The 72,089-nt window shown below is 33.5% G+C and overlaps 1 protein-coding gene across 2 annotated transcripts; it reads right to left on the bottom strand.

The window, feature by feature from the left end:
* Positions 1–18,036: 18,036 nt before the first annotated feature.
* Positions 18,037–49,217, bottom strand: LOC143186511 (uncharacterized). 2 transcript variants are annotated; one of them, XM_076390192.1, is made up of 6 exons: positions 48,724–49,217; positions 45,422–45,724; positions 44,078–44,293; positions 42,901–43,121; positions 35,086–35,236; positions 18,037–19,330 (listed from the first exon to the last, which is right to left on the bottom strand). In XM_076390192.1, exons 1-6 carry the CDS (start codon positions 48,728–48,730, stop codon positions 19,038–19,040), a joined length of 1,191 nt encoding a protein of 396 aa, XP_076246307.1. In that variant the 5' UTR covers positions 48,731–49,217; the 3' UTR covers positions 18,037–19,037. The 2 variants fall into 2 exon arrangements, with proteins under 2 accessions (XP_076246307.1, XP_076246308.1); XM_076390193.1 differs by having other exon boundaries at positions 42,901–43,118.
* Between the last annotated feature and the right edge of the window lie 22,872 nt (positions 49,218–72,089).

Below are 72,089 nucleotides of genomic sequence, written 5' to 3'. Positions count from 1 at the left end.
GAATTCTCATTTAAAACATTATCATTTCATTATTTTAACTGTTTTCAGTTTGTAATTAACTAGTTGATAAATTTCTCTTCTGTAATGGAACAGAAATTTTCAAATATTAATATAATAAATATCCGAAGAAAAATTACGATAGAAATGTATGGTTATTACAACAAATATAACTACTACTACTACTACTACTATCAGTATAAATTGTGCGTTAGGATCAATCGTAATTCAAATTACGCGCTATACAGCGCCATGGGCGTAAGGTATACATATGTGTGTGTGTGTATGTGAACTATGGGGTTCCTCTTCCGTTTTCCCATGTGCGTTGATAGAGATGCAGAAGAGATGTGAAAGTGTGTTTGAGTTATTGACTATAATATCATATGTTAATTTTCATCTCAAATGTAACAAATATATTGTGTTTTTGACTCTCAAATCACGTGAGATATGTGGGAACGTTTTTATTTATTTTCTACGCCATATTCCACTATTTAAAAACAGTAACCAAAATTCAAGAATGTGGTACACCTTGCACTGCCCAAGATGTTAAAAAAAATCATTTAAATTTCAAGACATAATAAAACATAATTTCACAGGATGGATAAATCTGATAAATCTTTGCAATAATTGTGATAGTTCAAATTCAAACATACTGAAGAAAGTCAATATAACTGCTTCCAAACAAATTCTCCTTGCAAAATTAATTTTGTTCGACCACAATAGTAGTGGAATAACAAAAATGGAAAATTTCTATATCAAAGCAATACCTACTACTAAAATACAAATGGGAGATCATTGTTATAAACTTAAGGCAGCGATTTTCCACCATGGTAAAAGTATTGCCGATGGTCATTACATAAGTATGGTAAGGGGTAAGGACACAACGTGGGTATCCGTTGATGATTTACGAGTAGAAAAGCAAGCTTAACCACGAAATGCTAAAAATGCGTACATATTTTTCTTCGAAAATGGCACGATGAATATGCAAAAAGCATTTTGTATATTTTACTGTATAAAGTATAATATTAAAAATTATCTGAGGTCATTCCCTATGCAAATTATCTTTGTAAAAAGAAGTGAGATCCTAACAAAAAACTTCAAAAAGGTAAAAAAATGACGCCAAGTACATGAAAAAGTCGGTACTGTGACACAAAAAGATGTGAAATCGAAATGAGCTGCAAGTACACAAAAGTGCTTTCCAGCAATGTGCAAAGGCGACACTATGTAACGCAATGTAAGATTCGGTGCTTTCCAACTACGCTTAAGATGATACAACTATGCACAGCTAAAATGCTGTGTTCGACTTGGCGTGGCCAGGCAAGGTATTCTTTCAGATAATTTGTGAATTTAAAACTCTGACAATATGAGTAGATTTTCATTATGTTGCATTTTAAAATATTTCTAAGGTCATTTATCGAATATCAATACCTTGCCTTTCACAGACGTGCAACTAATTCATCAATTTAAAAGAAGTTTTAACACATTACGTACACTTTCATTAGTTTGCAATTTCTAAATAATTCTTATTCATCGACACCTTAACCTTGCCTGGCCACGCCAAGTTGAACACAGCATTTTAGCTGTGCATAGTTGTGTCATCTTAAGCGTAGTTGGAAAGCACCGAATCTTACATTACATTACATACTGTCGCCTTTGCACATTGCTGGAAAGCACCTTCATGTACTTGCAGCTCATTTCGATTTCACATCTTTTTGTGACACAGTACCGACCTTTCCATGTGCTTGGCGTAATTTTTTTACTTTTTCAAAGTGTTTTGTTAGAATAATTATATACAGCACTTTGAAGCTTAACTCTATAACTATTTATGTCTCTACAACTATCACATTACGTTTGTTAGTTAATATGAGAAACATACTGTTACGCGCCGTGCGGGTTGAAACGTCCGAACGCTAACATTTATAAAGTTTTTATTTCTAATGCACGGAAGAGAGCATGAGAAGGATTTAAAATTAGAAGTAAATAAAATTTGAAAAGTTATTTCGAGTAGTTAAAGGGATTGGTGGTGCTACAGTCCCAGACGGGTCCTTGATTAAACGTATTCCAAATCTGAATAGGTTAAAGGCTGAAAGAAATTAAGAGAAAAGAATACAAAATATGTAAGTTGAATTTATTGATATATCTAGTCAAATAACATAATGTTCCGATCAGAAAGTATATAAAAATGTGTAGATAGATAATACAATATATGTATACATACATACATATATATGTATATATTTGACCTTTAACTATTTTGGTACGTGCAAGCAGACATTCATTCTCTCTTTTATTGTGGAATAATTCAGATTAGGGCGATTTCCGCAGTCTTTAGATTATCTGAAATTATTGCCATTTGTTGCAAAATGATTGGTCTTTAAATTTTGAAAACGGAAGAAGGAAACAATATTAATTTCAAAGACTCACCAATAGAATTTCTGTTTTCTTTTTAAATCTCCTTAAGATAATCTGAACGTCTCACTTTTAAATTTGTTATTGCCGGTAACCCTGTATGGAAAAAAGAATTAGACACGAACTTACAATACACACACTATGGATTTAATTGGTTAATTCGTTATCTATTTCACATCGAATAATTTGAAAATAATATTTATATATGTAAAGAAAATTATAACAAAAGAACGAAAAAAAATATGAATTTACACGAACTTTCTAAGTCCTTTTCTTCTTACTTAGTGGTTTAAGGAATAGAAGAAAACTCTGTCTTTAGAAGATCGCGGACTTACGTACGTCGACAAGTATCGCGGCATCACGCCTCCGGAAGGATCCAGGATCAATCATTCCGATTATGGAAGGGTTATGACGCTGCCTCATTAGCTAATTAGAGCGTGATTAGAAGCTGAGTAATGTGTATGTGTAAACATTCCAATTCTCTCTTTCACATCATAATTTTCTCACGCGACGCACCGTTCATCTCGCAGCAGTCCATCGTTTACTTCTGGTGTATCGTTTTAAATAACTGATTAGCCGAAAGAATTTTAAAACATCCTCCGCAGAGATTCGAGGAAGCTGACCCTCAGTGTTCTAATAGGTGTTTTTAAATTTTGAATTTAAATATTCATTTAGTAAGGTTTCCCACAACGCTTATGCGTTGTCAAATTTTCAATAACTAAAAACTATAAAAGTATGAACTTAACTAAGAGTATCAAAATTCCGAATCCAATTTACATATGTTTAACAAATGAAAAATCATATTCAGAACGGGTCACCGCGTATACAATATGATCTTTAATTTCATCCTATGCACATGAGAGATTACGTGTTGGTGAGACTATACGCTGCGCAATGAGAACACATTAATTTCAAGGAAGAAATGTGTTATGTTAACAAGTCGATCGCGTCACCGAAAGAGACGCAATTCAACCGAGTTGTATATGTATAAAAAGAAATTTAATTCTTTTTATGTTGGGTACGTAACAATACAAATTAATCTAATTATGGAAAACTTTTTAGATGCATAGAAACAAACGCTTTCACTTTTTAACAAACAGTAAACACGCGAATCATGCCAATCCTGCCTGGCAGCATTAAAGGACACCAACTAATGTATTTATTTTAGTTCCTGACATACTCCAACAGTTATTCAAGAAATAAGGACGTGATGCATATTCCCACCTTCTGCACTAATATTATATTTTATTTGTACACAATAAAGTTTCTTGTTAGGTAATATCTGGGTAAAAGCTTAAGGTATCGGGACGAAAGCCGTCTAAGATGATATAAATCATTCGGTACAATAGCCAACAGCTTCGAAAACGTGTATTCAAGGCGATTTATTTGTCGTTCAAAGAGCAATTTATACCATATTTTCCTATAGAATTGGGACAATTTTCACTCCGAGTTAATCCCTCTGTTACTCGGTCGACGGGTGGTACATACGTATGCTAATCTTCGAACTGACAGCTACCATTGTCCACCGTTAGGTGAGCGGAACAAGACCATAAAAGGCACCTCCCGTGGAGATGCTCTGGCTGATCATTTAGTTCATTTTTCTTCTAATTCGTTAGCGAGGAAGCAATACCGACAAACTCACATAATGGAGGTCCCTCCATTTAAAAAAAAAGACAGTAAGCACCTCCCAGTGAAGTAAAATTGAGTTAATTTTCTGGGAAAAAAGTGAAACTAAGAAATATTTGCAGCATCGTTAAGAATCAGGTCTTAGCTGCTAATACTTGAGTAACTTGAAGTACTTATTGGACTATTGTATAGTTATTATTGGAATAATCTGTTATATTATAATTTGTTGACCTTCAAACTCACGGTAAGTGTATACAAACGAAAACCAACAATAGTTTCGAAGCAGTTATTTCGATAATCAACAAAACAAGACGAAATACCTATCTATTACGTTGTTTACATAGCTTAACTAGTATTTGAGTCAAAGTCGTTTATTTTACAATCAAATTAATTACAAAGAAAGTGAAATAGGCGAGTTTCAATATGAAATATACACAATGGTGGACTGAGCCCCAAAAATGTTGGTTGCAAAGAGACAAAGGGGGCCACAAATGTAAGACTATTATTGTATAAAAAACAAATAAAATTTTCAGAAAAAGTACAAAAAAATGTTAATATTTACAGTGTACATATATTGCACATATTAGATGGTAACAGTATACGGTATGTACTGTAATGTAAATACATATTGTTTTACATATTGCTTTACATGTAATGTAAATACATATTGTTACATTTGTTATAATTTTATTATAATTGAATTTTTAAATTATTCCTTTTCTTTGTTGTCTAATGTTTAAAGGGGCTCACTTGCCATTAAACAAGCTGATATCTTAGCCAATCCGTCACTGAATGTACAGCACATAAAAGTCGCAACTAAATACAAGGTGTTATCGACATGGTGCTATAAATTGAAGAGGGGTGAACCTATGTGAAAAAGTAAAACCAAAATGTAGAGGGACAGTTTTTTGCACGAAATTTCATTTTCGAATAAATCGATGTTGAAGAATCGTCAGGTACGCGTAGATTTGCTACATTCTCATATTGCTGCTCTGATTTATCATAATAGATAATAAGGGATAAACATTGAAATAAAGTTATATGGCGATCGAGAATTTTTCCATGTTTACGACGAGAAGATTACAGGTAAGGAACGCCTTAAATAGGAAATTTTGCTTGCATATGAATATTTGAATAAGGACTCTGAAAAATGCCCATAGAAGTGTAATACTCAGAGTACAATTATGTTAGAAAAAAATGGGAGATATATCCAACAATTTTTTAATTAAAAAAAATTCTTAATTACAAACTAATTTTATTTCAATGTTTATCCCTTATTATCTAATGTAATAAATCAGAACAGCAATGTATATTGCTCGACGAATTTTCAACATCGATTTATTCGAAAATGAAGGTAGAAACGAAAAAATGTTACTCTATATTTTCGATTTATTTTTTCATGTAAATTTACTTCCTTTCAGCTTATACTACGAGTCTGATATCACCCAGTATAAATGATGGTAAGGTACAGCTTTAGAGTTAAAATAAAGGTTCCCATTTCTATTAATATTCCGAGTATACTCGCTTTGTAATTTTGTTGTTGTTATAAATTGTTAGAATTATATGACAGTTACAAAAAAATTGTAGTCATTTGAACATTTATCTATGCGAATTTCTCACTCACTTGTAACTAAATAAAGTGTGGTATTATATACGGAGATTATTTTCCGTTACTCTTCCAAATATTCGAATTTCTGCCTGTTAAAGTAAAACGCCCTAGCACTTTCGTTTTTCGTTATTTTAATGAGAGCGCGACTCCGAGCAACTGGGTAGCAACCACGACGTTGTACCAACCGTGAAAAATTTCCTTATATAGAAATTTCTAACGAATCCCCACTCACTTTTCGGCCTATATGCATAAACCTTGAGATTTTAGCCCTAACAGGTTCAGAACAGTACCGTCACGTTGATAGTCAAGTTCGTCAGAGTTGGTTGTTGTTCAGTTACATTAAACTAAAGTTCCTTTTCGAGTCTACAGTTTAACCTCATAGAATCCGCAAGTCGGTATAAATTTTACCTGACAATTTCTACGACCACTCCGTAAGTCCCCACATCACCAGTACGTTAACACTGAACATTAAAACCATACGCTTTACGCTACAATACTACACTGTACACCTGTACGTAAAGACTGATTTTATAATATACTAAAGTATTCATTACAATTTGACTGGATTGTTTCCAAACCTATAATTATTTAGCATAAGCGGTCCCATTCGAAGTTGACAGATCACCCACGATACAGCTTAGCCGCTCAAGTGTATTAATTAGTATTTAAAAGGTTACGAGGCTTACTAACATTTCCTGCGGCTCTCTGGTTCCACATCACATTCGTCTACATATCTTTACTTCCAAAGAAAACTGTATTGGAGCCAATCTAGTGGCTCCTCGATTTATTCGAGTTCGTCCACGAAAGTTAACCTATCCAACAGCTATCTGATTTTACATCAAATTCGTCTGCATCCTACAGCTACATATAATACCAGGTTCCTCTATACGTTATCCAACCTCCTTACAGCACCCTGATTTTGCATCAGTCAATTTATTTTGAGCTCGTTTGTGAAAGTGATCCTAGTGATTTCACATCAGATGTGTTCATGGAACTCATACTCCTGCGGCTCACTGATCCCACATCAGTTTCTTCTATTGTACTAAGTAACACTTCAACCACTATATTCTTTGGAAATATATCTATCCTCACCTATTTTTTGTGCTGTTCGCGTCCTATCTCGTAATAGCAGCATAAAAAACGTAAAAATTTCAAAGCAAGGTTTAGAATTAAGTGAAGTAGCTTCATGTCCGTATTCCTGCTTAAGAAGTTTAATAAAGTAATATGTATGTTTTAGTGATATGCAGAATTGAATGAGGACGGAACCGAGGATGTTTTTCGGAATCGGGATGGAATCTTGAAAGTTTCGGGATTCCCAAGGATGTGTCATGTTGTGTTGAATATAGTGTTACGGGCGCAGTCCGTAACTCCATTCGTTCGTATCGCTTCTCTTACGAACGGAATTCGTAACTCCGTCCGTCACATAAACAATCACCCCACAGGTTAGTCATGGGAGGTATTTTTATAGAAAAAATATACTTCTATACGTTCTAACGTCTAGTCCGAGCCACTACTCTGTCTGTGAATTAAATGTACTGAGACAGTGCGAAATGGTAGTGTGGTCGCGATAACAGAGCGGCTTTGAAAAGGAAGCTCGGCCACGATGCGCGAGTATATCTAAACTTCTATTAATGAAATATCCAAGGAGGATAAAGGTAAATGGGTTAGGAGACCATCTAGTCCCATACGGGCCCCGCTATGCGTGATTGATCTTCCCGAGAGGTGGAGGCTTATGCTAATACTACATTTGGAAAGGTGAAGTAATCAACACAAAGTATATATGAAGACAAAAAGAAAAATAAATATATTATAGTCTCTGAGATTTTAACAAGTTGTTGTTGAATTAACAACAAGATTAACAACAGATAATCGTATGCATAAACAAAAGAAAATTGAAGAGAAAAGAATTGAAATACACCACGGTGAATGAGCACACAACCGTAAAATAATTACAATAATTATTATATAATATAATAAGATATTAATCACAATTATATGACGTTAATAAATGCACGCATCGTATAAAAGAAAGAAAAGAAAATATTCACATATGTGATCGCAACCGAGATATTAAACCGTGCTGTGCACGTGGACTATCCCGCGCCAAGGTGGTCGTAAGGACACCAAGGTAAATCCACGATATCGACTGGCGATATCGATGTCCCTCAAACCACGTGGCGAAACAAAAGGCGATAATTCATGTACAACAATGAGAAATCAATATATAATCAATACACGAAGAATATGAAACAATTCCAGACAATTATATATATAAATCAAAATCAGACAATATTCAAAAGACTCACGCAGTTGAAGAAATCAACGTAATCAATCCTTTTCCAGATAACAAATCCAATAATGAGCCAAATCAAATCCTTAAGGTATGCCAGTTCGGTTATAAGTTGCAGAATGATACAATGTAGACTATGAATGCTGATTATACTGTAAAGAAAAAGAGAGCACACGCAGAATGGTTAAATAATTCAATCTTAAATCGAACTATGGTTTTCTGAATGAATTGCAGAATTTTTCGTGGGCGATTGAGTCCATTCACTCCCGTAAATCTACGCTCGAAACAATTAATAATTGAGAAAAGAACAAAAAGATAGAGGGAAAGAAAGAAATAGAATATAATTAAACCCACGGTCTCCCGTCACGCACCTCGCGACTTGTCGACGAAGAGTGATCGATCACGGAAATCAGGATAGGCAGGATCCTTCGCGGATCACCAATACAGTGATCTTTTGCCGTATCCGTGAGAGGTCCTGACGAATCAGGTGAGGCAGCGTGTGGGAGCCGTCGCGCGATTTGTCAACTCGTATTTCGATATATCGCGTGTGCTCTACTTCCGGTTTTCTTCCCAATTCACAGGTTGCTCAATATTTTGCGCAATGCTACACATGAACAACATCCTCTATTACTCCTTACAATTAACGACGGTGAATAATTATTAAACTTGTTGTAATAATTTACACAAGTTTTTCACACGTTCGCGGGAAACGCTCGGCGTTGTCGTCGCGTGGTATCGTCGCTCGCGCGTCGCGTCGTGTCGCGCGCTGTATACAGTTTTTGTGCGAATTCCAAAACCAAACGCGAAAGGTTCTCATTCCAAATTCTTGACACGCCGTCACATTACAAAGTTTTCCGCAATTACTCGCAACCGTCCCAATTCATGCAAGATACAGGTGCATTGGAACCCTATGAACAATTTGCAATTAGCTCCAACAGGCATCACGGACAACAAGATGCTTGACTTGCAACAGAAGGTGTTGACCACACTCTCGGTGCACACTCATTCAAGCGCATGAGAACCCGCAATTCCAAACATCGTAATGTAACGATAGTTGTTACGGCACCTTAGGTGTTCATGCTCACCTTTTCGAGGCTTCAGAAGAACACACACACACGCACACATACATTCTCACAATTCTCACACATTCACACACATTCGCGTCGCCGACTTTCGACGGCGATTCCAAGGAGAGCGTATAATACAACCACAACAATTATAATTTAGAATTTTGAACGCCAAAGGCCAGAATGTGCCAGACTAGGAAATTCCATAATGACAAAGCATTGTCGTGACACACCCTGGCCGACGTAATAGCCGAAAGTCAAAAATCCGAAAAATTTCCTGTTCGGAACGTAACAATAGTCATAGTTTTAGTTTTTTAATTTCTGTTGTTGATATTGAGTTTCACTGTATAAAATGTTTTGTTTCATTTAGCTTGATAATTTATAACATGAAATGAAATTAATGCACCATAGAAGAAAGAAGTACATAGAAGTAAGTAGTAGCTTAGTTCTCTTAATTGTAACAATATTTCCTGTTGCTAGAAACAGTCGTGCGATAGTTACTTGTAATGCTACATGAGATTCCAAAAGTAATCTTGGTATTGTTTTGTCTTATTTGGAATTTCGAGACAATAATAGAACAAGACTACTTTATACAATATACAAGACAATACAAGACAAAGTTATCAATAGTCTTGGTTCAGACAATAGTTTGCACAATAATTTAGGTCTTTCCTTCATTTTAAGAAATACTTAAAATTACATATAAATATTTACATAAAATTACGTATCAGAACATTTCTGTACCTAAATTAATTACGAATAATAAAAGTTTTTTTGATTTATTATGATTTATGTAGAAACAATTATTACTTATATTTATATCAGTTAATTTTCAATTATTATATGTATATTATTTGTGCATTTAAACCTATTAATTATTTTAACCCTTAACTGCGGGAAATTATTGCGACATTAATTATTCTACGCTACAAAAATGGGACATAACATACATTACAAATTGTGATTAAAAAATATATTATATTTACAAAAAGAGAATACAAAAGTTTACAAGAAAAAGGACAACTGTACTTTTTAAATTTTGAGTATTTAGTTGAAGTCTGGCAGACGCCATGTCAATAGTTAAAGCTTAATAGTAATCGAATCCAATATAGAATAAAAAATCTTGATCCAATTAACATTAGGTAAATTAACAAAAGTTGTAAACGTACGTTAGATATAAAATGTCTCTAATGATAATGCCTTATCCTTATTCATGTGAAATTTGAGATTTGATATATTACTATTTTCCATTTTAATTTCTTTTGCGACGTTCTTTTCTCTACATAGTAATCACACTCCTATTTCCTCATTGTTTTGCATTTTTCCATAACGAAAAGACGTTCACATACTCGGCTCGATCGTTTTGTTACTTGCTTTGTATTTGTTTAACGTCATCAGCGACGAGACGCTGGTTATGTATGTATATAACATTTAATTACCCACAAGTAAAATATGAATTGAATAATACATTGCATTATAAATTTTGTTGAATATGCGCTTGAAATGCACGGGCAATCAACACGTAGTATGAATGACATGGGGAAAAGGGAACAAGTGGAGCGTGCGCAGTGTTTGAGTTTTACGCAGCTTTTTTTACGATTAGCGATGTACATATATATGACTATATATGTGACTAAGATTTTCTAAAGTACAAATATACCTTAACAGATTTTATTAAAGTGTTCCTATTTCTTCTGTACCATATTCCTTAACAAATTTGACTAGTTTGCTATATTTTAAGATTAACTTAAAAACTTGTATCTTGAACTAGAAGACTTTTTCATCAAGTCTTTTTCAATCACGACCAAAACAATATATGAATTTTCAAGAGTAAGACAGTATTTGGAAAAATGTATTGATTTTCGTGCAGCACTGGTTACTTGCTTAATATGCATAACGTTACGTTTTGCAACAATTGAAAGTATAGGAAAACTTTTCATGTTTTTCCTCACCAACCTATAATATTAGTATATCTGCCTACTGTAATTTCTTCGAAATATAATTTTACTTGTGTACCTCTATTCACAGTAAAGATGCCTTTTGTCTAATTTGTATCAGTTTTTGTATTATCAATACAAGATACAAAATATTATGTGTGGTATTTTGAGGGACAAACTAATCGGACCACACTTCATTACCGAAACGATGACAAGACAAAAATATCCTCAATTTTTGCAAGAAAATCTGCTAATTTTGTTGGAAGATGTCTTTTTATAAAACCGTCATGATATATCGTACCAACATGGCAGCTGTCTTGCTCATTATGCACGAGTAGCAAAAGAAACATTGGATTCTATGTAGGTTCCCAAACCGATGGATTGGATGAGATGGAACTGTTTTGCCTGATCTAAATCCACTAAATTTTCTTTTGTGGGATCTGCTAGAAGAGACCGTGTACATGAATGCACCAACAACAGCATGTGCAAATATCACCTCGGATATACTTGTTGCAGTTCAACATTTCTCCAGAGCCCGTTTACACCAATGTATCGACGCAAATGGCCATCATTTCGAACATTCATGAAACACGGGTATTCCGTTTTCATATTTTAAATCTTATACGTTTTTTCTGTCAGTGACCTTGAATCACCTTGAATAATAATAGTCACTGAATTCCTAATGAAAAGGGCTAATATTGTAGGTGTTTAAAAGGAGGTGGTTCCATTTAAAAAAAGAAGGTGACCTTGATATCTCTAAAAAAATAACAGAAAAACAAAAGTTTTTTGGCATTGTGAGCTCCACTGAATCATTCAACTCCGTCCTTAAGATATTTGACGTATGTTTAAAAACAACAAAAATATTTGAAGTGCAAACGTTAGGTGACTCACCTTGTATAAATACATAGGATGTATTTTTTCGTCCCTACTTGCTGAATAATATTCGATTGTCTAACTAGTAGCCGAGAGTTGGATAATGGATCTTTCGAAATTTCAATGAATCTATGCTTTTTCACAGCTACATGCAGTAGTACATGTTTCATTTCTAATTTCTAATACAGTAAGGAGGTCGCACTGTAATTCTCGCGTAATAGGTTAAAATTTTCTTTGAAAAAATTAGCATAAATTCGAACAGGTTTCAATGAGTCTAGATTATTTCTTTAATCTCCAAGTAACGATTAGTGGGGTTGAGTTATGCGGGCCCTTAATAAACACTCTGTGATGCTTCTTCTCATATTAAGAAAAATGAATATGAATGAAAATATTCGTCATAAAGTTCCGGTTCAAATATATACTATTAACTTTTTTCCGAATCCTAATCCAATTCTCACAAGTGACGTTTGAAGTTGAGGCTAATTTGGAACGTGTAGTAAAGAATTACTCGAACGTGGTCTTTCACTATCTTTTGTGTTGAAATTTAAACGTACATTATTGTACGACTTTTATGTAGACGTGATGAGCGAAGCAGCAATCAGACATCTCAAGTATTATAAAATATGAGTACATAGTTTCGCCTATCCAACATAGGAGTCATTCCAAAAAAATAATAGAAAGAAAATTGTTACAACATACACATACCTTATTCCGCAGTTCGATGTATGCTTCTTATCCGCGCATTTAATGATTTCTCTGAAGTTGGTCACTCAAGCAGAGATTGTAACTGTCATAACTAAAATTTAAGAAGCTATGTTATAATAATTAATATTTTTGATTAAATAATACAGAAATGTCTTACTTAAAAACATCCAGTAGAGTCCTCAAAATGTCCAGAACACATTTTTAAGATGTCCTTAAAAACAAATGACGTCTAGAAGACGTTCAGACTTAAAATGGACGTTTTCAAGACATCATGCGCTATCTGGGATAATTCTGGTTTCGAATAACCATTTATAGTAGTGGAATTTATTTCTGTTTATCGATAACTGTCATCCATGATGGTCACACTTGTTTCGACACTTTTAGTGCTCACCGGCAATCTAGCATTATGTCCTAATATCAATAGATCTGTATCTTATTATTATTATTTTTTTTTGTTTTCATTAAAAGGGCTAAGATTTAATAAGGACTGCTCTCTATTTACATAAAAGTGTCCATCTTTTTTTTTTCGCTTTTTCAACACAATTTCTAACCTAAATGTTTTCTTCCTTTGCCTTCAATTGATCCACAAACAGTCAAATAAATTATTATACATAAAAGATATATCATATTTTATGTGAAGTTGTAATGACATATTGTATTATAAAATGAGATGTAAAAAGCGTAATGAAAATGTATTGTTTTAACGGAAGTAAATCGACTATGGTGGATATAAGATAGAAAGTTGAAGGAGAATGAGGAGAAACAGAGGAGAAATAATGAAGTATTCATATGTATAGATGGTACAGGAGGGTTGCAACACAAAACGCGTGTGCAGTCTATAAAAAAAAAACAATTTATTCAATCTATATCATTTTCATATCAATCGCAAGCACATGTTGTGATTCTATTAAGTAATACAAATTTGTTATTTATATTCACACTTGAAATCTTTCATCCACGATCGCTTGGTTTTCGCTTTGATTTTCAATCTACTTATCGACACATTGATTTTTCTTATCTGTTATGTTATGTATCTTAACTGACAAACTGCCACTTGCGAAAGTGGCGTTTAGTATACAAAACATTCAAGTTATTAAATAGTACGTTAAAGTTTTTTTCACATGACAGTACGTAAAACTGGTCTATGTTTCACATTTTATTCAACGTTATATGTTTTACAAGAAACGGGACAAGGCTGCATTCGATGTAACAGTCTAAGGATTAATAAAGGCACTGCTTAATACTCAATTGATCTTTCAATTGGATAATCTCTTTGAATAAACGCTGATTATATAGAGATTAGATTACTATGCCATTTCGTTTATTACGAAGATGACATTAAAACAATAGAAAACATATTCGTATCATTTTGAAATATTCACTCTCTACATTGCATTTACAGTGGTAGCGCCATCGTGAAAATACTTTGAAAAAATATTGAATTTGTTGCGTATCACATGCCTTAATTGTAGCAAGCAATGCTTCGATTTTGTAATTGGCGTTCTTAAAACGATCTCAAATCGATACTCTAATCGTATAATGTACAATCTGTACGTATGCATAAAGGACCAGTCTTTCACGAATTTCGGGTTTTTTCATTTTAAATTTAAACATTTTCAATTTTCAAACTTTCTTTCGACGAAAACCCGAACAATACCGTTTGACTAGGTCCAACTTATTCTATCTTTGGTCCTCTAGCCGTTATAATTCTTTGTCAAACATAGAATTTTTACAAAAGTTTCATCATCCTTTTCATTCTCAGTCCTTTTCTCAATTCGTTTCGCGAAAACAGATTATACATAGCTGCAAAAACAATTAGCTTCTCCGTTCCTTCGTAATGCTTTTTCATTTTCAATCTAATTTCGACAATAAAACACACTGAAGATTTATAAGTAAAATTTCTTTGCTAAATGGTCTTATTCTGCAGTCGGAATCTGCAATAATTAATATGGTAAAAATGAGTCGCGATTGTAATAAAAGCAAGAGGCACTAAGTTGAAGATTTTTCATTTTGCTATTAATGATTAGAATGGCACAACAATAAATTTAATCGTCGGGGTAGGTATACATACTTGTGTATATTATTTCAATTGCAAACACAAAACGTATTCGAGATTCGTCTAATCTTTTAATTCATTTCGTACATGTCTAATTAGCACACTAGCTTCATTTAGAATTGCACAGTTTGCATGAAATCAAAATTTAACAAGAAAATTTATTTCGAAACGTAAATTTCATACGTATAGTACTCCGCTAACAAGAAGTCCCCTGGCAGAAATGTAGGTCTAATTGCTCCCGCGAGAGTTCTTGTCAGCGAAACACAATAGGTACATAATCGGCAGTGAATAATCATATCGAAGCCGATTGCACGAAAGCTACGCATTACTTAAAATAATAAATGCATTGCACACAGAATTCGCAATATAATTAAATGTACACTGTATTTTTAAAGTACAAATTTACTGGACTAATAACATTATCTTTCAGTCTCGAAATTAGTTATATATATATATATTATATCATATTTTGAATGTAACCGTTATGCATTTCACTACATTAGCATTCTAATTCATGAGCAAAATGAAATGACGATTAAACTCGATTAAACTTCCATGTTTGCAATACACATCTCTTAATCTGTTGCAAAATATTTGTGCAACATAATGAAGGTAACATATTCGCATGTTTCGAACATTTGAACTCACAATAGTAAACATTCTATTTAATTTTGGTTTCAAAGAATACGGTCATTGTTAACAGATACGAACAAATATACAGTTGATTACATATATCGGGTATACTAATTTCATTTAGTAATTCAAACCCAAGATTGATAGTTAATATTTGTTTTTTGAATAAATATATTGTTTCTGTTTTTATTTCTGCATTCTGTTTGCTTTACAGCGTACTGCTTCTTACTGTTACTTTGACAGCAACTAAATATGTCAACGTTGACTATATTATCTGATACATACTAACTTTACCCATACCTTTCATTCTGGAATGAAGAAAGAACTAAAAACTTTCGAAATTCTTCGCATTGAAATAAATGTAATGATAGTGCCTACGTCCATTATTATCGCAATATTATTTGCATTTATAAAAAGTGCTTTCTTAACACACAATTCCTTTTCCAATTTTGGAAACACGACTCAAATACGTATGTATATGCAATGCTTACTTCTTAATTTCTTAAGTTAGACTTGATTTCATTTCAAGTCCTTTGCATTTGCATTCGACGCCAAAATCTTTTTCATTACTGTCAGTAATACAGTCGAACTGACTGTGAGATCAGTTCCATTGGCTGCAGGCAGTTGGAAACATTTAAGATTAGCATGGATTTTACCAGAGGCGGATTAAGGTTTACTGGAGTCTAGAGTACAATACCAAGGTAGGACTCCGAATACTATGACAAAAAGGGCTATTATTAAAAGGGTTTTATTTCATAACAAAAAATAACTAATTCAAGTAACAATTTTTTTGCAATTTTGTGTTGCAAAATTGTTAATATCTAATCTTGTCAGAGTCCAAATTGTCAACTATGATAGCAAGAAATACACCTTTTACCGATTTTGACTCTCCTTTCAGGTGCCTCTTGGAAAAGGGAATCATGGCACCTTGTATAATCCGCTACTGACTTTATCCAAAAAGTTTACAATGCGTCAGACTCGTGATATATTTATGATATCGGTGAACAATATTTTGAAGCTAACCGTAAATTAATATGTACTTTAATTGTTTATACGATTTACATATGTATGTGTAAGCTTATACAGATAACTGCTCTGCTGAAGAACCGGAGACTAGGGTCACCTGTTGGTTATATTATACACATGTAACTGGTTAACAGTGATATGGTATACAGACAAGCATCTTGGAGTACTGCTTACTCTTAACCTGTTAGTGCTATGTAATCAGGGATTTTCCGAAAAAAGTGAAACGTTAAACCACAGAGGACTTTTTTAAAGGCGAAGCTTTAGCCTGCTTTGGGTGCCAATTTCTATGTAGTACGCATGCGTTTCTGAAAAATATCACCGGTATTTCATGATTACAATATTGAAACGAAACAAAATTCACGTAACTATCATATGGTCATAAACTATTGAATAAAACAAAAGTATTTTGTTTGTTGTGCCTCAAATATTAGTGCTTTTTCTTCACTGTTGTTTCCAATGTTTCAGTTCTCTTTCATTCTTTTACCATTTGTGTGTTTTGAAAAAGACCGATAACAATGTGTGTAAGCCAAATATCAAAGTATTATTCTGACAAAAATCTCACCTCTATGTATATATGTATATAAGTCTTATGTAGTTAAACGTTAATATTGTATTAACAATAATTAATGAAAACGACTCAATCATTTGTATGTAGCATTAAATACTATTTTGAATCCACGTTTCACAGCTTTTTTGCTACTTTATACGATATTTCGTTTCGTTTTCGATTCAAATTTCAGAATATCGATTTATTTTCAATTCCCTCGCATTAGTTTTATACTACTGTAATTGTTGACTAATTTCATTTTTGGTCGAAGAAACACGTTTTTGCAATTATCATACATAGATATATATGTACCACTCTATAAAAATTATCTATTTTGTCATTCAAATGATTAATAAATCATTTTTCAAAATATATAGATATGTATACATTTAAATATTCTAAAACCCTGCACGTGCAACTGGTAACGCTAGCTCGTATGTGTCCAAATTATATCTACCTATACACGTGCATACACAATTACATACGTACATACAAAGATAATACATACACATATGCATACGCGTTAGATACATGCACATACATATTTGAATGTTTCAAATGAAAGTAATTTCAAACAGATGAATATTTTTACACATTTGGATTCTTTTGTCTTTTTTCCTTCTGTGAAAATCTTGCAATTCGAGATATAATAAATTAAGCAATTACACAGCAAAGCTTGTCTTTTGATAACATCCCGTCAGAATATTAAACGAATGAAAATACGACACTCTATAGAATAACCGAAAAATTTTAAGTTCTACTCTTCTAAATATGTCTCTAATATTGTCAATTCTAGCTCGACGTATAGACATACGTAAAATTGAATCTGTGAACTGGAGAGCAGTACAAGTCCAAAATTAGCCATTTACATGAATCTCGAAATTATATCTGGAGACTATGCATATTTTTATGCATATTTTTACATATATGTGCACGCTCCAACCAATTTCTATTTTATATCCAATAGATATATATGCATGCACGGGTACAAGTATATATACATTTGCATCAATAATATGATCGAAAAAAGTCCTGTTATTCACTTTTTACGAAGCCTGTACATCACTCTTACTATTTCTATCATATCTTAGTGATAATATACGATTTGTACGTTAATGTCTCTTTTATTTTCAGTCCACAATATTATTTTCACGAGACCTGTAAGTGGATGTGCACACTAGAAGAATATTTCACTATGAAATCGTAGTTACTTTTCTTTAAAGTTACATAAACCGAAAATTACTTGTTTCATTTTCTTCAAATTTTGACGATGTATTAACGAAACAAGGACATTAATGTAACAATAATATATTTATTTAAAAAGCAGCAAAAATACTAGAAATCTTGAGATAATGAGGTCAGATTTACATACAAGCATACGTTTAGATACGTAGCAGTAACAGAAAATATGTATAGACACAGTAAAAAATTGGTAACAGGACTATCAGATCAGCCTGCATATTAATACGCATATTTTTATTTTAATCTACGTATAACTATATATTTATATATGTACATGTATGCACATACTGAACATACAAATATGTACTAATGGACAAAATAATGGACGGCTGAAAATTCCCTACCTCAAATCGTTCGCCTCGTTCAATTCTAGAGAAACTTCATGTGCAATGCGCGATGGCACGTTTCTATTGTCAAAAACAGACAAATTAATACAATAAATGTGTTTAACGTTGGGTTTTTAGATGGGGTGCATACTTGAAACCCTTGAAATCCTCTTTTCAACGAATTTATATTAGAAACATCCGAATTGTTAATTTTGGTAGCTTTAACAGAAGTATAGTCACCTCCGATCAAAAGTCTCTCTCCTCTGTATCATATGTATAGTACATTTACAACGTAAGTATTCAGTTACTAATATGTATCTTATAACGTAATTATATGTCTATTATCCTGTAGTACATAGTATACAAACGATATGCGCATGGAAATGCTTTAAATCCATTGCCACTGCGTCTTCCATCATCCTTACGTATCAGCATTCTATGCTACTCTTCGCTACGCGTACTCTTTCAGTCCCGAAAGAAGTCCCATGGAACGCATTGCCTCTAACGCATTCCACGATACTTCTTTCAAAACACTAATAATATATTATACTATTCCCGCTGTTCCATTTCATCTTAACGTTTATGTAATTAAAAGACAATCAACAGACATGCAGAGATTGAGTTCTAAACGAATGATTAAACCGAGGTTTCAGATGAAGTTGGAGAAAACGTAAAGACGTACTGACGAAAGATCTCAACTGTTACCGGGAATGGGGATCATATGATAAGCAGAAGGCGGTTGAAGCGGTGGCGAGTGTCGTGCGGCGCTGGATTGCGAGGGTAGCTGTAGGGAACGGTAGTCGAGAGCTGGTGCTGCTGGGTGCTGTCCTTCTCGATGCCTCCTCAGATCGACCTTTCGTTGGAACGCCTTGTCGCAAAGCCCGCACTGGAATGGCTTGTATCCAGTGTGTTTGCGCATGTGAGTGATCAGATTGCTGCTCTGGGAGAACGCCTTGCCACAGACGACACATTTGTGTGGTTTCTCACCTGCAACATTTCAACAATCCGATTTATGCATACCAATAAGCCTTTTGTGTCTGTAAACCACCACATTTGTAATGGCATTTTCTTTAAACCGATTTCGAATTTTCATCAACTAATATTCGCGGGAGGTACGAGAGAAGTATGTCATATTATACAAACGATTGAATACAATTTGGGTTTCGTGCATTTTTGAAAAATGTCCTGCTGAATGCCTTAGAGGCAATGCTTTTCATAAGCCTTCTCATGAAACACGAATAGTATTGTTCGCATCTCAAAAGATGTCTCGCGAAACGGATAAAGGGCAATGTTTTGGACAGGATTTCTTTCGAACAGTAGTTAATCAAACTTCAACATTGATCTCTTTTGAAAACGAAGCCTCAGATGAGATAATGTCAGCCCAAATTTTTTTTCTCACATAGAAGCACCCCTGGGACTGGTTATACAGTGATTACCGCTTCACCCTATGTACATCTACGCTTGAAAATAGATTATGGCTTACTGACGTTCACGAAACGAGTTTTGCAATAAATATATTAGATAGAATGACTCATATTTTAAGCTAAATGTTTAGAAAATTATGATATGAAGTTTAGTTTGGCATTTTTAATAATTTGGTGAATTTTCTCCAAATATCCACGCTTAAATTATGGGTACTGTGTAAGGTATAGTGACGATAATGCTTCGATGTCCTGTGACTTTTTTCACAACGAAGAAAGACTTTCTTCCTATTGATTAGACTATTAACGATTCTCTAAATAAGTATATGTTTTCATGCTAATTATTTAGACACTCCACAGATGTGTAAATATTTGACATAAAAATGTTACATTGTTCTAGTTCTACTAGTTACATTTTCTTGTAACAAATAAGATAGAAAAGTGACCATAGATAATTTATCCTTTAAAGAGATTTATCGCGAAAGCTCTGAAATCTGAAGAAGATTGTGCCTTTTCATTCTGATCTTCAAAAAATCGGCAGAGTAATTGCGACAGAAACATAATTGACAATTTACATTTGTTACCAAAATCAAAATAAAGAGGAAAAAGTTATAAGATAAGAAGAAAGAAATACCGCTGAAGCAACAGCCCAACTTGTTTGTCTATGTAGATTTATAAGAAGGATTTATAAAAATAAGTCAGTTTTACCTTGAGAGTCGTACGTAATTTTAAAATAATGTGGCCAATCTCAAGTCAGGAATCGATTAGTGATGATTTATTTACCCGAAGTGTCGACACATGTATGTACATGTGTGAACTTGAACCCATCGGTTAGTCGATGAAGCAAGGGAACACGATTTGGAATAATGAGTCAGGATGATCGGGACACACCTGAATCAACCTATAAATTGTGATGAGTCTGTTATGACAAACAGTTCGAATAATCTGTTTACGTCAGCAACGAACAAAGTTCGTTTTTAATGCGATAGATACATATCCTCACATTTCTTCTGCCAATCGTAAATAATTTTCAACACATAATACAACTCTACAAGGCGATTGGTTGCAAATAATAAAATATAACTCCATAATTTCATATCTTCTGAGTGACTGATTAAATTAACGTCTGTAACGTTACTAATTCTCAAAATACTTCGTAGCAAAACTATAATAATCTCTTGCAATTACATATGTCAAAATTTTCAAAGGATTTATCATTTAGACATATTTTTGTTTTGGGTTAAAGATTGATTATCGCTTACATATGTTTTAACTTTTTGCGAACAAACAATAATAATACAAACTAACGTTGAAGAAAATTCAAGTGAATAAAATTTTGTAACGAATGTACATTCCTTGTAATTATAAAGTGATAACTTTTATTTCTTTGGTTATGCGTAATATTTCATCAAATTCTAGACTCGAAGTACCTGCAATTGCAGCTGAACTACCATCACGTTTATCAATTGATCTAATGCTCTCTGCAAATGACCATCGTTCAGACAATGAGCTTCAACCAGGAAACGTTTAAATGCTTTAATGAACGAAAATAATGTTTTAATATTGCTATTACTAATTGCAAAGCAAAATCCATCAATATTAAACATTAAACGTTGTCATGTTTGCATATGTATTTTTCTACGTGGCACGGAAAAATTATATGCAAAATTCTTTAAAAGAAGATATAATAAACTATGGTTCGGCAGTGTACATTTACTTTTATAAGAGCTTAAATATCCCAACGCGCAATTCCCCTACAAGTAGGCAAATTCTTGGACACTCGCGTCGATTCGGTTGCAACTCTAAATATTCCAAAGTTGTTGGAAAGAGAAAAATTAACCAACAATGTTGTGAATATTATCAAATAGTATCCCCCGTGTATGAATAAATACATAAATATTGCTTTGTTACATTTTACTACATTTAAATTCCTCCACAGATGTGATTATGCTGCGCTCGACGTCGCTCTGGAATATCAAGATCTCAGCTTTCTCGTTTTCTCTGATTCTCTTAGTTACCTCCTAGCTTTACAAGCACCTAAAGTAAGCGTTAAAACAAATCCGTATATTCTTCACATTAAGAAGAAGTATAATTCATTTCATCAAAATTTAAATAACAGTTCGGTTAAGCTATTCTGGATTCCATCACATATGGGAATTGCAGTTATATATGTTATATATTTCACATTATTATAGTTATATATTTCACATATGTGAAATCTGCAGTTCACTCGCTAAGATAAGAGTGAAAGTGTAAACAAACGAAATCCTAAAAAATCAGTATCAAACCAAGGGCAAGAAGGATTTTCAATGCGTTTACAATGATAGTATAACTAATCCTTTGGTTCGCTCGCAAAAACTTAAGTAGAGAATTCACTGTAGTATTCAAGAGAATCAGAGCAGATCACTCGAACTTAACTGCCGCTGTGGCACGTATTGGCATCATAAAAGACCCTAAATGCAGATATATTAACGAAAGCGAAAATCTAAATCATGTTCTGTGGCAATGCGAACTCTATCAATCACAAAGGTTCAAGTTAATCAACTCGCTTCAAAAACTAACTTCCCAACCATCGCTAAATATCGAGATGTTTATGTTGAAACGAAATATTAAGGCATGTCACTACATACCCTCCTTCTTCAAAGACTGCAAAATGCAGATCTAAACGCCTTGTACTATTATGTAAATACAATTTTAAACTACTGATTATAGACGTATAATTAAATAAACCTGTAAAGATTTGAAATGTTCAATAAAAAAGAAAAACAAAGTAATTATGCATTTTCAACTATTCTGTTGTCTAATAACTATACTGGTTTTCACCGTCCCCTAAGACGTTCTAAAATTCCTATACGTAGCTTGCTCTTTTTTACAATTCTATAGCTCTGTAGTAAGTACAAAATAGCTATAGCAAATAGCATGCCTTGTATAAGGCATTCCAAAGAGTAGATTTAAATTTACTAATTAATTTTTTACACAGTATTCACTTTTTTATTTGATTAGATATAATAACATCTACAATACAAAACTGTTTACACTATAGAACCTCATTACTGTCATTTCACAGATTAACTCTAACGTTATTGTGTAAGTGTTTTTATTTCTCGACCAAATGCAGTTCCTTATTCTATTTATCATTATTTAATCTGCTTATTTAATACAAGAATTCGATGATTCTTCAATCTACTCTACTTTCATTTTAAAATTGATTAATTTGAATACAGTATCTCAGGAGTTACTACAGTCACTCATATTATTAAATTAAAAAACTCAATCTATCCCTGAATTACGATAATTCTTTATTAATACTTTATTAAGAAAGTATCTTAAAAAAAAATTAATAAAAATAGTGACTTGAGTATTTGTTCTTTCAGATAAGTTACAGTTTTAATTGCGTGCTAATTTTTTTGTGTAGAACTTCGCAAGGTCTATTTGTTGTTTTATCAAAAATAGCTTAATCGGTAGTAGTCAGTAATCACGTTGACGTCAGTAATTGGGTCCTCTACCTTATTCATAAATTTGTATGTACGAGCTGTCGACGTAACACGTCGATATCTGTGGTTTGTATAATAGAACTTAGTATTATAGGAGACATTATTTATAATATGAAAAAAAAATACTTCGAAAATCCTTTGATTTCATTTTTACGTGTAGAAAATCTTCCTTTACTTTTTTATTCTACCGATCACTTAGTTGTAATATTTGAAAAATGTTTTAAATTTAGAATTCCAATAAAGCTTGTCGAGGCTTTTATGTTAGCTATAAAAGAAATTCGTAGCAACTAAAATATTTGCTCAATAGAACCGCTTAAGACTAGTATTTAATGGGGATTAAACTATGGATAAGAGAGAAACCGCGGTTAAAAAGTTCTCGTATATTAGTCTAACGATGATCGTCCGATAATTCATGCAAACAACTGCTTTCTCGTGAAATTCCAAACAAACGTTGTAACGATTATAAACCACTGATAAAAAGCTAGTAGATACGTAAGGTGTAGGACTGACCTAAGATTCTATCAAAGAGAAATTAATTTTACTCGAGTTGACTTTACGAGCTGTTTCGCACCGACAATTAAAATGAACACAAACAAAACTGTTTGTAACTCAACTTGCCATATTACTAAAATAAGAACTCTAAAATAGATGGATTAAAAAAGGTAAAGAGACGGAAAAGGCGTTGTCCAATAGATAACTTCTAGAAATCTTATCACATACATTTTTGTTATTCTTTTCATTTCTTTTCTTCGTTTCTATTCCTTCGCGAGATTAAGTGTTCCATTGATTTGCATCGATATAAATGCTGCAACTATTAAAACGCAGAGTGCCTATCAAAACGATCACTTGTGTTATAAACGCGAGCAGTGGTAGGACGTGGTGACTATGACGCCTTGTTATTGCAAGCAGCAGTTCGTTTGTGTCATCGATTAGGACGGCGCAAAGAAAAATACCATTATCGTAATTGTTCAGCCAGCTTTTCATCCAGAACCCTTTTATAACTAATGAAATATGCTTCTATAGAAGCTTTCCCGAATCAAGTTCCATCTCGTTATCAGAATGAGTCTCTCGTAAATTAAATGTAGTGTACAGTCTATTTCGTCTACTTGTCACTCGTAACTTTTCATTATACAACAAGTGCATATCTCACAAATTATTTTTTTTTTTTTTGTAAGTGGAGGTACTATCAAGATGTTTTTGGAAAATCATGCATATGTAAATATTTTCGTGTTATAATGATTACGATAGACAAGAAATAAGTTTAACCTAAAGTTTGTATATTTAATTCCTTGGGTTATTTGCTTTAAAGCGTGATGTCATCGCTTAGTTTAATTTTTTTAAACCATTCGTTATTGCTGTGAAATAAAAATGAAAATAATGCGAAAAATGGAGATACTTGAAAATATTATAAGACACTGAAATAGGTCAACATTCAGACAGTGAAATTAATTAATCCTCGAATAGTGCTCTCTTCTTTCGAACTGCCACACGGCACACTAGGATTCTTAAGTTTACACATGTTGAATGTGTAAAAAATTCTATAAAAATTCATTGAAATACTTTCAAGTGCATAATGTAAGACCATAAAATTTAAATGTTGAAAACGTTAAAAAACATTTATGGAATTATTTTGCAGTATCTACCTGGGGCCACGAAGAACTCTAGTGTGCTATTCCAAGTTTAAATTTTTGTAGTGCGTTCCATATCTATTTACTTATGCATTTTCCATAGTATAAAATTGAATTGAAGTATAAAATTATTCTCTTGTGATAGTGTTCTGCACTGTAATCATTGTACTTTTAATATTTCATTAAATAGATACTTTTCTAAACAAAGAACACAAAACGGAGAGTTCCGTGATATTGAATTGATCGTATTTTGCATTCTGATCGCAATAACATCGTTTTGTAGCTAGTGTAGAAATTCTACTTTGCACGTCAGAAGAGTAAAATGTCGCAATGAAAGTATAACATCTTTTAAAAACTCTTTTGGTTATTCTCATTTCAGACAGAAAAGAACGTTTGTTCAACTTCCTGCACCGTACTCTTAAGCTATACTTCTACAAATAATTAAGTAAACATAAATAATTTGTATAGTTATAACTTTAGAATAACCGAAGTTTCAAGAAATAACATTATTATTTCTTGCACACTCAATTATTATATACGAGATGTTTTATAACAGGTGGTCCAAGCTGAATGCTGGTAATTCTACATGAAAAAACTTAATTCTAGATGGGAAAACTACCTTCGAATTTCAGGCTTATTATTCTTATTATTATTCAGGCTATTATAAGCCCATCAAACTACACGTTTAGGCGCTTCAGAGATTACATATGAACGTAAGTACATATCTACTCAAAGTAGAAAAGAGAATCACTTCTATTTTACAGTAGAGTGAGTTAGGGAGCCAGGCTGTGAGTGTTGTTTACCCCATATACCAGTGGTGGTCAAAGCTTGTTACGATTGGAGCCATATTTCGGCAGCCAAAAATACTCGTAGAACTGCAGCATTCGTTGAAACAATATTTAATGTAATAGGACAGGTTGTTCAACAACAAATTTTACGTGCCAAAATAGAACAAAAATAAAAATTAACTAAACTGAACTTGAGGCTTCGTTTCAGAGTTATTAATTCTTCCAAAGTATGTCTAATTGAAAGTTTATTCTACTGCCGATTTACATACCAGGTCAGACGTAGCAATGTTATCAGAATAATGTATTGTCACTAAAATAAATTATTTTAAGAATTTTTCTAACAATTAATTACTCGGAAACGCAACTGTTATTAATTTATGTTTTAATTTGACATCCAGAATCATGCCTACGGTTTCTTCCTCCTTTAGCTGAACACCCTGTATAATAGTTCAAAGATTGTGGTAGTAGATATCGCTATTATATTAGATTAGCCCTTTGCGCTAGAAGATTTATGAATTCGTTTTCATAATGTCGACTTATAGTCGCTAATTGAGTGCAAGGGGTTGAAGGTTTCTTAGAAAACGGGTATATTATAAAGTAGATTTAATAATGTGAACCCAGAAGCTGCAACAAATGTTTAAAACAGCCGTGGTTTGACTACGTTTGCCTATTGTCATGCAGATATCTCGAAAATAAACTATATGGAAATCGAACAATTTTTTATCTTGATACCCTGAATATTCATTAAATCTCATTAAAAGCAGAATTTTCAGAAACAAACTCGATCTTTGCTTGAAAGAAGCAGTAACGATAACAGACTATTGTATATTCCGAAGAAAGTAAGATTAAATTGAATGAAATCGGAAGGTGTAAAAAATTCGTTACGATTGAGTTATTAATTACAAGTGCAGAATCTCACGCTTGTGCAAAAACGAAGTTGAAATTGAAAAAGAATTGTTGTCGATGGATAATATTTATCGAGAGTGTCGGTGACTGCCGAAGTACTTACACATATATGCTCATATCGATCCATCTCAACTCTCATTACCGAACCCTTACCGGCCGACTTAAATATTTACCGACTGAAACGTTTACTTCGTGGCCGATTTTAATGATAGCAGTGGATGTGTTGTTCCGTGTCCGTGTGTACGTGTGTTTTGGTAGCAGCTTGCCTAATTAATTATGCAAGGATCGCTGAATGAACTTCATGTAATGGCGTCGCATAAATTACAAAATTCAGGGAGCAAAACGTTTCAAACTTTTCTCAGCGTTACGTACAACTGCAAGTCACGTTAAATGGAAATTATCCTCAAAACGCATACGAGTGTAAATAAATATACATTTTTCATTATTTCTTACGTCGGACTTTACTTTCAATTTTCTGTGAGAGACTATTCTTCATTTTCCCAACAATTGAAAATAGAATATTTCCACGTATGTTTCCTTCGAACAAAATTCTATTGTTCGAAACTGTTTTTTCCGAGAAATAATATAGAATTAGGAATAAAATTGAAATCGGTCTCGACACGCTACATTTTTAAATAAATAACTCCCTGAGGCAGGGACAATTTTGCTGAGAATATCAGCTAAAGAATGCAATTTTCCTGTAATGTGCCTGCGTTAAGAAAAGAAATGCACTTTGAATAAAACTTTGTCACTGCATCTACATTCTTAGACACATACTTTCAACTCTCTGTCATTCCTTCAATTGCAGTTTACTACTACGTATGCAGGAAGTAAGATCATCGGTTGTTTAGCTTCCATGTCCACAGGAAACTTACCCTTTCCTCAAAATACCTCTATATTTCTTCCATCATTTTCGAGAAACTTAAGAAAATTGATCACAAAGTTTCCACTATTCTATTTATTTTTAAAAAGTCTTTCTCTTCGACAGAACAATTATCCGAGGTATCAACATATTGTTGTATGATATTTCTCCTGACGCCCTGTACTGTAAGTATATGTATACATTTTATCTAAATACTCAAAAATTCAATACTACATAAGTCTCTAATCTTGTTTTTCCATATTACCTAACAGAACAGTTTTAAATCACTTCAATCTGTTAAATCTGTTTTTAGACTAATTAATTGTTTTGAAGCAAGTGGATAGCTTTTCATCTAACATCTAATCACTTTCGCATCTAAAACTAGTATTTAAGCAAAGTATCGAAGAAAAGATTGAAACGACTACATATCAACTTGAGTATCTTGAAGAAAATATGGAGCGAATAAATAGTCACCAAACAGGTAAAAGTTATATAAATCATAAGAAAAAAATGATAAAAAGGTGTATAAACACGTCTTTTAAAATTGTATCACAAATGCTAGAAACTATATTATCGCAGGGATAAAAATATAGTTAAGTGCACTTAACTACGCATTGGTTTAAAAATGAAATTTTGAACAAAAGTTTGATTGCTTGATTAGAAAACAGAAAAGAATAAGCCCACCGTTTAATATATCATTTAGTAAATTTATAAGTAATTGCTTAGAAAGACTATTTATTATTTACGTCGTTTCACTGCTTTCGCTATGGAAACCTGAGCTGGTACTTGTACGCACATATAATTTAATTTTCGATATAACATTTAACATAAACCTGTGAAAAGATATAATTCTACATTACGAAATAATATTTCAGATTTTCACAGACTAAAGTAAATTCTTCACGGTCAATTTTTGGTGGCATCCAGTTCGCATCAATATGAATTCGTATGTCTATTTTCTTGATTTACCACGAATTCGTTGCCGCTGTGGAAAATTCGCATTGGTCTGTGAAAGCTTTTATACACATTTCGTTCGTTAGTGAATGTGTCGGCAAAATAGAAAGATTCCTGCAATTAGTTAGACATGAATCTAAAATACTACATCGAGGTAACCTAATATTAGTCTGACATAGAGGCTACTTGATAATATTCAAAATTATAAGGAGTGATTTTACACGCTAATATGAAACGAAAATCAAGAATGATAGAATTGAGTATAAGGCTATGTTTCAGAGCTATTAATTATTGAGAAAACCTAAAATTTACGTGAAATATGTCTAACATAGAACTTAATCTACTGCGAATACACACTAGCCAGATCAGGCATAGAGAAATCAGAAGAATTAGTCTCAAGTCAGACACAGCAATGTCAGTAGAATAAATCCTAAGTCAGACACAGCCAAGTTATTACTATAAGTCTCAAGTTAGGCATAGCAAACTCAGTAAAATAAGTCTCAAGTCAGACACATTCCACATGAATTTTAAACGTTTCCGCAATAATTAATGACTCTGAAACAGATGCTTAAACGCATTTTCATCATTCTTAATTTTCGTTATATTTTTGAGGGGTGAATCGCCTCTTAAAATTTAGAGGCGATACTGACACTTATCTTCGAATACCTTGTACATAATATAAATATGTACACATGTAGTCAGTGAAAAAGTATGTATCTTGTACGCTAAGCAGACATCACTTATTCAACTAATCCTAGAAATGTAACTGGAAGAAACATGGAATCAATTTTATATTATGTTACGAACAATAAATAGCAATACTTTTCTGTTGTAAGGACTAGCGCACATATTCTAATAACGAGAATTCTAATTCCTATAATTTTCATATTATCTTTGTGAATGAATTAGAAAATTTTCCTCATGCAAATGAACCCATGCACGACATAAATCGTGAACTGGGTTTAACAGTCCTGTCGTAAATGATAAACCTTGTTCCAACTAATACCTCCCTTAAGTGTTCAGTTTAAATCAATTACTCTTTTTCACATTACATATATATTTATGTTCTTTAATTTATGTCGTGTATAGTAAAGTACTGAGCGCTGATTACTATCTCTCACCATAGTATACAATATGTAATAAAAGTAAGCAAAAGATGGTGATTTTAACGAGCTATTCTAAATGGAAATTATGTTCCAAAAACGAGATACAAAATAAAGATTCAATATGTTTACCTTTCTATTTAATTACCAAAACAAAATTGAGTACGATACCTACATACACACATATTTCATTCTAGGTTTGACGAAAATTTATTCGAACGGTAGAAGCTTTCGTGCTCACCTTTACTATACTTATTTACTTTTCTCGTCGGACTTTAATAGTATGAACGATAACAGAAAATACTAGTGAAGATGACTCATAAAAATCGTTAAAATATAACCAAGTAAATTTCAATGAAATTTAATCGAGCAGGTATGTACCTACACTTATAATAATGGACTACGTTTTATGTAAATAAATAGCATAACCATTCTAAATTGACAAATTAAGAAATATCTAATCAGTCGTAAAAAAGCTTTTGGAGCATTTATTTTGGAAACTGATTGTAGTATACTTGTAGAAAAAAGCTTAAGTGCCAAAATTGAAAAAAATTTTTTTTTTTGTTTAAAAAACGTTTTATTTGCCGCGTACAATGTTTTTTTAACGCAAAATAAAATCTGTCAATTTTAATAGTTACGCTACTTTCCACAAGAACGCTTCGATTGTATGTTCGTTCCCCTCGTATTTTCTATCGATCTGTTAGAATTCGATACTAGTCGTCAATGTGGTTTTATAATCGTCTAGCAATTAAGTGGTATTATCTACCAAGGTTGCTTTTATCAGCGCGACAACGGAAAACAGAGACACGTTAAAAAGGCTAACACATGTATGCGTTTAGCTAGCATTTCACGATACACTTGAAAAACTACAACTGTATACTCTATGCTCTATTACATAATTCTTGCAGCAACTTTATCTTACTGTTAATTATGCATCTAGTATTCAGTTTGCACACTTATTTACCAGTGAGTGTCATTTCTACGCAAAAATTTCTACAAACTTGTCGAAGTATCAAATTACGTGTAACTACACATCAATTTTATTTAACTCAAATAATCGGGCAATATTACTGTTTAGAAAGCGTATCGGCCCTTTTAATGTAGAAACTTTCAATATTATTATGACATTACAGAGGTGTTATAAGATTCAAGTAGGTAGGTATGTATGTATGCTTTAATATTGAAAGTTCATTAGAACGTCTCGCATTACATCTGCACACAAGGAAACTGAGCTTGACAGTGAACAATTTTGAAAACTATTATATTTCTACAGTATCGTTTAGGACTGAAAAAGTGGATCTTACATGATATTAAGTTATTGCCTTATTTCTAAAAAAATTCTAATTTTCGAGTTATATGACTGCTGCGACAAATGAGCGATATGTACCCATGTATCTAACCAATGTGCCCTTCTTACGTGGTGAAACGTCTTATTTTGTGACAATTATTCTATGAAGTGTTTCAGAGATGAGAAAATAAACTAAAAAACTTTATTCAAATCGATATTCTGTCACTGGAATTGAATCTATTTAACGATTCTTTAAAGATGATTGGCTCGTAAATTATTACTAAGCATAGTAGGTAGCGATTTCTGCTTACAGGCAATTAGTGATTAAAATATTCTAGTCAGCGTACTTATCAATTAAAATGTGCTAAACTTTTGATTCATTCCAGAAGGGTAAAAAAATCGCGACGAAGAGACATTAAATTTGCATTACTTTAGCATAGTGCGGTAGAGGGAAGAGAAACGTTTACACGGCTGGATAAAAAGGGGAGCATACTTTCAGCCCTTACGATGCTGATGCTAATTAGAAAAGGACACGAGCCCCGTGGTGGGCACGTGTCTAACCGGAAACTCCCTTAGACCATGACAAACACTACCTTCCCATCACTCCTACACTCCTTCCGGTCGCTTCTGTGGGAGAACTTGATTAAATCGTTCGTTAAGTGTCACTACTGCCATATCAGATTTCTTATTTCCTAGATATTATTTTTTTTCTTCTTGTTTCTACAGTTTTTCGGTAGTCGTTATGAAATTGCGTTAAAAAGAAAACAATGTACAGAAGATCCCTATTCGTGGTTTTTTCTTTTCAAGTCCTTATGATATAGTTTCATAAAATGAATAAAAACCTGGATTGAGAATGATAAAAATGTACGAGATTATCCATCTACTTGAATTTTAGGAATTTTCACACTTTTGCGTAAGTGTTACATATACTTGAGAAAATTGAGTTATATCGCGTATCCAAATATTCTAATATACAAACATTCTATTACCTGAATGTTCTGTTATCCGAACAACATTCCTTGGTGACATTTACACACAATTTACACGAATATAATGGGAGCTAAACGAGAACGTGTAGTTTTAATTACTGAAAGAAAATATGAAATAATTAAAACTCTCGAAAGTGATACAAGTGCAACAAAATTGGCAAAAACACATGGTATCATTCGATCTATAATCATAGATATTAAAAAAGAAAAAAGTGACATTGAAAATGAAATCCAGTATTCTAAATAATTACTTATGTTGGAACAGTTGTGTGTTCTAGCAGCTATGCAGCCGAAACATGTGCATGGGCCCCCATCAATATTTAAACGAACTCATTTATTCTTGGTTTCTGTTTGAATAAATGAAATTTAATACTTAAAAAGGCGATTATTCTATTATCTGAAAATTTCCTTATCCTGCCACTTTTGTCTCCCTATTAGCTCGAAAGCGGGAGGCTCTACTGTACCTATATGATACACATGTTTGCATTTTCTGCATACCAATAAAGCTATGTCGGTAATCCGTTAATAGATTTGTCGCATTCCAGTGGAACGCACATGTCTCGAACGATTCAAATTTAGAATTAATCTGGTATTCTTATGCTGATCTTTTCCTCTTCCGGCTTAAGACTCAACCAGGTGGAATTAATTAAAACGTCATTTTTCATGTTCTATTCAACCTTTTTCATAGGTCAAACATGCAATAGTACAACATAAAAATTTTCTGACACTTTATTCTCTTGATCTGGATAAAATACATAGTCGAACTTGTAAATGAGGTATCTTAACAAAGTAAGGAAAATACGCCAAATGTGGAGTGTGAAGTAACATTAGATAGACACTAATTTCAATTTATAATAAATTTCAATTTATTATTGTGGAACCTTCCGTGACAATTCATGGCATTTGATTTCAAAGGCGCCTATTATGTATATATGTAATACTCTTTAATTTCCAAAGAGTAATCATTTAAAAGAAATGGTTCACACAAAATATGCCCACTTTGTAATATAGATTACAAAAATAGTTGCAACTATATAGCTTTTAGAAACTAATTCGGAAGTCGCAATATCCTAATAAAATGATTAACAATCACTTTTATCAGAAATTTAAAAAGAAATTGTCACAAAATTTTTAAATTTTAAATGAGAACAAAAAAACTGAGCATGTACTATTCAAAGTTAGGTGATATTTGATGGAGTGTAATAGATAAATAAAGATAACACGATCCATGTTCAAGAATAACTTACAAAGGAGGTATGAATATGAAAAATTACTGGATCCATTGAGTAAAGTTGTGTACTTCACAGCTTCATAGATCTATGTATTAGGTTATCTTATAAATAATGATTTTAAAAATCATTATATTCGTAAAGCAATTAATACGTAGTGTTATTTTTATTTATAGCGTTATCAAGCATTTCATTCTACTCCCATTTTCTAGCTGTCAGATAATTTTTGAGGTTCTTCGAAGGATTCCTAATTTTTTGAATGAACATGTGAAATAGAAAGCAACATTATTTAAAGGGTAATCTAGTATGTACCTACTAGTTGATATAACTGTGGTCACTTTATTTTTGACCAAATATGCACATACAGTTTCAATTTTTTAACTTCCCGAGTCATTTGAAATACGTGCTTCAATATATATTTGGAAGAATTTGTAATTCGCTAAGATTACAGAAATTAATCACTTTCCATTTCAATAAAAATTGAGAGTTTTTCATTTCATTTTGTAGGAGGAACTTTTGAATATAGTAGCTGTTACGACTAGAGGCGTCGCGTAGGAAAAGTGAATGAATAGTAACAGATGGGAAATGTATAAAGCTGTAAAACAGAGAAATATTGTATGTACATCTTCACTCAAGTAACTTCGTCTTTCATTTTTTTCTTCCCTTTTTCTACTAAGAAGTCATTTTCAAGCATACATTTATTTTCTAAATGTTCTCCATAAATTAATGGTGAAGAAAAAAAGTGGAACAAAAAGACAGCACAATATGACAAAAAGGAACTACAGAATATTTTTGTTCTGTGGAATGAAGAGATACCCGAAGATAGATGAATCGTAGCAAGATGACATTGTATCATAAAGGTATAGAAATTTGGAGTGTAGGAATACAGTACGACACGTAAGTATTTGAACTGTTTCAGAATTTTTCACTGATAAAACTCATCTTTCATCGAAACTAATCATTAATTTGATAAAAATACCTACAATTATTGTAATTATTACATAATTAATTTTTAAATTTAATAGTATTAGGTATGTATAGGTATGTAACAAATATAAAGACTAAATATCAGTTGCTACCAATAAATCTATACGTTTTCAAATTTGTAAAACCACTTTCGAACCTCTTTCGAACTTGTGCTTGAATACGTATGAGCGATACTCTACACAAATACATACATACATAATACTTGGGTATCTAGCAATATTTTAAGTTGATATAGCGATAACTCTACTTTCGTTCCTATGTTTCCTCTTGCATATATTTAATGTCGATAACAAAACTAGCAATATATTGCATGGTCTGAATCGTACTTCTCCCTGCGTGATTCACGGGCATATAAAACTCAGGAAGCATACGCGATACATACGTGTCCATGTAAACAAGTCCGTATTAAATGTGAGAGTGACAAACACCCCATATCGGGGGTGGATGCACCCTGCTGAGGATGCGTTCTGTCCTGTCATATTATAGGTAGCTGCTCCTATGTATAGTGAGCGTTAACATGCACGTGCCGCGTCGATCAAAAAGGTGCGGTCTACAGGACGATACGATTTTTTTTGCTTTCCTTATTACTCGTTATAATCCATAGATGCCACGTCTACCACGCAATACCATCGTTTCCTTCTCGAGCACCGTTTCACAGAGACACGTAGTCAGTGACAACAAAAAACTGTTGCTACAAATGTCTTAGAAACGTGAAGGTAAAGGTGAAAAAGGGAAAACTGGTAAAGTTATAAACTCGAAATGTCTGATGATTTGTAATGGTAGAGCAGTCGAAGCTTTCAACGATCACACGCCGTGGCGCGGCAGGTCGCGACGCAAAGGTAGTTTGAATAATAGAATAAGTGAACGAGCGCATTAGAAGCGGGACAGCTCGCATAAATAATTCGAAAACAACCGTCAAGGTTTCCTCGGCTACATAGTTACTTTTTCTTTTGGATGCGCGAACTCGAAAGAAACTTTATCCATCGTTAACTCGATAATTCTACTCTTCTTCTAACTTTCGTCACAACACTCTCTGTAACGGAATACCAGAGCTCCCTGGCAAGCATTTTTTAATTATGTAAATTAAACTTACCGGTGTGAATGTAAGTGTGCTTCTTCATGTCCGATTTTTGATGAAACCTCTTCCCGCAGTATTGACAGGGGTATGGTCTGGTGTCTGAATGGATCAGGAGATGAGTGCTCAAAGTGCTGGAACGTTTGAAGGATTTTCCACACTGCTTGCACTGCAACAAAGTAAAAGACTGCGATATTGAACAAGTCGACATGTTCTGAACTAATTGTTCAAAAGCTGTTCAAAACTAATCCATATCGTTATGAACAGAGCATTTTAAAATACAGTTAAACATTGTGAGAAGACAATGTATCGGTGAAATTTTAGAACTAAAAATGTAACATTGAAAAAAAATGATTTCTTTTAGTTTAGTGCGTTTTATTTTCTTTTGATTCAAATGCCTAGTTTTAAAATAATTTTGAAAATGGAATAATGAACCATTACTTGGAAACCTTAAATGATTTTTTCATTTCGCGACGATAACTGTAATTATATAGGGAGAAGTCTTTTAGTTTTTAAACAGTTGAGCAGTAATTATGTGCTTGAATAATAAGGGGCTGATACATATACATACCTCTCATAATTATGTGTATACAAAAATAAAGATAAGGCAAATTGGGAAAAAGAATGAAAAAACAAGTGAAATATGTCCGATCAGAGATTTATTCTACTGGCTTTACTATGACTAACCTGGATAATGCACGTCGACAATAGAACAGGTACAAAACATTTTTGTGAGAATAACTCTATACCGAAGCCCTAGACGCAATTTCATAATCCTTGATTTTTGTCCCATAACACTGGTAGTCAAACCCAATCGTAACAATAGCCGTATTTCGCCTACCATCCTCGAAAATCACATCCTATATGACAACAGTATTTTATACATATGACTATTACTATATACTTTCCAGCAAAATTAAAGGATCCCCAATTTTGGGTCGACAAAGTTGTCGGTCTTTAAGCTTCTGCGACTTGGTGAAAAAAAATATATGGCAGTACAATCAGACGCACTTTAAAGGACAAAGCCTCTATTTTTTCATCCCTGGATTGAATTTTTCCCAAGATACTTTTGTACTCGGAGACGAGCTATGAAAATGAAGGTGGGTTTTCCCGAAAAAATGTTTCTAAGAGGATTTCCAAAATCGAAGAGGCACAATATATATCTAGCTACGGTTTGGCCATCGTTATCCTATAGCCTCTTAAAATTTCTGACACTTGCTATAAAACACTCTATATAAATGATATATTTATATACGTATAAATAGAATAAGAGTTTAAAGAGATAAAAATAGGCATGAGATATTAGTTGGTGTATCGAAATCGGTGTAACAGATACTTGAAAGGAAAGAGAAGAAGAAGAGAAGCGAAGGGAAGGGAAGAGCATCTTGTCGCGCCAGGCGCACCTGTGTTCACAGAGCCTCGATTTTTCTTCCGAAGCTTATTGTCACATAGGCGCCAGTTCTGACAATGCTGTCGACCTAGGCGTGTCTCTTTTGACGATACACGCATAGGTGCATGCGTAGAATCGGGTACGAGACTCGCCACCGCGGAATATTATTACAAGTCTGCACCGGTATCGGTAGACACGAGTTGCGACTACGCATGATTCACATCCCTCCTGGATCAATAATAGCAAACGATATTAATTCTATACGAGCTATTTCAACCTCAATCATCTTTATAATGGCCTTCCATTTTTCAAACGATTAATACTATACTATGCAATGTCACACTAGAAAAATATTATAACTACTATTTTCCTTTTCTTATGTCCCGATCGTATTAGATAAAAAATCTAATTAATAAATTTTGATTTCAGTTGGATTTTTACTAATTAACTAGATATTAGTGGCAAGTACATCAAGTAAATCAGAATTGGCATGTACAGAGCCAAAATATTTTTTAATGTCTAAATGTGTTACAGTTTCGTTAGACCTTAATTCTGATAGCTTTTCCTTTTCTAAGTTTTCTTATTTTTTTATAAACAGTTACTTAATTACCTTACGATTAAATTGCCGATTTTTGTAAAATTTCATTTTTTCATAAATACACTTAACAAACTAGAATTCGACTATCAAAAATTATAATTTGCGTTTTACTTTTCCTATTTTGTATATTTTTTAATATTACGTGAATTCTGCAATGTTTTACACGTTTCAAATTTCCATAAAAACATAAAAATCCACAGTGTACCTATGATCGTACCATCAACCATAAGGACCTTTAAACCATATCAGTATGCACATTTATTTATTCGTTACATTTTAACCGAAATTAAAAATACATTTTCAATCTAACCAGTTGCACACGAGAAAAACGTATCCAGATATAAAGAACTAATAACAAGTAAAGACATGATTTCTTTCCTTAGTCTTCTCTAGAGGTCTGGGCATAACCTTATCGAAATCCGTTGCCCGAGGATTACCTACATTTTTTAGCATATTTGTCAACGTACTTACTACCTTCAAAAACATACCATGCAAGAATCTAATTATCAAAATCGAACGGTTTGCAATATAGAGATATTATAAACATGTCAGTAGAAATGATTATTTTGCTACTGACCCAAGTTTAAACTTTTAATAATTACAGTCTCGAAAACTAGTAATAAACTAGAACTTGCATTTTGTTATTTTTTCTAAATTTACACATTCTGGGTGAAAACTATTAGAAACTCTGCGACCTTCTAAACTTTCAATTTTCCAAAAATAAGTCTTTACGACTTCAACTAAGTAGACGTCGTAAACGTCAACTAAGTATTGAATTACAACGTAGGTTTAATTTCAAAGTGTAACACTTCTTACCGTAATTTAGGTATTTAAACTTAAGTCGTTCAGTGTTGCCAGTGTTCCTATGCTATTTGCTCAAACAATAAATACAGCGCGTACAAAAATTAGACAACAATTTTATATTGAAGTAGTTTCTTGGCAGCACTGCATTTCAATCATTTATTTCACACGCGAGTTGACAATAAAACAGAAAATTAGTTGCCAGTACTTTTTACATAAAATTGTGAATTACAAGAAAAATGTGTTTTTCGGCTGAAAATCGAATTTTTTATATATAATAATATAATATGTTCATTAAAAGTGAGACATAAAAATTTACTTTATGTACTTATGTATCTTGTTTATTGAAAGTAACAATTACAAATTAAAATATCGCTTAATTTTTTCCCACCCTGTACATAAATACAAAAATCTATGCAGAAATTAATCATGTATTTAATGATTAACCCTTGTTTGGTTCATTTATAATTAATTTGTATTATTATTTACAATGCACGTAACCTCAATAACAAACTGTATATTTTTGACCATATTGAGCACTCAAAGGGTTTAAATGACTTCTTTTATGATTACAGAATGTTCGGTTGTAGACAAAGGAGTGTTTAATGAATTATTCTAGACATAAAGATAATACAAAGATTAGGAATAAGAAAATTGCATTTGAGCCTCTTTTAGTTAATTGTATGCGTTTGAAGAAAGAGGTTATCATAACGTTATACGCCATAAAACATAAGGAGACATCTGTGCAGCTGACAGCTGACAATTGGGGGACTCCGGACAGTGACTTCTGAAATGAATGAAGATTTTATTCCTTAGATTGATGACGAAGAATTAGCCTCTTCAATTTTCCCCCACCTATAACCGAACACCCTGCATACCAGGATTTCTCAGCGGGGATGATATCGCCCTCAGGGGTTCTGACACCAAATTGTACGGGCTAGGTGATAAAAGAAATAGAGAAACCCTGTTGTATACGAATGTATGACTGCAGAATTCGATCTCGATTTGAACTTCGTCTCCTTGTCTCATGATTATTCGTAAATGACTTTTATTGTTCAAGCATTTGTCTAGGAGTAGGTAAAGGTATAAATGTTACATTTTTATGGTTACTACTTCAAAGTTTTTTTCTACGAAAAGTTTGTATTAAACAACATTTCAGTAATAATTCATAAACAGCTATAGTCAAGGTTTAACGTTAATTGGCGAAAAGTAAAGCAGAAACAGTATTGAAGCTTGAGCAAAAATCATTACGCATAACATCCGTGACCCTCTTTCGAACCAGTACTTTACGACAAATTGTAGGTATTCTACGACAAACATACATACAAAACTGCTAGATAAAATACGTCTTACGATATCTATTCAATGGTTAAAAATGGACGTCATTTACAAACGAGCATCTAAATACCTATGCAAAATTATCAAGTGACTCAAGTTTTTTAAACGTTCAATAAGAATTTCACACGTTCCAATATATTCCAATGATGAATGAAATAACAAAAATTTCTTCTTCTTCTTAACTAATTCAATTATGCGATTTTCGTAAAAAAGGTTTCTCCTAATCTTGACTCTTCTTTGAATTAATGAGCGAAGATACAGTTCAATGAACGACGCAGTCTTAGGAATTAAATCCAGAAACAGTTGATTTATAATCGTCGACGTGATAAATGGGTTTTTACACGCATAGTCACAATACCTTAAAGAGGGGATTTCTTCTTCTGTTGTAATTTTTCCTTTTGTTGCAAAAGAAATTGAATCATTTTTTAGAGTAAAATTGACTATATGTGTTCAACAAATCGCCATTTTCTCAAATATTTTAATTTTTGTATCATTCTTCATCAAACAATAACTACGTAGGTATAAAATATGTATAAAATAAGAAGTCTATTTTACAGAAGAAATATATGATGGCAATCAACAAAAACGGGATACGATGCCTGAGAAGAAATATAGGTACATAGAATGTGAAACAGAATCTTGTCTAACAAACATTATTGTAATAAAAATGTAGAGACAGATTGAAAATAATTTACCACACTTATAGTTTCTTCATAAAAAAATCTTAAGGAAATCCATATTCCATCAAGAGAAAAAGAAATTCCCCCTGAAAATGAAGCGTTCGAAAAGTAGTTGGGGTAATACGCGAAAGCAGTTGAGACGAAGGGAGTTAGAAAGGAAGTATGAGATATGACAAATCCTGAGATACGCAAGGAAGATGACATGGTCCAGTTTCGGGTCGAGGCTCGGAGCGGTGCGCGGTGAGAGGGTAAGAAAGATTTTGATGACCGAAATCAAGATCGTATGACGCGCGTGTGCCCCAGATATCCTAATATGTTCGCTGGCTGTTACGTGTCACCTGTAAAACTGTAGCCAGCCGAGTTTCTACTTCCATTCAATCAGCCATAATTGCATCCCATTGCCTTTTGTCGAGTTCCGACATTCGTCAAACGTTTGACCCGCTTCTTGGTCGCTTCACGGTATACTTTAGGGCATTTACGATACCACAAAACCCCCATTGCGTGACTTGGGCGGATTTCTCTTCGTATGCAAATATGGATTCGATTCGAAGCTTCATCAAAATGCAGGGAATGGATTTTCCGATACAATGGGTCAGTTCGATCGGGTATCGAGGTTTTCCCTGCCTTTATTAATCACTTCTTACTTCTTTCGACTAATCCTGAGAAGTAGCACAATTGAAATAATTTCAAATCTAGGTATTCACGCACTCGACACTGACACGGGGATTCAATGTTATCGCCAATCTAGATAAGAAGAAGATAAAAAGAAACAAAGACAACGAATACTTTCTAGAGGTCAAAACACAACATGTCTATTAACATTAAGAATATTCTGTTTAAAAAAAACTAATCAATTGATCAGTAATCGAAGATATTACAGTAGATATCTTTCTGCATTCCTAGAAAAAGACACATTTGACAAAGATCGTTTTTTTGTTACGTGTTCGCCAATTATCAGCTATTCGTGTAAGTATGTGTTTTCTTAAGTAGTAGATATGACAAATGATCAATTTTTCACAACAACTGAGTTAAAAGCACTTATTCTGAAACAATCGATCGCTTGTTTCTATTATTGAGTGTCATTTTATAGACAGTACAATTTTCTTCCTCAATTTTCCCTTCCAGGTAATTGTAAACTGGGTGCACTAGTTCCCTTTCTTACTGTTACTGCTTCTTTCCCCACGTATAACTACTGTGTTCATCGCTTATTTTTCAATAGAATGAAACGACATAACGATTAATAATACAAAACTGAACTAATTGAAGTCAGTCCTAGAATGAAGATGCTTGTTACTGATATGTAATGCGAGAATTAATATTGCTTTGAAAGTGACCGAAGGAAAAAGGCGCGATTTTCGAGATACAACTATGAGTTAGTTTAATAGATACACCTCTACAATTGTAATATAAATTATAAATTATTTAAATAATGACAAAAAATGATCACGAATAAAGGAATATTAATGAGAACAAGCTTATTGTTACAAGTACCTTTAAAATATTCATGTACTTAAAAATAATAAATATAAGAATAAATAAAATTTTGAAAGGTCATAGAGATTGGACATAAAAAATAAATCGAAAACATAAAATAAGATTTTCTCATATGATGCTTAATTTTCGAGAAAATCGATTTTAAATATTCGCCGCCTATGCGTGCATTTAACTGTCTCTACTGAATGGATCTCGCTTGAAACTATTGTTTTGGCTCAAAATTGTGTTTGTTATACTGATTGTTGAAAAAAAATTGTTGAAAATGTTACCCATCTTGTTAAATACAGAATTCTGTTGTATGCCTACTTTCATAGAAATATTTAAAAACAATTTTCTCAAAAACCGAGCTTCGTACAAAAAAAATGTTATGCTATATTTTCGACTTATTTTTTTTATATAGAATCACTTCCTGATCGGTTGTACCACCAGTTAGCGAATCATCCTGTATTTATGTGAATACATAAATTCTGATTTTTCTTTCAATTGCAAGAAAAACTACTTTTTTATCTAAAAAGAATTAGCACCTTGACCTACGATTTTCTTTCGTAATTTTATTACCTTCGTTGTCGATCTAAAAGGGGTAACAATCCTAAATTACCAACCGCAGAGCTTCCATTAAGTGAACATAGACTCCTTATGCGATGGTGTATGATCAGTTACTTGCGTAAAATTGTCATCACGCATTATCGCGTAATCGACAGTGAAAATATTGTAGAAAATGCACGAGTCTAACACGTTGTTATAGGTCAAGGGGTTAAATACAAACGAATATTAGATGTCTTTGCCCTAACTAAAACTGGACCTTCTCTGAAAAGATTTATTTTTCCATTTGATTTTGCCAACTGAAAATCGCCAACGCGTGGTTTTTGGTACTTATGTGCATACATATACATAGGCACGTATAAGAGAACTTATATTTGACCGCGAAACATTTTATGAACGGGAAGTTATCGGTCAATAAAAGCTCAAAACAAGTGTGAAGTTCATAAAGCTTCTAAAACTCAAGTTACACGTGAACGAAAGACCGTGAGTACTCGATATGTATTAGTTTGCTACATCTGTTAAACCGAACAATAAAAATTTCTTTGAACAATACCGATACTGTTCTCTGAAAAACTATTGATTTGTTGTCTGAGGGTTTCAATCAACTCCATCACGTGATGTACCCTTATTTCGAAATATATTGTCCTTTTCTTTCTTCAGAAGACAGATATTTTTTTCTTGTGTGCATTAATGCAACAAAAATGTATGTCTATAGCATTCTAATAAGTAAACAAACGGAGCATTTTCCGCATTTTTTACAAAATATAAAGAATATAGATAGTAATGCAGCAAAAAGTATTCGATTAGTAAAATTCAATAGACAATTTTTGAAACAGTTTTATTACCATCTTGAATATGATAAATTAAGATACGTCAAAACCCTCAACAATTGACATTTTTTCGAGTACTTAATTATTCGGTAGATGATACCGAATTGATAGAATTTCGAAAACATGCAAACCCGTGCAGTATATCTGGAAAAAACTCACCTGAAAGGTTCTTTCCGACGAAGAAGGGGGTGTTAGTGGGGAATGATGAACTTGCCGCGCGATTACAGTTGTCAAAGACGGACTCCTCGTGCACGGTACCCTAGTCGTCTCATTTGCTTCTCTTTCACAAACTGTTCCTGGTGACCAAATTTCACCCTTTCGTCCAACAGTAGACGAAACGTCATTAGGCTTCGTGCTCAAATTTAACGGTGCCTCGTCTTCTGAAATGCATGTTTAAAAAATCCATTAAATGAAACTCAAAAGTAGACAGGCTAGGCTTTTTATTTAGATATTTATAGTATCTATATTTCGACTTTTCTGATCCATGTTTCACTTATAATTTCATGAAAGTTTAGATGAGAAAGAAGACATGAGAAACCAAAAGTTTTTGTTTCATGAATACGATGGTACAGAATGTCTATTCAATTTCTTATGTATTCATATTATGTATATTAAGAAAAATAAAGCTTGTATATATACTGATATCATTTGTTATAACAAAACTCTCCTTTCGTTATTGTTTCGTACCTTTCAATTTTATTATATGGAATAAGTACACTTGTAGTGATCAAAATATTTCAATCTAAAAGAGAATTTTTGGTATTCCTTTCATCACAACTTATTTACCTACATGTAAAATTATAATGGATAGCATGAGTATATTTGCAGAACTGTTTTCCACAATTATAACGCAAATAATTTACGTTATTTTTCAATATATAACTGCGTTGAGGTATTACACTACATCCTATGTCCTACATTTTTATGTAGGTATGTATAGATATCTTTTTTTCATTACCGCAAAATATTCGTAATTGGCTCAACAATGACTTCATTTGCTATGGCTAATAGTAATACACGCAAATGTCAATATTGTTAATCGTGTCCAAACTATCAGCAACATTAATTAAAGAAAACGCGATCTATTGTAGCATACTTAAAAATGAAATTATAATCAAAACTTCTTCGCCAAAAAGAGCAACAATAATTAATAATAGTAAATAAGTAGTTATTTTAGAAGAAATACGAAGTAGGAAATTTCGTGAGAAGAAATCGTGAGCAAAAATGCAACGAGAGTATAAATTGTTATTGGTAAACACTCAGTCAGGACAATTTCCAGTACAACTCTAAATTGCTAAATATAAAGTATAATAATTGAATAATAGTAACTACTCACCAAATTTAGTTTTTTCTGGAGTACTTGTTCGTGGCGAAGCAGCGGATGGACTGAAAGGTTCCAAATGAATGGGTGAACAATTTGTGACTGGTATGGTTTGCTGAGTAGGAGTCTTCGAGGGTGGCAGCAGAGAATGGGGCAATAAGAGGCTCACGTGCCGTGCCCACCAGGTAGCCGTTGTCCTATACCCTCCGCACATTAAACCACACCGCATTTCTGAAACCCATCAACTATTATTCTGTCAACCCTATTAACTTTATTTATTCTGCTTTCAAGGGACATCTTAGTTTTAAATTTCAAACGAATCGAAAATGGTCTTTAGCCTTCTTTCATTCGAAGCTTTTATATGTCGAGAAGTGAAAGTATCGCATTGAAATTCAAGAATTTGCCAAATATTTAAAATTGCGTGGGGTTACTTTAAATAATTATCTATACATATTTATGCAGGGTACCTGCTTTAACTAAATACTGTGAAATGTCTTTTAAGAAAGTGATGTTATTAAGATAATGTATTTACCAAAAGTCATTTATGCAAGTATTTTACAAAAGTAAGGTCAAGTTAATTTTTTTAAGTGGAAGGCTATTTTGTTTTATTCATATGATGATAGTATTTGTTGAGACAAATTCAAAGACCTGGCTCACGAAATCATTCCGGTTTGTAGGGAATCGTAGAATCGTATTTAGCTAATACGATACTAGTGAATCTTATTATAGTCTCTCGTTCATTTATTACAGATGAATATAATTAAAAAAAGTAAAAGACATCATCGTGACCATCTGCTTAATATAGATATTTCTTCATTGTATTATTACACGTTGGCGAAATGTAGATAGGCGAAATGTATATACTATAGACAGATAAGTATCTATCGGTATGTTTCTTATTCTTAGATATAGCCACCTATGAATAAATTCATAAATTTTGAAATAATTACTATCGATAATATACATTTAAATATGAAAAATAGTAAACAGTTATTTTCTAACATGCTTCAAATTAAGACTTCTTTAATCTCGCAGTAGTTTACTACTATCTACTATAAACCCTTCACAGACGAATTTATTCAAAATGTACTTAACACTTGTAGTTTCAACAATCACTATCTATAAGACACCTTTAATAAATATTTAAAAGAATTAAAACAACGAATTTTACAAGTAGAAACGACAACTTAAACTTGGTCGTCTGGGATATAAGGAAACTGAATTTATCACTTATTTTGCAACCTATGTCGAAACAGTACCAAATAAGTAACGAGTTCAATTTTTAAAGACTTTGGACTTAGACTACTTCTATGATTACTAGCACACTTGTCAATTGCATTAATAGAGTTGGTATGTTACCTCTTGTAGTGGTTGGTGGTAAATTTTGAAATTTCGAATCGGGATTGTAGGTCGAAACGAGAGTGAAGGCACTGAAGCGATCAGACGTTGGCTGATTGAGACTCGGAGAAGAGACGGTATTGGAGGATGCAGCGGTGTTGGAGTTGCTCCCCACAGCCCCAGGACTCCAAGGAGAAGGTGGTAAAGTAACGCTCGGGCTGCTAGGCGGTGAAAGTGTAGCAGGGGGTGACAGCGCATCCGCCGGAATCCCGACACTGCTGCAATAAAGCTCTGGCTTCACGTACCAAGTCCGTGGTACCGTCTCTAATCAACAAACAAACGATACTTGCTATACATTTCATTTCAAATTCAATTCAATTCTACTTCAAATTATTACCCTGCATGTTTACGTGCGTTAACATTCTATTACCTAATGTATCATTTTAAGCTCGATACTTTATCACAAAACAATCGTTTGCTTAAGTCACTAGAAATTGTAAATCTTCTGTCATTTTCCTCACAATATATTATATACTCATTTATATTCTTATAAGTTAATTTGCATTACACGACAGAGAAAATAAAACAGAATTATTTGAATACGTTATCTGCTTGAAATATATCGTACTTGTAAGACTAAATGAGTAAATTGTAGATTCTAGTTGTGGGATGAACCCTGTATAAATACCTAATAATGCAATCTTATTCGAAAGGTATGTTTAGAAGGAAAAGTATACGTATACTGATAGAAAAACTGATGGAATCATAATATAATTAGAATTGAAATGTTATAGGCGTAAGTCGTTTCCCCAAGGAATCTTAATCATAGATACTCTCCCCTAAGCAGCACCTAAATATGAACCTACGGATCAATGAATTCTGCAAGTATTCAATTGTTCGCAAGGGTTTTAGCTTGTTATGAACTGAAGCAAGTAGATAGCTGTAACTGTTGAACTATCTTAATTAACATATAAATCGTACCTATAAGCCCAAAGTTCCATAACAGTGAATTCTTCTGTTCACTACAATTTAGTCAATTACAATTATCTACCATTTTATTTAGCCCCATTAATGTCCGTAAAATAGGGAACGATAGACAATTGTTTTTGTATTTTACACAGAAAAATAATAAAGTTTGCTAACTAAAGTTAAGCCAAATCGCTTAGTCAACAGAAGAAAATGGTAATCGGTAAGTCGAAGGCTGTTTGGTAAGAGATAACAACCATACTTGCTCATAAACGTAGCTAATAATCGCGACTCGTTGTTTGAATAAATCTGTAATGCGATTTACAAAGCCAAGTGTGTAAGATATACGCACAAGTCGTCCCTGTTTTGCATAGATAGCGAGGTATAATGCCCGAGTTTCATGTCAATCACCGACCGTTATTTATCGTCAGCTTTAACGTCATTTGCATTATTCTATGGAAAAAAAAAAGAAAAACTACACGTCGCCTGTTATGCGACGTTTCGTTGCATATATTTACACATATAATATTACGCTTATTGTTAAAGTGCAAAAACAATACAAATGCACCATCGGTGATAAACATAAAGCTACAAATAAGAATAGATATATCAAGCCTCGGATCAATAACTGAGTCGTTCACAGGTCAAACTAATTAGCGCCACTGTTCAAATTTTGACAAATTTCAGTGCCAAAACATTCAATTGACGCTTCACTCAAAATAAATACAATAATATTTATTTTTGTTATGTGGGGGTCATCTACTTGGCAAATGAGTAGCTTAGCTGTTGGTACAGAGTCATAAATGAGAGAAAAATGATAGTTACAACAATGGATAATATAATAGTAAAAATAGGATCAAAAATAACACTTTGTCTGACACAGGGTTCATAAAATTTGAATTAGTACACGAAGGACTGCTATAAAATGTCATCGTTAAGGGTAATAACAGAAAAATACCAAAGTACCTACGACTTGTTATACCTATGTATTAAAAATCGAACGCGGCGATGAAGTATCGATATATCGAAGTATCGAGTCCTTGATTGATTAAAAATGTATAAACAAGTGTCGACGAAAATGACTCTCAAATGTTTTTCTTTCTTTCTCCGAACGAATGCGTTTGGATTTACGATATCAACAGAAATTTTAATTTTATTTAATTGACAGTAAAAATATCTGTTATTTCAATTTCGCGGTCTCTTATGATGAAACACATTGTATATCTGTATATTTCTTTTGCAACTAAAAATGTTTACCTAATGACTTCAAATAAATTCACCATTTAACGGATTTTAAAAGAAAAAATTTGTTATATTTTTGCGTAATTGTTATAGTCGATAAATGAACTTAAAACTCATAATTTCTATTTCAGTTTACCTTTTTCATTTTAATAATATTAAAAACTTGATCTGTTCATTAAATGAAGAATTTTTAATTTCAAATTAGTATTTATAAGACAGTAAGATAATTTAATGAATACGTAAATATGCGTTACTATCAAATTACAATTTTGTAAATCTGTAATAACATTTTTCACATAAAATTCGTAAATACACACTAATGTACCTATACCATATGTATTTACATTATAAATAGATCAGGACCTAATATTTACAGAGAGGTAAAGTTTCCGAAGCATACGAAATTCTGTTTAATATTATAGCATGTTTCTTAACGCTGCACTATAATGTGGTTCAAAGTTTCGAATGTCATTAAAGTTTAGAGTTAGATTACTAATTTTCAGACACTCTAACTACGTAGATGTATTACCTGACATCTTCAAGTAAAGAAAACAAATCTATAGTTAGATATACTTTTTACTTTTAAAGATTTGAGTAATTTGAGATGAGAAAGAATTTGTATATTTTTTGTTTTTAGAAAAGGTCAATATTATTTGATTAGACTAAATTTTTCAATTCTGTTCAAATTCTTAAAGTATTCATAAATAGATCGTTAAAAATTTACGGGAAATTTCAATATACAACTTTATTATATTTTTCATTTGTTTGTGAAAAAAGGATCAGAAACAAAAGTTAGTAATTACCTAACTTTATCATTTTCAGCGGTAGGTAATGTTCTAATGTAACTATTTCCGAATAGGTAGAAACAAATAAATTTAGAATATAAACGTTTATAAGTCACATAGAAAAGTGAATAGATGTGATCTAAGGTCGATTGAATCAGCCCAATTGTTTACATTCCTTTGAACAATTAAAAACGTATCCTACACAAACGTTCTATCTACGAAAAAGGTTTGAAATTTTTCGAAAACGGTAGGAGAGATCAACTCCAATAACGCCAAAATATCTGACTATGAAGCCAAGAATAAAACAGAAAGAAAAGACAAGATACTCACCGCACATTGCACCTTACTCGTTGATCAATCTCTCAATTAAATCTGTCGATTGTTCATGGAGATGAACATTAATTCCACTGTAAGTATTCGTCCCGATGGCACTAAATGTTATCGCAGTTCACGCACAAATTTCCCACACAATCCATCGATTTCACAAGAAACAGTAAGAAGACAATCCTGATTGAAGTTTATCCCTTCATCGAATCGGTTACTATCTTCTTCGCGCTCCTCCACGTGGTTCCAGATCGCGGGAGTCCCGCGGCAAAGACCGTTCGATTCTTTCTTCCGATACTCCTTCGAATCGAATCAAAGTCCAAAACTAGATCACTTTTTCGAACTGTCTTTCGCGACACGCGGATTTCAGATTGTCCAATGGATGAAACTTAAGATTGATCAGTTTCTGCCTCGAGAGATAGAGAGTCGAGGGAAACCAAGATACATCGAAGAAAGCAAGAGAGCAGGAGATATATCGGTAGGTGTAGACGGGGGCTGAAGGTGCAAGGATTGTCCGGAAGCGTCCTGACTAACAGCAGGACCCTGACTGACCTCGGTCTGGCCGAGGTGGGTAGACGCACGGTCTCGCGTGGAGCGCGCGTCGCAGTCTGCCCGCTTACGTGCTCAGGTTTCTTTCTTCTCACCTGCGACCCTGTGCCTCGCGCTTCTCCGCTACCTGCAGGCCCCGCCTACCGAGCTCACACGCGACTAACTTTGCCCTTAGGCTACCATGGAGTTGGGGGGGATGCCTCTTCCTTCCCATCCCCGCCAGCCCGACTCCTTATCATTACCCACAACATTTCTTTTCTTCTTTCGCTTATGCACGTGTATGTGGCTATATGTGCGCACGCACAACACTGTTTTTTACTCCTCTTCCTCTTTTTCGAAACGCATCCGTCGATGTCTCCAATCATCGATCCGATTCCTTTAGGACAATAGCGAGCGCTGGCGATCAAGATTTTCCCTGTCTCTGGTTGAGGTTGAGAAAGGTTTCCTGCTGGTTTCTTTTGTCTATTGGTATCAGCTAGTTTCTTCAAATAAAACAGAACTAAATATCTATGATAGCTGTTCAAGGAACAGCACAGTGCGTTTAATTCAAGAACTGATTTCGGTATGCACTCAGCATTTGTTGTTAGTCCTTATAACAAAATTGCTTAGTACCTATTTACTGCTTAGAGCTAAAAAGTTGATATTTGTATGAGTTACATACTCAATTGATCCTAATGTCAGTTTTTTAACTAATTGTAAGTAAATAAGTAGATATCTCTATTACAGCCTCATCTAAAATATCTCCACCTCTGTTATAGATGTACTCCATTTCTATCGAGCCACCTATTCTAAACTTTATAGCATAAAGATGCAATGAAATATTAAAATTGACGTAAGGTAGATAAATAAATGTGAAATAAATGTGAAATAAATGTGAAATAAATGTGAAATGTATGTATAATAATGCGTAAAATTGTGGTAAATCGGGTATTATAGGTACAATGTGAGCGGGACGATTCGGAAAGGCCAATAGGCATCCGAGATGGTAAAGCAAGAGAGGTGCGCGCGCATTCTAGCACCGCGAGTAGATTTGATTCGGCGGGAGTCGCACAAGGAAGGAGAGTCGGCAGTGCGTCTGCGCCAACTCGTCACGTTCTATTGGGCAGCGTTCCTAGAACCGGATCCACCTTCAATGATCGCGCGCCTCACTCTAGCTCAATCTAGATTAACTAAGAACCAATCGGTAACCTTGAAGCTCGCTACCGACATACTACCGCAACGCCGTTAATCGTGTCGAAGTCGAATCGAATCACTTGCCTCTTTGTTGCGCCTTTACCAACTGACTTTGCTCGGATGTAGGTCAGGTCTTTAGACATTTCATATTCTACCCATTTCGCGTCACTTTCAAAATCAACTTTGTCTCTTCTCTTGTTCTCCTTTTTTTTATCATCTATATTAATATTTTTCTATTTCAAATCACATACGTTTGGGGTTCACGTATCTATATTTGGTTAAGTTTATTACAGATTAGTTGATTAGAATGTTTAGGAACAGCACTGAATTACGTTAATGTACAATGATACATGGCTACCTATTTTCTATTTATTCGTATTTCAAAATTATTGAAAGCTAGCCAGTTATTATTCGTGTGCGAAATGAATAAATAAAGCTAAGAACCGTAAAAGTAGATATCTTAGGAATTATAAAAAGGGATTCATACCCCAGGCTGAAACATTGTCAACCTTTGAATTATTGTAACATCGTGAAAAGAAGTCAGACACTAATCTTCTTGAAGTCATTTTAAAAGGCGAATCTTCCACTTTCATCCCTACGTTGAATTTTCACGAAAATGTTTCTGTACTAAGCATATAGGAAAGTGAAAATAGTTCTCTCCTAAAAAATTGTACAACTTTAGACAGCTCCAGTTTCCTTAACAAATTTTTTTACAATCAAAATCACTGTGTATTTAAAGACTAAAATCTCGCATTTACCAAAACCTTCATAAAAGTTGGTGGGTGATCTTTTATTGTCGAGTTATTACACTTTGAAAGAAGTGTGTATTACGGCCATAAGGAAACTCAAAGTAGATATATTTTATACAGTTTATACGATCGAACACACACGAGGTACAAGTTTAATTACATAAACCTGTCGTAATGAACAAATACAAGTGAAATGCCGTTTAATTTTTCCAGTTAGAATAATTACAGTCGAACTTAATTTGTATTTTGATACCAGTAGCGCACTTCATTGAAAGTGAAATATGTAACTTGGCAACAAAAAGTCTCATAGGAACTTGTATAGAGATATCTTTACTTCAAATGCGAAACTTCAATCTTTAAATCCATGGTGATCTTGATTGCGAAACAAAATTTTTAAAAAAACGGGAAGAGCTATTTTCACTTTCTCATCTCCTTTTCAGTATAAAAATATCTTCGTGGAAATTCAGCTTAATAATGTGAAAGTAGAAGATTCGTCTTTTAAAATGACTCCCAGGAAGATTAGGGTACGACTTCTTTTCATGAAGTTATAGTAATTGAAAAATTGACAGTGTTTCGGCCTAGTATACGAATACCTTTTGGAATCACTATATATTCTTCAAATGAAGCATATCAAATAAAGTGCCAATCATTTTGTACCTATAATTTTCGTAGCACGCGTAGATGATAGGATATTAGAGAGGTAGGTATATAAAACCAATAAAAAATATTTTTTATATTGTTTGTACCTATTATCTTACGGAGCTTGTAATGAATGTATTTGAAATCTATTCAATTTGTCTGTATATGTATATTTCTATTAGCAATTAAAGTACCTATCTATGTTGGTAATTTAATTTAATTACAATATTTTATTTCATTTGTTACAGTTATTCAATAACGGGAAGCATTTCTTCTTCCTTTTATTCTCTTTATAAGCACGTTTTGATTATTCTATTTGATATTTACGATAAAGCCATAAATACCTAATAGTTAGAGAGCTTATAACAAAAACAGCTGTTGTCAAGATTTGGCAAGTTTTTTAATAAGAGGACATTCTAGTGGTTAAAAACGAGATTCACAATATAACAGAAACTATTCCATCAAAAAGCTATTCAAAAGAACATTAATCAATTGAATAAAAGTTAAATATGTTACTGTATTTTTTTCTTTTCTTACAAAAAGACAATAATTGACAATAGTTGTTTTTGTTATGAGCTCTTCAATTTTTTCAAATTTCTTGTCATTTCGTTGCACTAAATAATCTATAGGTCCTTATATATAAGAGTAACAATTTAATAATAGTACTGTATAAGAATCACACGTATACGTTTATCTAATGCAATGGGTTCAGACAGATTATTCTATAATCCAAAGATGTACTGTAATATAAAAATGTAGATCTGTCGATCATAATTTTACTTTGCAATCTTTTAGTGCATTTCTAGTGGGCATTTGAAATCATGTTCCGTTGCAGTCTTCGTCCGTGAGGAATAAAAAGGCCGCGAAGAAATCTCTGCGCGTATGACAGAGGAAAACCTTCTAGGTGCACAAAAGGAATACAAGTAAAAGGAGAAAGAAGTGCAAGATATAATCGGAAACGGAGTACTTTTACAAAGAAGAATGCTCGCATTGAGTATATTGAAAGCAGGTTCCGATGTCCTTAACCCACTCGTGGTCTCGCGTTCGACGATAACGAGCTACCTGGCTACTTCGGATAAGTGAAACTTGCACAATTGGCCGGCCAAGGAGGGACAAGGAAGGAACTCGACCAGCAGGTAACTGCACCTGCGATGTTTCCAAGGTGCGCGCGTGCGCCTGCCCCGGCCCGACCCGACCTGGCACGCCGGCTTACTCCAATGTAAGCAGTAGACTCTAGATATCTAACGAGGCGAGCGCATCTCGCTTTCTTTCGAACTGCTCAAACAAGATCCACTAATAGCCTAAGGACACCTAGCGATGGGAGTTCAAATCAAATTCGAAGCGATTCCAAGCTTTTTAGCTATGGAGATTCCAGAATCGCTTCGAACATGATTCGAAGCCTAAAACTTTTGAAAGACAACTCAAATATTTCAAAGAATCTTTAGTACTATACGTGTTCCATTAGGATTCTTTTAGACAGTGTTGCTCCTAATGCTTTCCAGAGAACTTTTCGTGAGAAACGAATAGTACTTTTTGTTAAGAGTACTGCTTAGACAAAAATACATTTTGGAAATACTTCCATGATATTGATATTATTACCCAACTCTCAAGACTTATTGAATTTCTCATGACTTTTAAAACTATCAAGAATTTGAAGACACCAAAATTTCCAAGATTTTCAGAACTCAAGACCTATCAAAAATTCAGGATTCAAGACTTTGAGGAGTTCTAAATTTCGACAAATTTTCGAACAGATTCGACATACTTCAGTTGCCATCATTACCTATGACTACGTGGAAAAAATGTTAAGGTAAAGTTATTGAAGTCTAGAGAGGTTAACAAAACTACTCTTCCTGTAGTCAAGCTACCTTTGTTAATTTTATAAAGGTTTATAACAGATCCTGCAAAAATATACCTTGCTTAAATGTACTTATGGGACTGAGAGACTTTTGCAAAATCTGTATGACTGTTTTTCGTGTAACTTAAGGGAAATCTTCGGGCCAAGAATGAAAAGGAAAAAAGTGAAGATAGAAATGGAGTGTGGCTCGCCATTCAGAGGGGCAACAGACTCCTCTACCATGCTATTTCTTTAAACACGCGTCTTGATATTTTTGGCACGTTGCGTGTGCACGCACCATGTCGTGTGAATACACGTCTCACCACTCGACCGCAAACTTTCCTGTCATTTTCAGAGGATGTATGAAATCTTTTCTCTTCTGTATTGCAACCTGAAACGGATATAACACGCCAAACCTTCAAAAGTGTGTTTCCGACGCATTGCCTTTTGCCTTGTATCTATACTAGCTTCATAATGATTTTACACTTTGGAATATGTAGATTGTTACGAGTCCAGACGGGTTACGTAAAGCAACTCTGAAAGGGCTCGATTCAAAGTTCCTTCCGAGACCTTTGACCTTGTCTGAGGGTCACCGTGCAAGGGCCAATAGGTATTTCCGTTGCACCCAATTAATAGAATTCTCTCAAAACCAATATCATCGAACTTTTCTCGGAAATTCTGCGATGCAGTCGAGTCTCCACCATTTTTCCTATAGATGTTTGAGTATAAAAGGGCTAACAAATTCGGTCTCGGGGACTCATTTTTAATCCAGTTCGAGTTTAGTACGCGGCTTAGACTGGTAAGCAAGATCGAGCATTAGTTCTCCTTCGAGCAGAATCTTTGAGTACAGTACTCGAGGGAGAGAGGACTTAGTTCCGCGGCACTTGAATTCATAAACATTTGTATTCTTTTGAGTCAAACTTATACTCGTAATAATACACATTTTTATAAGGTTTGTTAAATTGGACTTAGTTCAATCAAAACCTTTCCTAAATCCAAGAAGAAGCGAACGCGTACCGATCCCACAATATTATATCTTTGCCGCTCGAGATATATTATAAAGAAAGTTACGAGGTTATATTAACAGTTTTGCAATCTTTGCGAAGGTCCCTTTCCTAACCTACAAGTGGCTTCCGGTGTTGGCCATTGCGCACTGGTCCATCCACGTCCCGTAGCTCTTGGTGAGTGCAAAGTTACGCGCTGGTTCGTCCACAATCTTTATTCCATCCTAGTGGCTCCCGACACTGGCCAAGTTGAGCGTTTGTTCGTCCACGAAAACCTTCCTAAACTTAAGGTGGCTCCCGGTGTTAGCCGTTGCGCACTCGGTTCGTTCACATACGTGAAGTGGCTTCCAACGAGTGCAAAGTTATTCGTTGGTTCGTCCACAAAACAATAACAAACTTCCAAAAACCCTGACCCTCTATCAGACTATCTAGCCCTCGGCTCGTAACATGTTAATACCCAATGTCTTCATTGTCTAAACAAAGATAATGAAGTCTTCAACGCTGTCCTCGTACGGCGTACGAGCAACATTGTGACAGGATTAAAAAAATATATATGATCATTTGAGAGGAAGCCTATTGCGAGTTGTTCTCAAGAGCATTTGTCGAAAGTGGACGCTGCGCCTGTGAAAGCCACTGTTAGAAAACATCACTCAATTGCTACTGCTGCTTGTAAAACAGACCTGTAGAAAATTTAAACTTTTCGCTATACTTTTAGGAGTACAGCCTACTGCTGCTCGTCATTCAAATAGTTTCGCAGCATATTGATTGCTTGCGAGGACGTAAGAGGATCATAGTTTAGGAGCGACTAGATAAAATCATAGGGGTGACTTCTGGTACATACAAATAAGAGAAACGATCTGCCAGTATGTATTACACTTGAATGCAATATATTTTCGCATCAGCTTGCACATACAATTGTCGATGTGTTTTTTTTAAAAACACTACTTGATTGTTTCCCTTACTTTGTGTGCTTAAAGTCCACCCATATGATTTTTACCTAATCGTCCCTGTGCTCTGATCGTCTTACATTCCTGCGAGGAACCAAAATACTACGAAATGATTTAAGTGGCGTGCAGTAGTAGGCCGTATTCCCGAAAGTATAGCGAAAAGTTAGAACTTTTCACAGACCTATTCTGAAATACGAACAAATTTTGAATTCTGGGAGCAGTGACGTGTAAATAAATAAAAAGAAGAAAATAAAGGAAGAGACAGCGCGAAAAAAATAATTGAAGGATGAGACCTTTAAGCTTCAAAGGCAGGGAAAGTTTCATTTTATGCTCCTTTTGATATATAATCATTCGTTCGATTGTTTCTATTGCAAATCGCATTTACATTGCACATATGTACATATCTATCTAAACAGAATTACGTAATCGCTGAGCACTTTTAATTTCAAGTTACTTTGTAAATAAAGGATGAAGAGATCATTGTACTGGTTTCGAATTTGTTTGAAAAGTAGATAGCTTTCAAGATTTTAATCGGAAAATGCAGCTGTATCTACTGTATTCCAAAATTCAACTAATAAATAAAGCAAAGATACACTTACATTATTTTATGTATACTTTTTGGATGGAACATATGCTAATAATCTTTCGAAATATTCAGAATGAAAATGTTACTATCCTGAAGAATGAATTTCAGGGTAATATTGAAACTGTTTAAGATATGAGTGGATCAAGTAAAGATTAATGATTTGACAAGACAAAAATATATTCAACCCCCCACCCCCCATAAACATGCGTCTATCCTCTGTCGCATCGGGTCATACATTTGAAACAATACCCGAATCACGTTTTCTCATTACCTTCTTTTCACATTTATTTTACGGACAAATATGTTTATATCAATTCTCTCGCCATCATACGGTAATACAAATACACGTGTTCATACATATATCATCACTCACACCATAATCTCACATGCATACATAAAACCAATTCCACATAAGGAATATGTGATAAAGATTGTATAGAGTAGAAAAATGATAAATACCAAGAAAATAGGCCGGTCAAATCTAGGAGGCAACAAAGTGGTAGGCAAATGATAGGAAAAATCCCACGTATATCCGAGTGATATGTAGAAATAATAGACAATATTGAAGTGAAAAGTAGAAATTGACGATGCACGGCTTTACGCATGACTGCGTGACTTGTCACCTTGCTTGGACTCCAATTCGACCCGTTCAAATGCTTCTAAAGACAAGGAATTGCATCAAAGATAACCCTGACAAATTGTCTGCGTAAATTAACGTGATGGCGACGATAGCAACTTCAACCCCTTTCCTAACGATTTATTTCTGAGCAAACGTATGTTCTTATTCAAATCACTGAACTTTCTCGCAATTCAGAATACGTACAGAGTTGTTATATTCAGCACATAAAAGTAACATATTTCAGGTTTTAAAAATTACTCTGTGAAAATTACTGTATATGTTCGTTTCCATTAAAGGGGTAGTGTAATAAACAGTATTTCCTCAAAACGGTAAAAAATCACGGTAAAAAACGGTAAAACGGTCAAAACGGTAAAAAACGGTCAGAAGAAGATATAAGAAAATCCAGTAGGATGAAATAATGTATGTTTTAGAATTCATTTGATGTATTTTCGTGCATCGGTTTATGTGAGAAATGTAATCAGACCTTTTTTAACTTACTGCTATTGCTGTACTATATAATTGGTGAAAAATAGGTTAATACAAGCTTCATACGAACTCAACCACAAGTCACTTGGTGGACATGTACAACCGTATGTGTCGCCTTTAAGTCTTTAAAGAGCGGCAACACCTACTGAACAAGCACGATAAGTAAGCACAATCTATTATTCGGTAAGCATTTGTTTGCGTTCATCCTGCACGTGCTCTTCACGGTCTTATTCGTTCACTCCACGTAGATGCGTCTTTGTAACCAGAACTTTCAGAATTGTTCAGAAAAACTTTTTAAATTGGAATTATAAGATAAAGTTTACTAAAGAATATGATAACGTTATCAGTGAATGTTTCGTCACATTCGACTCCTAGCATGAACCCTCTCTCTGCAATCTTATTTTTACTGTCGTGTCTTAAAAAATTCAAAAAATTCTTAAACACTCCTCCAAGTTTTTAGAATGTTATCCAATAATTTTTATTATTACATGTTACCTTCATTTTTTTAAACAAGGCAGGAGAAAATTCGAAAAGAAAAATGATCTGTGTCGTAAATGCGAACGAAAAGGTAAGCATATGAATTCTTAAGATATTATTTAGATTATAAGATATAGATATTCATCTAATGTCTGTAGTGCCTTAACAATACATCATAAGTGGTTGAAATTTGCCTAATATATTAATATCAGTTACTTAGTTATACTTCGTTTAGAAATTTGTTCCATATTACTGGATACACATAAACAAGATTTGACAAACTATAGCCAAATGCAATGATCATTTCTTGGTTTGTATACAGGCTGCTTTACAACAGGTGTCAGAAATTTTATAGAGTGATTTTATGTGACAAAAGAGGAGGAAAATTAAGAATAATAAAATTGTGTTTCAGGCTTCGGTTTAGAATTAATAATTCCTAAGAAAGTGCTTGCGGTTCGCGTGAAATGTGTCTGACTTAGGACTTATTTTACTGATTTCGCTCTATCTGACCTGGCTAGGTAACTAGTAGGTACAAATCGTCAGTAGAATAAGTCCTAAGTCAGACACATTTCATGCAAATTTTAGACGTTTTCTTAGTAAGTAATAATTCTGAACCGAAACCTCACATGCATTTTCATCATTTTTGATTTTCATTTCCTTTCTACGTATGAAATAGCCTCTTAAAATTTCTGATACCTGATGTTGAAGACCCACCACACAGAAGGACAAGGACTGTCAAGTAAGACTAATACAGTAGCTGTGATAGGATTTTATAGTAGTCGACTTGTTCAATGATAATGATAATCATTTCTTTCCATGGTCTGCCCCTGTCACGAGCTTCGCGTTGATAATGCTGCAGTTTGATTTTTCAGATTTCAAACGAAATATCAACCACAATTTTGTTACTTCTCACTTCCGTCTTATTCTGCCGCCTAGAATTTTCTTTTTATATTTTTTACCACCTGTAGTAATTTTTATGTTGTAAAATATTCTTCGATTCATTTTTTAAAATAGCAGACTACATTATAGGCTATCCCCTAAATACTTCTCGGTTTCTTATTAATCTGAACGTGCAAATTATTAAAAGAACTTATAACACAATCTAATAGAATTATTAGAAATATATTATTCCATGTAAAAAAATCTAGTTAAATCTGCCATAATAATTTCTCTTCAATATAGCTATGTTATATACGGAGTGTTTCAAAGAAAGGGTTTAAGATTTTAGGAGTTTATAGTATTCACTGAGTGGAGTAAAAAATGTCTGATCAACATAAGTCCCACAATTTATCCTTTTGATGTAAAATCAACTTTTATTATTTACGTATACATATTCGAGGCTCGTTGAAGATGATATAAATACAGTAACTGCTCACGAAGAGTTCATGAAACCAATGAATGATTGACACCCACAGTCTTTCAAATGCTTTTAGTGCTCATTCCTGGATTGCCTTCCACGGTTATGACGGTATAGCATGAAAGAATCAAATTCGCATAAACGTTGATGCAGCGTTTTGAACAGTTTGTATGAACAGCTGACTTCAGAAGTGTTCCCATTGGCATGGCCACACACAAAATTGCATATTTACCATTTTCACGTTTGAATAATTGGCGGATATACTTAAGGGTACGTTTTCACGTGACAGTAAATCGTGACTTTTACGGTCATGACCCTTAAGGGTGCGAACACATTACTCGCACGTTACGTGAAGTCACGTTCATATTATAGCAAATTTATTTCATATTATAGCAACATAAGTATAAAACAAGGGAAAAACCTCGACTCACGCTATGGATTTGCTTCAGGGTCATTCCATGCGAAATTGGGCACGTTTTGGAGTAAGTTTTTGTAGATTGCTCAAATTTGAATATGTCGTAGCCTTTAACGATATTTAAACGTACCCCAAAGTATTTTTTAAAATTTTGAAAATTGTCGATTTTACAGTTGTTTGAAGTTAAGTGCTAACTATTTTTTAAATAATTGTAGCTATTTAACTAGTAAGCGAATGGAGATGAGCTTTACGGTGCTTATAGAGAAAATATTGAAGTTTGTAAGAAAAATTTAAAAAAATTTTTAAAAAAGTTGCTTTGTAACTATTTTTTTTGCAATTATTTTAAACAAATGCAGGTTTTTAAGATGATGCGCGATTTTAAAAGTTTGAAAATAAGGGAGAATATAATTTGATCCTTCCCCTTGATGGACAAGCTTTCAAAAATATGAACATTTTAAAATTGGCCCTGTGAAAATTGCCGAAAGTTGACGCTGCGTCGAGTCGCACCGCCACGCCGCGCCGCGTTGTCGCTGGCAGCCTGGACGACTCCAGCGGAGGAACGTGCGTTATTATTTGTGATCCAGGCGGCTTCACCCGACACGGCGCGGCGCGGCGGTGCGACTCGACGCAGCGTCAACTTTCAGCAATTTTCACAGGGGCAGTTTTAAAATGTTCATATTTTTGAAAGCTTGTCCATCAAGGGGAAGGATCAAACTATATTCTCTTTTTTTCAGATTTTTAAAATCGCGCACCATCTTAAAAACCTGCATTTGTTTAAAATAATTGCAAAAAAAATAGTTAAAAAACAACTTTTTTAAAAATTTTTTTCTATTTTTCTTACAAACTTCAATGTTTTCTCTATAAGCACCGTAAGGCTCATCTCCATCCGCTTACTAGTTCAGTAGCTATAATTATTTAAAAAATAGTTAGCACTTAACTTCAAACAGCTGTAAACTCGATAATTTTCAAAATTTTGAGAAATACTTTTGGGTACGTTTAAATATTGTTAAAGACTACAGCATATTCAAATTTGAGCAATCTACAATAACTTTCTCCAAAACGTGCCCGATTTCGCGTGGAATGACCCTATAGTGTGTAACGTGAGTTCTCGTGACGTGACAGTAATGTATTCACACCTTTAATGTCATGACTTCTGTAGCCGTGAACACTAGATGTGACAGTAACACATCATGATATTATATTGTTGTACAATGTCATGGCAACAAAAGTAGTGACTTTTAACGTCAAATGAAAATGTACCTTTAACCACACGAGAATAACGCCATCACTTTTCCATGTTCAATACTAAATTTGCGTTGAAAATTTGTACTGCGTTTGTGTATATGAAGTAATCTTTGTTGATATTACTGTAACATACCTAAGACGGAGGTACGCAATCAATGGAAGGGCAGCTTTCGGATAAATGAAAGGTGGGTGGCGCGTGAGGCGCTCGGTTAAGAAGTATAATCCAAGGCTTAGATCCTTTTAATAACAATAATTTATTCGAATAAAACTTATCCTAATCTAAAATATAACATAGCGTAAAGAAATATTATATAGACATGTTGTTACATATTAAATTAGAAATTTTATGTAGATATATTATTACATACGTTATGTCACATTTAATGTTTTATATAATTATATTCTTTAGCCACATGTGCACCACGTTTGCATGATTATACATGAGAAACCTAATGAAAGGAACGCGGGACCGACGTGTTTTACAATTAGTATAATTTTCTCTTTATGGCCCACCGTTTCTTAAATCGAATAAATTAACCTGTTCTTTTGCTTTTGTAACACAGCAGAGCGTGTGTCTATTTATCAGACTTAAGCGATTTGTCACTAATTCATAGGCAAAACGACACAGGTAGATACACTTAATACATTTGTCTACACATGTGTCTAGATGAAAAACTTGTGTTAGCTGTCAGTGGGAAAAATTAATTTTGCTCAGAAATACGTATAGGTATTAACCCTTCTAGTACCTTATAGGTTTTCTAAGTACCGCTCAGAAATACTTTGAAAAATATGCGTTCTTTGGAGACATTTATCTAAATTACTATATTTTTCTTTTGCTGAAAATATCTTGATTGTATTAAAAATGGAAAATCGAAATATAGGCTCAAGTACTTCTCGGGAAATCCGCGAAGCTAATATATTGGTTCTTAGGTACCTACTGAAAGGGTTAACCGAAAGATAATTATGAAAAAGCTACCATTCCTGATTTTTTTAATTCTACTAATTTAGAATATTTAAATGACGAACTATGTATAATACGTAATTTAGAAGTTTGTAAATGGTTGTATTTGAAACGTAAAAATAAAAATTGTGCACTTTTTTTTTAATGAAAAAGGAGAGAACTCAACTCAATTCCATTTTCTCCTGAGGTATAGGTTAAATTTGATGATGTTTTTCTATCATTTGTAAAGGAGTGAACACAAGTATGCGAAAGGCAATTAATGAGTAAGCATAATTATTGGCGGACGGGCAGATTGAGGCTGACAGGGGAATCGCATGGTTCGAATACTATGGTCACTTCCCGTTAATCTTGTCTCTACTCGGAAGTCATTCCAATCTCTTAAACTTGCTCTTCCACTTGTCACAAATAATTTCGTAATTTCAGTTTACATTATAGCCTGAATCAGAAATTACTAACACAGTAAAGAGACATTTTATTATCACAATTTCATTCGAGAGGAACAAACGTCTTTGAAACGTTCGAAGTTACAAATCAGTATGTTTGTAGGACGTTTTAACCCTCAAGCGGCGAATGGTTTTAACTTCAATAACATGCAGGGTGGATGTTAGGACCGAATGGACCCGAAATCTGCCAGGTGAAAGTTAAAAGACATTCATAAGACGTCTTAAAGCCGTCCAAGTTGAAACAAAACTGGACGTCCTTAAGACACCTAAAAGTTTCTGATTGTATTAGTAGGAATTAGACGTCAGAAGAAAAGTTCACACTTTCCAAGTGTAAAGTATGGGGCAGTTTTGTGTTAGTGGCAGCAGGAGCTTCTACTATATGTACCTATACATAAAGCTGGAAAATGAATGTCTTTGCTGATCTGATCAATTTTAATATCTATGGCTGTAAAGCAAAATGTTGTAAGCTGCAGTTATCAAAGATTGCAATTTTGCTTTCCTTAAGTTCTACAATTAAAGGAATTATGCTTGAAAAAAGAACAATAATATAATAAGATGTAAATCCATTATACAAATTTAATATTCTGAACATTGAATATTTATATCTTGAAAATAATAATATGTAGTTTATGAAAAGGCGTAAAAGTACCTACTTCAAATTCAAATCAAGTAGAATTGCTTTTCTTAATCATGCTAACGATATATTTAATTATTCAAATAACAATTCGATTAGGTTATTTAAATATTTAAAAAAGAGTAATAAAATTCGATCTGTTCGAATGTTCGAGTGTCTCGAATAAGTATTTAAACGGCTCTTTGATCAATTTTTAAATGACTTATACCTGAACTTGAATACTATCGACTCGATAATTGCAACAGCAATATCAATTATCTTATTATAATTACAATATTTATAGATGTATGTATCTACCCACCTATTAGATACATCTACTGTTAATCGGTTCCCCCCTAATTTTGCTTGTAGAAGCAAATAAATCCTAAAGATAAATACTTTAACATCTTTTATTTTTGAGTTATTTGTAGCAACACTTCTGTACTCAAAATAATCTCGTTTTTATTCATTCATTTCATTATTGTAAAACCTTAAACTCATCAAACAACTTGAGGTGTTACAAGTAACTTGCTGCTTTTCAAACTATCGAGCTCACAGGAAGTTTGTTTATTATTTAAATGCGAGTAATTTATTATAAAATGCATGCATGTGGAAGAATCAAAATCTATTTTCTCGGAAACGAAAGTTTTTATTCTTCTTTCTTATTTGTTTATTAACTTACTTTTATATAATGTGCAAATTTATTGATATATTTTATACTTTATTTTTAAAAATCGAATGAATTCAATTTACCTGCTATGATTAGTTTAAAAATACCTTTTGTTATTAGTAATTTTTCATTACAAGTCATATCAACAAATTCACAAGATCATTTTCAACAGTCAATAGTATAAAAAATTGTGTGCTACAAAAGACCAACGTTGAATGAAAAATGTAAAAAAGAAAGAGTAAGAAAAGTAAAAAAGGAAAGAAGAAAATTCGGCTGTTGAATCGTTTAAATGATCTAGTGAAGTGGGTGAAGAGGACTCTATAGAATTAGGTAGCAGGAATTTGTTGAGAATGTAGCGGTCACGCACGGTGAAGGAGGTGCGTGTACGAAAAATATACGAAGCAGAACGTGCACCCGACGCGACGACCCAGTCTAGTGCACCCGTCTTCCCTTTCCCTCGACCAATAAACGGATCGCCCATTGGCGTATCACCTCTCTCTTTTCATCCTTTACTCAATTTTCATTGGCCTTATTTTTTTTCTTCCTTTTACTGTTCGAAAATGCAAATATTTTGAAGAAATCTGAAGAAGTTGAAAAAAATAACTTTGCTTAGAAATACATAATTAGTTAATAAGAAAAATAAGTTTGAAAAGCTAACATTACTTGAAGAGAGTTAAAATTATCTATTATTTGAATGCGTGTTACTATTTTTACAATATAGGATTACGTTATAATTGAAACTTATGGAAACAGGTATGGACATTTATCGGGGGTTCAGCTTCGTAGGCGAAATGGAAGCAGTGCAAGTTACGCCAATGATGAACAGCACGTGACTAAAGGGCACGCGCCGGCACGCGCCACGTTTCTCCCAGAAATACACGCGCCTTTCTTTCTCTTTCTCTTCCTCCCCCTTCCTACCATCATCCCTACCTTTCAGTCCATCCCTTCTTCCCGTTACTCCCTCCCATTTCATCACTCACTCTCACTCCCTCTTCCAATCTCTGTTTTCACTTCATTCTTCATTCTCTCTATATTTGTCTTCAATTGGAATCTTCAATTTCTCTTTTCTTTTCTCTACTTCAGCTTATCTCCTTTATCGATTTTACCGATGGTCCGTATTCCCAACAACTTTTATTATCTCTTATTCTTCATATTCTTTTAAAGTTTATATTTCAAACATACAGGAGTAATGTCATAACGTATTAAACTTATTATGAATAACTGTCGTAACAGTTAATATTTCAAAATTTGTTTTCCTTGACCTATTAAAAGAGACTGAGACATCTGTGATGCATTGCAATACAGGATACAATGAAAACTTTTGGGAATAGATATTTTTTTGAAAATTCCCTATTATCTGTTGTCCTTAACTTGACCACATTTTTTTGCAAAATAAAATACAATTATTCTATTTAGTCTCGAATAAAATTCCTGTCTTAAGAGGTTAATGTAATCTAATTGTTATTTATATCTTTTTATGGTATATTCGATATGTATGAATTCTCTGCATTTTGCACGTGAAACATGTGTATTGTTATTTCTTGGTCACAAAATAAACCTCTAAATTTAAAAAAACATCTAACATTCTACCTGTATCTTTAGATTATGTAACAGGATTCTCAATAAAGTATCGATAAAAGATTACAAACAGTAGACATTACAAGAAAACATGTAGCTGCATTAGTAACATATGCCAAAAAAAACTGATCAAAACTCGAGATTAATGAACGTTCGATATCAGTTAAGAAACTAGTGAGAGAACACGATTTGTCATTGTAACGAAGAATCAGCTGGTTAAGCTAGTAGCCATGAAAAAAGGAAAAGATTTTTAAGGGGAAATTACACAAGCACTGAAGTGGATATTATCATGAAAAGCATTTGAAAAATGATGTACTAGTTATAAATCAGCAATTGCTCGTGTTTACGCATGTAGTCCGTAGTTGTATAGACGACACACGTGTTGCATAGCCGGTGCGTTGCCGTTGACGTCACTGCGCCGAGAAGATACGGGACATTCGGCACGCGCCCCTCTATACACCTCATCGTCAGTAGGGAGCTCAGTGCAGGCAGCTGCGCCGATACATGCTACACCCGCACACACACACACACACACATACTCCGAATTCCCACTGGTTTTACGGATATTGCCGTTGCGCCGATTAAACGACGCCTCTGGCCACCTTTGCTCGTACTCTCTTTTCGACGTCGCAAATTTATACGGATTGACATTTACTACACGCTCAATGTACTTGCATTACTCCAGTAAATAATGAAACATTTGCCTCGAAGAAATTTCAGTAAACGAATATGTCGTTTATATCGTCCATATTTCGTCACTCTTGGTTACAAACTGTATTTGTATGTACACGTTTGCGAAGACATAGGTTCACATGTATGACTCATATACATTTATGTGCTTGATTCTCTTCTGAAATTGATTGAATATTGCAATGTTTGAAGTGAAGGGCACTTAACCCGAAGACAACAGCTGGTTCGAGCCGGTGTCAAGGAACACTCGCTGAGATCGAGGCACGAGGGGCTAGTGAGCGTGTGCGGTGGTCGTTCATCCCCTATAGGGTGATTAAATGAAGCACCACGATTCAGAGAGGAAACCAACCGTAAAACACTGTTGCACCCTCATCACCCCACAACCAGTTTCGAAATTTTAACCATCGCTAACGGTTAAGAAAACCAGTTTACATATTTCGGTGTCTAACACACTTCCACATTTCCAAAGGATTCTACACACATGTGTACATTATGTCTGAATTAGAAACGAATTGTAATATAATGCGTGCTATATTTTCTATCGATAAATAAGTAAATATATGTTGTAGGTGCAGTTGTCCATACTGAGTCGGTTTCTTAAATCGTGCCTAGGTAATTACTTTTGTTATTAGTAGAATAAAAACAGAGCTGTGAAACAGTTTCAAGATCAGATAGCCTAGATGCACCTTAATAATCTAACAATGCATCGATTATTTATTCTACATCTTTGCTTTTTTCTAAAAGTAGGGTTAAGTACTGTAAAATAATCGACATTCTTTTCATGTAAACATCATATTTATTATAAAAGTCGATACATACGAATAAGTTGATCATATTTCGTAAATTACACCACCAAATGATCTTTAGATTATGCACATATGTATTGCATGTATGCAAGTATGTATTATTTGAAAAATGTTTTTAAAAGTGTGTTATTTAGTAATAACTACTTTACGGTGAATACTTTCTTCCTACATTTATTAACGACAAATATTACATGTTCCTAGTATAACATACATACTATTGCTGATGTAACACATCAAATTAATTGATTCTTGCAAAAAAGATTAAGTTTATAATAATACACTCTTATCTTGAATTTCACATTAGAATGTTTATATTCATTTATGAACAAATTTGTTTGAAATAAGGAACAACCTAAATTTAGATAATTCCCCTCACACTTTAAAAACCTTAAAGTTTTTGAGTAAAGATGCTGATGATTGATCGCCAAAACATCTCGTATTTATCTAATTCAGAAATATAAAGCTTTGTACTTAAATCTTAAATATATTTTCTCTGTTCCTTGAAACCATACTTGTGAAAGGAAGTTTTGCGATCAAAGGAATCTATTAAAGAAGTTATGATATTTTACAATTCTTTTACTATTTTCATTTACAGTATGAGTAAAAAGTTTCTGCGAACTATAGTCTGTCTAGGTTGTCCATCCTTTCACTGTACTGATTATAAATTAACTATGCGACTAAATGATAGTGACATACCGCTTTCGCACGATTCTACAAAGTGTTATTAGTGCTGTCAGCAATAACTGGAATAGAAATTCATGAAAGGTATGAGGAGCGATAAAATCGCGTAAGCTAAGAATGTTACTTGTAGGTTAGTTAAACACTCATGTATTCTTTAGGTAGGTTTCTGATGCAAAGATCTTTATTGCCACAAGCCACGCAGCAGAAACAAAGCTATCAGCGTAGGCTCTTTCATCGTTACTTTGTCCTACGACACTGAGTGAGCCTCTTTTTATTGCCGTTAAAAACGTCAGGGTCAACTGGTCATAGTGTCCTATGCGGATGATAATTTGTGTTCGCTCATAAAACTGTGAGACTCGTTCAAACATTTACACCTGTTCTTAATCAACGGTAACATAAATATCTTTTAAGTCAAGAGCATTAAAGCAACTGGAATAAAATTTCAGCTGCAAAACGTTTTAATATTTTGTCGGAAAACTTATTTTCTCACAAACAATTAGCTGCTAGTATATGTACATGTTCTAGATGTATTATCTAGAACTTATATTAGAACAATGACAATCGGTATTGAAGCAAAAGAAAGTAGAGAAATGTCAGTTACATTCCTCAAAGAAAAATGATGTTATACAGAATATACATATATCTAGATCTTAATTTGTATTCTGGATATTTCGATATCGGTAACACACTTCATTCGAAGTGGAAGAACTCGATAATAAAAAGTCGCACAGCAACTTTTATGTCGACTTTTGTATATGTGAGACTTCAATCTTTAAATAGACGGTGATGTCGATTGCGAAACTGGAACGAAACTGGAATACGTACACTTTTTTAAAGAAAATCTGTTTTCACTTTTCCGTCTGCTTTTTAGTCTAGAAACATCTTCGTGAAAATTGAATTTAAAGTTGCGAAAGTACAAAATAAAGTTACAAGTACTTTCTTCACTGTATTTTTTAAAGGAATTTTTCTTATTTTAAGCTGTTCTTTATAATGTTGTTATATTATTAAATATGCTTTTAAGATGTGGCCCTATAGAAAATGAAGTTTCAGCTTGAGTGTGGTGCTTTATGGGAAATGTACATAACAGTTCTAAAGACATTTTTGCGTTCTCTAGTAGTAGAATGATACAATAAAATAGCGAATCGAACTAAATCGAAAGTAGGGTACTAGAAAGGACATAATTTTCCAGGAAGAAGTACACGTAACATGTGCCGATGAGGCGCGTGGTCAGTCTCGGAAACATATGCATCTGGGTCGGCATACGTATAGCAGATTGCAATCTGTTAGTGGTGGAACAGCAAAGGAAAACCCCTCATTAGAGTTCGAGGCAGCGAGTGGTAGCGTCTCATTAATGAACCCTCGATCGGAGCGGCACGGATATCTGCTCGTGCCTGGAAAAGAAGCTGAATTGTCAGGTGCAACCTGAAAGCGCATGCGTGCAGTTGCCTACGTAATCTTTCTCTCCTCCTCCATCCTTTTTCCTTTTAGTGACATCGTTACTCATTCTTTTTCCCTTTCTTTTTCTTTAATCCTCGCTACTCACCTTAGTCTTAGTGAATCTTCTGGGGAAAGCTCCTCTTGCTCTTTATGTACATACTTACTTTCGACCTTTCGACGAATCTGCCGTTCGTTGCGACAACTTTATACAGAACTTCTTTATTAAGATTCATATATTATTTATCAAATAGTGCATGTTTATCACACCCTACATTTGTAACGCGAATGAATTATGAGTATCTGTATTAAACAGAATGAATATAGAATAGGGTTAATATGAATCGAAATAATGTCATAAAGCTGTCAAAATTTAGGTACATCATATTTATGCATGCTGCTTCTAATGGAATGCATCATGATGTGGTTCAATCAATGTGAATGTCTCGCTTAATTGGAAGCAAATATGTTTAAGTCGTTGCCCGTGAAACTGTATTCTGCGGTTTCAATCCATGTAATAAGTTGAAATGGCAAATGATACCTGACGTGATCCAACCGTGTGTTACTGATCTCTCCTTTCGTAGGATCGTCGACGGCGCACTGATCCAGTTCTGTAATTTCATCAACACGTCACATACATTTTTCATCCTTCGAATTACCGTACACTTATTTATTTTAGTTATTGTTTAGCTTGTCCCTTTATCTGTTTTTATCAAATCCGAATACACGACAACTGGAAAATATTTTGAAAAATAAAATACACAATGTTCTCTATCAGTTTTCTCTATCATGATTTATATAGTTGTTTAAATTGGCGTATATACTTTCATTTACAAATAAATAATAAAGTTTCATTAAATGATTCATATCAGAATTGGTTCATGCTTATTTGAGCTTCCATTTGCCTCACTTCAATTGTATTTCGGGTAGGTCCTTAAGTAATGTATAACCTGGTGCTATTAAAAATACAAGCCAGAAATATTATTTTTTGCTATTTCTTTATTAAACACTTGCATAAGACGAAGCTAAATATGTGTAAATCTGTACAAACATACATATAGGAAGACCACAGCTAAAGAAATTGTTAAGTCACATTTACTAAATTTTGCAGGACAATAATTTATAGTCACTAAATAAGATGCTACAAAATAAGAAAACCGAATTGTGCAATAATGCACGTTTTTCAATAAAATCATCGGAAATTATTTAATAACATTCACTTCCTGCTTGACTTATCGAACTGTTTCACATGAACTTGTCAAGTTATTCTTTTGTACACCCATTATGAAAATGATTATATCTTGGAATTTGTTAAGATTCTTATCTCTTCAACTCTGATATGTGTACATGAACGCACTCCCTTTTAGCTACAAGACAACATAAAAAACAGGAAAACGACAAAAGTGTACTTATCAGGTTCTTCCCCTGTGGTCCTCATATGTATAAGTATCTGCAGACTCTCCTTGATGCCCATACACTTTTAATGTGTTCGTGCTTAATTGAATGTTTCCTTGAAACTTTAGAATGTGTATGTTTTCCACCTTTTTTATTACTCACAAGCTCATTACATTTCTTCCATCTCTTTTCCACGAATTTATAATCTATAACATGCTAGAACAAGTATAGTAGAGTTAACTTTCACTGGAATAGTATAGAAGACTTCGACCGAAATTTAAAAAAGCTTTTGAAATCGTTTATTTGTATCTTACGTAAACTATATAGTTATTACTTTCTACTAAATTTTTTCAAACGTATAGATACCTATATAGGTAGAAATGCTAGGACGATATTTCGAAACTATTCTGTTACTTTTTATACCATGGAACAACTATAGTAATGTTAAACGATTATCGCAACATAAAAAGTAGTATCCTGAGGAACTAAAAAAGAAACTGCCATAATTTTAATGAACACATTTCGGTCGCGTGCTCGCACGTGCGCTGTCACGCTCGACCAATTCCGACTTTACTCAGAATAATCTGATATGCACATGCCTTATGTTCGTAAATGGCCAAGAAGATACGTTTACTCGGCGCGATGATACCGTTACGAGGAAGTAGTATTTTTTGCCCTACTTATATATATATATATATGTATATTATAATATAATATTATCAAAAGCATCATGTTATCATATTCGTAACGTTGTTTTTTCCCTTCACGTGAAATAAACACGTTATACTACAGAGTAGATTCATGTTATTCACAAAAAATATAACAATAAGATAATAGTGTAAGTACATCTAACATGAGAGGAGTTTACTAACGTTTAGAGAGAAATATTTCTTCCATCTTGATTAGTATCTAAGGTAAGCGACTTCAATTTTATTAGGTTAACGTTTAAGGGCATTTTACAGTGTTTCTAAATGCCTGTTTAGTGAAATTATTTTAAGTTTAGAGCTTTATGTGATGCTTAGAACATTAATGTCGTTTTGCGATTTTAATTATTAGTTCATGAATTAGCCTTATGACTGGCTGGAAGTACTGACGAAATTGTGATCACCTATTTTATTTTGATTATTCACTTTGGTACACTGTGTAAGAATTTTGCTTTCAATATTTTACCAGATTACCTTTATGTCATAAAGAAATCACAGTAGTTGAAAATTTCTTAAATCATGATCAAATGTGGTAATGACTGTTTTAAGTGAACGCAATACACGGTCCTTTGGATCTAATAAATCAGCTAATATTAAAGCGAATGCAACTGAAGTAAATGTGAAATACTAGGATTGAATGAGTATGATCTAGGACACATAGGAATTTTTTAAATCCATTCGCGCTTATATGATTCAAAACAGTTAATTTTAACTTATTTGTCTTATTATTTTTATTATTTGGTCTTATTTGGTCTTATCATTACTTGATTATTTTCATGTGTTCGCACATTCACATTTCATATTTATCAATATTGCTGTAGGTATTGAACAATCAGCTATTATGCAATCCAAAACAGTTCTAGGTTAAGTTTTTTTTTATTCTTCTCTCCTAACTTTTGATCTAAATGTTTACATATACAGACATATGTTTTTGATACACAATTATTATATGTACATAACAGAACATTACGTTTTCATTAAAATTGTAGAGTGTAAATTGTGTACTTAAAATTTATTATATAAATAGATTTGTTCATTTAGAAAACACTACATGCACGCGAGAAAAATAAGGAACAGTTTACTTGAGTTTAGTTTTTAATTAGTACCTGCTTTTTTTATCTGACGAATTGATATTTTATTGTTTACGCTTTGGAACAAAAGCCTGTTTCTTATAAATGAAATAGAAACATTTTTTTCTAACATGACTTCAAACAAAACACTCTGGATTGCGTATGTTTGAAAAGCATAAATAATAATATTATATAAATGAAAGAAAATATTGGGATCAGAGAAAAGTCGAACGAGTCGTAGTCT

The sequence above is a fragment of the Calliopsis andreniformis genome, unplaced genomic scaffold, assembly GCF_051401765.1.
Source record: "Calliopsis andreniformis isolate RMS-2024a unplaced genomic scaffold, iyCalAndr_principal scaffold0001, whole genome shotgun sequence".
NCBI lineage: Eukaryota > Metazoa > Arthropoda > Insecta > Hymenoptera > Andrenidae > Calliopsis > Calliopsis andreniformis.
This window is presented reverse-complemented; position numbering and strand designations above follow the sequence as displayed.

Coding starts and splice junctions, on each gene's coding strand:
- LOC143186511 (XM_076390192.1), bottom strand. Junction 44,294..45,421: donor ACCACCAACCACTACAAGAG/GTAACATACCAA, acceptor GATGGGTTTCAG/AAATGCGGTGTGGTTTAATG. Junction 35,237..42,900: donor CGTCGGAAAGAACCTTTCAG/GTGAGTTTTTTC, acceptor ACTTTGTTGCAG/TGCAAGCAGTGTGGAAAATC.